The 72,089-nt window shown below is 45.0% G+C and overlaps 1 protein-coding gene and 2 pseudogenes across 1 annotated transcript; all 3 read left to right on the top strand.

Annotated features, from left to right (window-relative positions):
• The first annotated feature begins 11,572 nt into the window (after positions 1–11,572).
• On the top strand, positions 11,573–13,285 carry LOC134808714 (uncharacterized; annotated as a pseudogene).
• A 22,642-nt stretch (positions 13,286–35,927) lies between these two features.
• LOC134808713 (uncharacterized) lies at positions 35,928–63,972 on the top strand. Its single transcript, XM_063796332.1, has 7 exons — positions 35,928–35,946; positions 39,110–39,208; positions 42,821–43,129; positions 49,282–49,409; positions 60,927–61,012; positions 61,864–61,929; positions 63,677–63,972. Exons 1-7 carry the CDS (start codon positions 35,928–35,930, stop codon positions 63,825–63,827), a joined length of 858 nt encoding a protein of 285 aa, XP_063652402.1. The 3' UTR covers positions 63,828–63,972.
• A 6,011-nt stretch (positions 63,973–69,983) lies between these two features.
• LOC112207470 (uncharacterized) lies at positions 69,984–72,087 on the top strand (annotated as a pseudogene).
• The last annotated feature ends 2 nt before the right edge of the window (positions 72,088–72,089 follow it).

Genomic DNA, 72,089 nt, shown 5'->3' with positions numbered 1-72,089 from the left:
CTTGATGGTAACAGTGCATGAATGTATGGATAATTTTATCATATTTACATATGACTGATTATGTATCCCTTTTGCTTTTCAGTGTGTTCTCAGAAACAACCAGCCTTGAAGGTAATTACACATTCATTTCTGTTTTGAACTATTAACTATATAGTCTGTGAAATATACTTTATATATTGATTATTGTCTCAAATTCCATTCAGGCTACAAGTGACAAGAAAGATTCTGTTTCGAATATAGCCACAGAAATAAATGATGGACAAAAATCTGGGACAGGTAATTTTGCAATACACATTTAATGTCATGTTCACTCAGGATAGAAGAGAACTTCTCTTCCCTGAATAAATCGCAGGGGGCTCATTGAATCTGCACATTCTGATTAAGCAGGCCTGAGATTCTGCTTTTGTAATAAGTTCTCGGGTGACACTGATGTTACTGTTCCTTGGCCATGATCTGAGTAGTAGCACGGCGGGAACATGGCGCGCGGAACTGGCGCGCGCGCCTAGCTGGCGGGACCGTTAACTCGAGGCGGACGCGGCCCGGACCCGGTGGATATGGAGCAGTCGCCGCTGCCGGCGCCCAAGCCGACCCAAGGGCCGACCCCCGCAAGGAGCTGAAGGAGGTGGGAGCCCCAGTCGCCGCAGGCGTCGGCGCCGGTGAGTACGTGAGGGCCTGGGGCCGGGAGACTTTCTTTGTGAAACTCCGGCGGTGGGAGCCGGGCCGGGCCTCAGCGGCTGAGGAGTGCCTGTGAGGCGGAAGGCGTCTCGCAGTCCGGGTTCCATCCCAGCCGCTAGCCGTCAGGCGGCGGGACCTGGTCCGCCGCCTGCCTGCCTCAGTTTCCACGGGAGTGTGTGCGGGTGTGTGAGGGTGTGTATGGGTGTTGGCCTGCGCACACCGGAGGGGGGTCGGTATACTGTCAGCGCCTAATGCGCGCGGCGCCTCCCCCCTCCCCCCAGTCCCCGTGGGGCGGAACCTGGGGACTGGAGTCCACCGGAGCAGTAGGCGGCACCCGCGGGGAGACAGGTGTCCGCGCAGCCCGGGAGGCTCAGGTGCTACCTTTCCCTGGTGGGGTTTGTGAGGAGTGAGCTCTTCGTTCCCGGAGGCGAGCAAGTCTGTCGGTGGCTCATCACAGAGCGCTGTTTTGGAAAGCGTTCCACCCACCTCAGCTTCGTGCTGTGTTTGGGCCACTAGTCAGGGGGAAGGATGCTGAGCGACATGGACTTTAGAGGTGGGGCTCCCGCTGGACGGGATGGGTCTGGGCTCTCGAGCTTACCCCCACCCTTTCCTCCCAAACCCGTTAGAGCGTAGGAATCATTGGGAGCACCTGATAAAAATGCCACGGATTGTGGCTCACCTAAGCAGGGAAGCCGATTTGGAACTTAAACAAGCTCCCAAGTTGTGATCAGTCGAGCTTGGCAAGCACTGTTTTAGAGAGTAGGCTTCCCGCAAGCAGGAGCCGGTTTTGTGTATACCTCACCATGGCATCTTGGTACCTGGCACGGTGCCTGGCACACGGTAGATGATCAGAAAATATCTGTAGAAAGTCTAAATTATTAGGGAGAGTGCAGCATAGGAGTTCTTGAGACATTTTCAGGAGCTTCTTGAGATTAATATCTGTCAGATTTGTTTTACAGTATATTTTCTCAGCTCCCAACTTTTGTGGTTGTTTTTAATGCCACGTTTTCAGTATGTTCTAGGCAAAAGCAGGGTATATGTTGCTTAGTATACGCTATCGACTAGGCCGGTTGTGGTGGCTCACTCCTGTAATCTCAGCACTTTGGGAGGCAGATTGCTTGAGCCCAGGGGCTTGAGGCTGTAGTGAGCCAAGGAGTTAGAGACCAGTGTGGGAAACATAGCGAGGCTCGTCTCCGCAAAAATTAGCTGGGTGTGGTAACGTGCACTTGCAGTCCCAGCTACTCTGGAGGCTGAGGTGGGAGGATCGCTTGAGCTCAGGAAGTACAAGTTGCAGTGAGCCAAGGTTGTGCCACTGCATTCCATCCTGGATAACACAGCGAAACCCAGTCTCTGAAATAAGTAAATAAATACATAAATGATTATGTATACTCCAGCTAGGTTAAAATTAATTCTGAATCAAAATTCTAAATTAAAATATGCATGTTTCTTTGTCTTCATCATTTGAGAACACTAGGCTTTTAGGATTTCATTCCGTTGAGGCAGGTAAATATCTACATTTTTGACAAAGCAAATATGAATTACTGTTAATTCAAGAAAGGTGGGAATTTGCTTAAACCTGAGTATTTGTAGTCTTTGTGACTTTTTTAAATTTTAAATTTAAATTTTCTTTTTTTTTCTTTTTTTTTTGAGATGGAGTCTCACTCTGTCGTCCAGGCTGGAGTGCAGTAGCACAATCTCAGGTCACTACAACCTCCACCTCCCGAATTCAAACGATTCCCCTGCCTCAGCCTCTGGTGTAGCTGGCATTACAAGTGTGTGCCACCACGCCCAGCTAATTTATGTATTTTTAGTAGAGAGGAGGTTTCACTGTGTTGCCCAGGCTGGTCCCAAACTCCTTGACCTCAAGTGATCTGCCCACCTTGGCCTCCCAAAGTGCTGGGATTACAGGTGTGAGCCACAGCACCTGGCCTTATTTTTATTTTTTCGAGACAGACTCTCAGTCCGTCGCCCAGGTTGGAGTGCTGTGGCATGATCTCCACTCACTGCAACCTCCGCCTCCCAGATTCCAGCGATTCTAATGCCTCAGCCTCCTGAGTAGCTGGGTTTACTAGACCCGGGTAATTTTTGTTGTATTTTTTTAGTAGAGACTGGGTTTCCCTATGTTGGCCAGGCTGCTCTGGAACTCCTGGCCTCTAGTGATCCACCTGCCTCGTCCTCCCAAAGTGCTGGAATTACAGGCATGAGCCACTGCCCCAGCCAATCTTTGTGATATTTTGAAATTGACGTTTATATTTTGTTCAGAGTCAAAGCTAAAATAGAATTGTTTGAAAATTAATATTTCAGGAACTATTTTTTAATTAAGTTGAATTTTATTTTATTAGTTTCATTTCAGTAGCGTTTTAACCTAAAAATATATATATATACATATATGTGTGTGTGTATATATATATATATATATATTTTTTTTTTTTTTTTTCCTGAGACAGAGTCTTGCTCTGTCACCCAGGCTGGAGTGCAGTGGAATGATCTTGGCCTCACTGCAGCCTCCACCCTCCCGGCTCAAGCAATTCTCCTGCCTCAGCCTCCCAAGTAGCTGGAACTACAGGTGCCCACCACTACACCTGGCTAATTTTTATATTTTTAGTAGAGATGGGGTTTCACCATGTTGTCCAGGCTGGTTTTGAACTCCTGATCTCAAATGATCTGCCCTCCTTGGCCTCCCAAAGTGCTGGGATTACAGGCGTGAGCCCCCGTGCCTGGCCTAAAAAATATTTTTAAAGACAGGATCTAGCTATGTTGCCTCAGCTGGTCTTGAACTCCCAGTCTTGGCCTCAAGTGATCCTTCTTCCTCAGCCTTCTGAATAGCTGGAAGCACAGCTGTGAGCCAGCACACATGGCTTTTTTTATTTCTAATAAAAAAGTTAATAGAGTTTCTTCTTTCACTGGACAAAATATGCATATATAGGAAGGAAAGACTTTTGGACTTGAGATTGCGCTGAAGAAGAAAAATGGAAAAATTAAGCATTTTAGTCTCTCAGTGTGTTATTTTTGTAGCTTATACAGATATGTCTTTTTAAAGTGTCTTTAAAAAGCTTTATTGAGATAAAGATAAATGAGATAAATTCACCTACCATGAAATCAACCCCTTGAGTGCAGAATTTTGTGGTTTATAATATGTTCACAGAATCGCACAAACAAGACAGGTATCTAGATACTTTCAGACCATTTTCATCAGTGCACAAGAAATCCCATACCCATTAGCAGTCATCCTTATTCCCTTTTCCCCTAGTCCCTGGCAATAACTAGCTTACTTTCTGTCTCTGAGTTTAGCTGTTCTGGAGGTTTCACAGAATGAAATCTTACTACATATGGTCTTTTGTGATTGACTTATTTCACTTGACACAGTGTTTTCAAGGTTTATCCATGCTGTAGCGTATATCAACACTTCATTCTTTTTTAATGCTGAGTAATCTTTTGAATGGATATACCATATTTTCAGTTCCTCTGTTGATAGGCACTTGAGTTTTTTTTCCAATTTTTGGCTATTATGCACAATGCTGCTGTGAACATTTGTGTACAAATTTTAGTGTGGATGTATATTTTCATTTCTCTTGGGTATATCCCTAAGGAATACACTATCTGGGTCATATGATAATTGTTTAAGACTACAGGCACGTGCCACCACACCTGGCAAATATTTAAAAATTTTTTGTAGCTAAAGGGTCTCGCTATTTTGCCCAGGCTGATCTTGAACTCCTGGCCTCAAGAGATCCTCTCACCTCAGCCTCCCAGAAAGTGTTAGCATTACAGATGTGAGTCACTGCACCTATAAAAGAGGCTCATACCTCTTTTTATGTATTTTTTTTTTTTGAGACAGGCTTTCACTCTGTTGCCCAGGCTGGAGTGCAGTGGTGGGATCACAGCTCACTGCAGCCTGGACCTCTCTCCATATGATTCTAGCTGTGGGTGTCTTTCCTGTAGTTTTTATTATGTTGTGGTATGTTTCTTCTGTACCCGTTTCTTTGAGGATTAATAGCATGAAGGGATGTTGAATTTCATCAAATGCTTTTTCAGTTTCAGTTGACATGATCATACTGTTTTTGTCGTTTATTTGGTTGATATGATGTATCACATTGTATGTTGAGTGACCCTTGCATCCCAGGGATACATCCCACTTGATCATGATGAATTATCTTTTTAGTGTTTTTACTGAATTTGATTCACTGGTATTTCATTGAGGATTTTTGCATCAATATTAGAGATACTGGCCTGTAGTTTCCTTCTTTGATGCCTTTGTCTGATTTTGGTATCACAGTAATAATGGTCTCATAGAATAAGTTTGGAAGTATTCCCTCCTGTTTTTCAAAATAGTTTGAGTAGGATTTGTACTAGGTCATTAAATTGTTTGGTGTGAAGCCATCAGCAGTGAAGACATCAGTTCCTGGGCTTTTCTTTACTGGGAGACTTTTTCTGATGGCTTCAATCTCATTACTTGTTACCAATCTGTTCTGGTCTTGGATGTTTTCATTGTTCAACCTAAGTAGGTTGTATGCATCTAGGAATTTGCCAATTTCTACTAGGCTTTCCAATTTATTGGCATATAATAGCCAGTTATGATCCTTTGAATTTCTGAAGTATTAGTTGTAATGTCTCCCTTTTTTAATCTGTTGATTTTATTTATTTGAATCTTGTCTCTTTTTTCTTAGTTAGCCTGGTTAAAAGTTTGTCAATTTTGTTTTGCTTTCCAGAAAACCAACTTTTCATTTCATCTTGTGTGTTTTTCCTTTCAATTTTATTTCTGCTACGATCTTATTTATTTTTCTTATTTTTGGTTTAGTTTGTTCTTACTTTACTAGTTATTTAAGATGTATTGTTTATTTGAAGTTTTTCTTTTGTTTGGATGGTAGGCACTTATAGCTGTAAATCTCTGCCTTTGTACTGCTTTCTGCATAACAAGTTTTGGTATCCTGTGTTTTCGTTACCCTTTGTTTCATGAAATTTTTGAATTTCTGTCTTAGTATCTTCATTGACCCGCTAGTCATTTATTCAGGAGGGTAGTGTTTAACTTCCATGTGATTGTATTGTTTGCAAAATTACTCTTCTTATTGATATCTAATTTTATTCCTTTGTAGTCAAAGAAGATGGCCACGGAGACAGCAGTGTGGTCAGAGTGGTAGGAGCTGGCCATCGGCGAGAGCTGCTCCATGTCTGGCTGCTGGGTGCTAGAGCCTGTGGCCCACTGGCTTGCCTCACTGTGGTTGGTGGTGGCGGTGACAGAGACTGCAGCATGACCAGAGTGGTAGGACAGGGGCTATCCAGGGCTGCACCTTTCACAGTGTGGGGTGGGTTGGGGGTGCTATCCAGGGTGTCATTGCCTGCATTAGGGGTACTGGTTGGTAGCACTGTACAGGGCTGCACTTCCCATGGCAGGGAGGGTGGGTTATGGGCACTTTCTGGGGCTGCAATGCCCATGGAGGAGGACAGGTTAGGGCACTATCAGGTATACGCTACTGGCGGCATTGGGGGATGGAGGTGGGGGGCGCTATTGAGGGCAGGACTAGCCGTGCAGCGGGGGCGAGTTCGGTGCTATCAGGGGCTGCACTGCTGGCAGTGGTCAGCAGAGTTGGCATCCAAGGAAGGAGTGGTTCTCCTCTCCCTGACTCCACACTCCAGAGGGCGACCCACTCTTGGTCATACTGGAATGCGGCAGGCACGCAGCGTTTGCATGGGAATCCTGAGCACGGCAGAGCCCCCACACCCACCATGGTTCCTGGGCCTGTGCACTCTGGGTCTGTGCCTCAGAGGCTGCCAGGCACCCCTGGGGACACCACGGGGGACAGGGCCCTGTGTGTGGAGGCGTCTGGAACAGGAATTGGCACCTGGGTGCGGAGGGCTGGCTGGGTCTGAATTTTTCTGCTTCTCCTGCTCCCCGAGGAGTGCAGCCCCGGTGGGCCCAATAGTTCCTGTGGAGTGGGGAGCTGGGTGCTGTGGTGTCTCCAGCACCCACCCCAGACCCCAGTTCCCGGCCAGCTTGGGCCAAAAGGAGAGGCTGGACTTTGGAGGGTGGGTGTGAGTGCCTTTGCTGAAACTGGCCCCTGCCACCCAGTGGCCAGCATGACAAGTTGAGGCTCTAACCCTTCCACCCCTCACATCTTCCTCTAGGCTTTTCTGGCTTTGCCCACCCAGCTGCTCCGTGCCAGGAGGAGGAGGAGACACCTAGAGCCTGCGACACCATGACTTGCCTCACTGCGGGTGGGTGGCAGCGACAGAGACTGCAGTGCGCCAGAGCGGTAGGAGAGCGGCCGCGCTAGGAAGGCAGGCGGCTGCAGCCAGGGTTGGGGGTCAGGCTTACAGCGATGGACGGGCTGCAGCAGTGGCCAGGTGGTAGGAGCCTTGTAGGGCAGGCTGGTGCATTGGCAATGGGCCTGGCTTTGCCCTGCATTGCCCTGTACCTGCCCTACTGTTACATGGACTGTCTCGGCCCTGTCCTGCTCTGGTCCCATCCTGACCCTGTCTTGGCCCTGTGCTACCCTGTCCCTGCCCTGGTCTTGCCCTGGCACTGGCCCTGCCCTGAACCGGCACTGGCCCTGCCCTGAACCTGCACTGGCCTGACCTTGGCTCTGGCCCTGGCTCTGGCCCTACCCCTTGTCCTGACCCTGGTCATGTCATGGCACTGGCCCTGCCAGTGATCATGGTCCTACTCCTGTTCTGGCCCTGACCTGGCCTTGGACATGTCCTGGTCTTGCTTTGGCCCATCCCTGCCCTGGCCCTACCATGGGCCTGCCTTTTCTGCCCTCTCCTGGCACTGACCTTGCCCTGTCATGGCCCAGTGGTGCCATTGCCCTGCCTTACCCTGCACTGGTTGTGCCTCGGCCCCGCTTGGCGCTGGCCACTCCCTGGACCTGCCCAGACCCTGCCTCGACTTTTGCCCTGCCCTCACTACGGCCTGGCCCTGGCCCTAGCCCTGGTCCTGCCATATCCCTGGCCCTGCCCTTATCCAGGCCCTGCCCCTGCTGCTGCCCTGGCCCTGGCCTGGAACCTGGTCCTGTCAAGGACCTGCCCTGACTCTACCATGGCCCTGGCCCTGCTCTGCCTTGTTCCTGGCCCTGACCCTTTCCTGGCTCTGCACTGGCCTTTCCCTGGCCCTGAGCTGGCAGTGGTCTGCCCCTGGTCTGGCCATCACCCTGCCCTGCTGTGCTCTGGATGTGTCATCACCCTGCCCTGGCCCTACTCTGCTTTTGACCCTGCCCTGGCCTTACCTTGGCCCTCACCCTAGTCTTCGCTAGGCCCTGCTCTGGAGCTGGCCCTAGCACAGACCTGGCCCTGACCCTGGCCCTGGTCTTTGTCCTGCCATAGCCCTGGCCCTGAAGCGGACTTGGAGGTGTCCTGGCCCCGGCGTAACATGGCTCTGCATTGGCCTGTCCCTGCCCTGCCCCTACCATTGCCTTGCCCTGCTCTGCCCTGTCCCAGTACTGACCCGGCCATGCTATTTCCCTGCCCTACTCTGCCTTGGCTGTGCCCTGGCTCAGTTCTGGCCCTGGCCCCGGCCCTGCCCTGGACATGTTCTGACACTGCCTCAGCCTTGGCACTAGCCTGGCTCTTTCTTGGCATCAGTCCTGCTCTCTCTGTGGACCGGCTGTTGTCCTGTCCTCTGCTGGCCATACCATGCCCTGCCCTGCCCTGCCCTGACTCAGCCCTGGCTCAGCCCTGGCCCAGCCTTGGCCTTGGCATTGCCCCCGGTCCTGCCATATTTCTTGCCCTGTCCCTACCCTGGCCTTGGCCCTGACCCTTACCTTGCTCTGGCCCTGCCCTTGCCCTAACACAGCCCCTGGCCCTGCCCTGGACCTGTCCTGGCCCTGGCCCTTCCCTGCTTGAGACCTTGCCCTGGTTCTCCTCTGGCCCTGACCCTGAAATGCCTGGCCCTACCCTGGCCTTGCACTGCTCTGGCCCTTGCCCTGACTCTGGTCCTGTCACTGGCCTAGCCCCAGCCCTGTTGCTGGTCTTACCATGGCCCAGACCCTGCCTTGGCCCTGCCCTGACACTGTCCTGGACCCTGGCTGTGCCAAGATCCTGCGCTGTCCTTGCCCTTGTTTTGCTCCTGCCCCAAACCTGGTCCTGCCCAGGCCCTGGCCCTGGCCCTCCCCTGGCTGTTCCCTGGCCCTGCCCAGGTCTTGGCACTGGCCTGGCCCTGCCCTGCCTTGGCCCTATGCATTCCTGGCCCTGCCTTGACGGCCCTGGTCCTGCCTTGGCCCTAGCCTGGCTTTGACCCTGCCCTGGCCCTACCTTGGCCTTCATCCTAGCCTTACCTGGGCACTGTGTTGTACCTGGCCATAGCACAGACCTGGCTGTGGCCCTGGCCCTGCCATGGCCCTGCCCCAGACCTTAGCCCTGCCAGGTACCTGTCCTGGCCCTGCTCTGGGCCTGGCTTTGTCCCTGGTTCTTAGATGACCCTGGCCCTGCCCCTGCCCTTGTCCTTGCCCTGGTACTGGCCTTGGACCTGTCCATGGTCCTAACCCTGGTCCTGCCCTGGAGCTGCCACTGTCTTGGCCCTGCCCTGTCTCTGGCCCTGCCCCGGCCCCAGCCATAGACCTGCCCTGGTTGGTCGTGCCCTACCTTAACCCTGTGCTACCCTGGGCCTACTCCACCCTGCCCTGGTCCTGCCCTCCCTTTGTCCCTGCCCTGACCCCGCCTTGGCCCTCACACTGGCCCTAGCACTTACCTGGTCCTATCTGTGGCGTTGGCCTAGCATTGACCCCTGCTCCTGACCCTGCTCCTGCCATGGCCCTGGCCCTGCCAATGACCCTGACAGCCCTGGCCCTAGCCCTGTCTTGGCCCTGGCCCTGAACTGGCCCTGCCCTGACCCTGGCCCTGAATTGGATTTGCAGGTGTCTTGTCCCTGATTTAATCTGGCCCTACCATGGCCCTGTCCCTCTCCTGGCTCTGTCCTGGTCTTGTGCTGACCCTGACCCAGACCTTGGCCCTGCCCCAGCCTTGTCCTTGACCTGGCCATGGCCCTGCCTCTGCCCTGGACCAGCACTGTCACTGGCACGGACCCTGGCCCTGGCCCTTTGCTACTTAAGGCCATACCCTGTCCCAGCCCTGGTCCTGACCCTGTCCTGGCCCTAATTTGGCCTGGCTCTACCCTGGCATGATATTCTGGCCCTAGCCCTGACCCTGTCCCTGTCCCTGTCCCTGTCCTGGCCCTAGCCCCATTGCTGGTCCTGCCATGGCTCTTATCCTGACGTTGCCCTTTCCTGGTCCTGGCCCTGGCCCTGTCCTAGCCCTGTTCTGGCCCTGGTCTGAACCCTGGCCCTGCAATGGACCCTCCTTGGTCCTACCCAGACCCTGGTTCTGGCCCTACCTCTGCCCTGGCCATACCTTTGCCCTGGCCTGGACCCCGGTACTGGTCCTTGTCCTGCCCCAGCCGTGGCCCTGGCCCCGCCCTGCCTGTGCCCTGTTCTATCCTGGGCTGGCCCTGCCATGGCCTGGTCTTGCTATTGCCCTGCCCTAGCCTGCCCTGCTTGTGCCCTAGATCTGCCCCGGCCTTTGCCCCTGTCTTGGTTCCAGCCTTGACTCAGCCCTGGACCTTCCCTGACCTTGCCTCAGCCCTGGCACTACCCTGGCCTTGGCTTGGCATTTGCCCTACTCTCTCTATGGCCTGGCTCTGGTCCTGCCCTGCTCTGCTCTTGTTCTGTCCTGGCACAGCCCTGGCCCCGCCGTATCACTGGCTCTGGTCCCGCCCTTATGCAGGCCTGACCCTGCCCCTGCCTTGGCTTTGGCCTGGACCTTGGCCGTACAGTGACCCTGCCATGACCCTTTCCTGGCCCTGGCCTGGAACTTGGCCCTGCCAAGGACTCGCCCTGGCTCTGTCATGGCCCTGGCCCTTTCCTGGATTTGGATGTGTCCTGTCCCTTATTTGCCCCGGCCCTTCCCTGGCTCTGCCATACCCCTTCTCTGGGGTAGGGCCAGGGTCAGGACCAGGGTAGGGCCATGGTAAGGCCTGAAGATGGGAAGGGCTGGGGCAGCGGCAGGACCAGGGAAGGGTCAGGGCCAGTGATGTGGTAGGACTAGGGGCAGAGCCGGCACTAGGGCTGAGCCGGGGCAGAGCAGGAGAGATTATATTAGGCTATTACATAAAATTTTTATTTTAGATTTTTAAGATAATTATAGTAGTGGTAATAATGTCTATACTATGTTGTTTGTAATAGTAATAATATTTGCAGTAAATAATCACTAAATTTTAACTAATACTATCTTTGCTTCCAGTAGTGTTCTATGAGTACAATTTTATCAATATGTAAATATGTGAGGCATTGATTCTCACAATAATTCTATGTGCTAGGTACTTAAAGCATCCCCATTTAACAAATGTAGGAAACAGGCATAAAGAAGTTAAATACTTGGCCAGATTACTCCTGTAATCCCAGCACTTTGGGAGGCCAAGGCAGGCAAATGGCTTGAACTCAGGAGTTTGGAACCAGCCTGGGCAACATTGTGAAACCCCATCTCTACTAAAAATGCACAAAAAGAGCTGATTTAAGTTTCTTGTAGGATTCTGGTTATAAAACACTGGTCAAACACACAGGGCATGGATAGGGCAGGGCCAGGGACAAGGTCAGGTCAGGAAGGGGCCAGGGTCAAGGCAGGGCCAGAGCTGGACTTGGAGGTGTCCTGGTCTGATTTGCCCTGTCCCAACGTTGGCCCAGCCCTGCTCTGGCACTTCCTGTCATGCCCTGTCCTTGGTCTGAGCATTGGCCCTGGCCCTGTCCTGCTTCTGGCCCTGCCCCAGAGTTGACCAGGCACTGCCATGGCCCAGTCCTGCATTGCCCTGCCCTCTTCTGCCCTGGTGCTGCCATGGCCCTGCTTGGGCCCTAGCTCTGCCTCGACTCTGGACCTGCCCTGATTCTGCTCAGCCCTGGATCTACCCTGACTCTGCCTTGGTGTTGCCCTCCCATCTCTATGGCCTGGCTCTGGCCCTGCCTTGCACAGGCCATGCTCTGCCCTGCATGTCCCAGCCTGGGCCCAGCCCTTGCCCTACCATATTTCTGACCCCAGCCATACCCTTGTTCTGGCCTTGACCCTGCCGTGGCACTCTCCTGGCCCTTCCTTGGTCCTGCCCTGCCCTTCCATGCCCTGGCCTTTCCCTCACCCTGCACTGGTCCTGCCCTGCCCTGGCAGTGCCTTGGCCCTGGCCCTGCCTTCTCCCTGGCCTTGCCCTTTCCCTGCCCTGGCCTGACCCCAGGCCTACCGAGTCCATGAAATGACCCTGGACCTGCCTTGCCATCATCTGTCCTGGCCCTGTATTGTCCCTACCATGCTCTGGTCCAGCGCTTACCCTGGCCCTGTTGCTAGTCCTGCCACTGCTATGGTCCTGCCCTGTTTTTGGCCATGACCTGTGCTACCCTAGCCCTACCCCGCCTTGGCCTTGGCCCTACCGTGGCCTTTTCCTACCCTGGCCTGGCCGTACACTGGCCATTTCTACCCTGGCCTTGCCCTTCCCTGGTCTTGCCCTGCCCTGGCCTTGCCCTGCCCTGGCCTTGGCTTTGCCTTATCCTGGTCCTGGTTCTGCCCTGGCCCTGCCCTTTCTCTGGATCCTCTCTGGTTCTGCCTTCTCCCTGGCCCTGCCCTTGCTCTGGCCCTGTTCCTGGCTCAGCCTTGACCCTGGCCCTGGCCCTGACAATCCCCAGGCCCCACACTGGCCATGCTTGGCCCTGGCCCCTCCTTTGGCCCTGCCCTGGCCCTGTGCTATCTTAGTACAGGGCCTTGGCCTTGGCCCTGTGCTATCTTAGTCCTGCCCTGGCCCTGAACTTGCCCTGGCCCTACCCTCACCCTACACTGACCCTGCCCTACCCTGGCCTTGCCCTGACCTGGCCCTGCCTTTGGCCTGCCCTGGCTCTGGTTCTGCCCTGGCCTTGCCCTTGCCCTGGACCCTCCCTGGCCATGTTTTTACTGTGGTCCTTCTGTGGCCTTGCCCTTGCCCTTTCCCCTTTCTGGTCCTGCCATGTTTCTGGCCCTGCCCTGTCCATGTCCTGGACCTGACTCTGGCCCTGGACCTCCCTGTCCCTGCCCTGCCATACCCTGGCCCGTTCCTTGCTCTACATTGACCCTGCCCTGCCTTGGCCCTGTGCTACCCTAGCCCTGCCCTGGCCTTCTGCTGGCCCTGATCCTGCCATGGCCCTGGCCCTGCCATGTCCTTGCCCTGGCCCTGGTTCTGCCCTACTTCTGGCCCTGGCCTTGGTCCTCTTATGTCCCTGGCTGTGACCCTGCCCCTGGTTTTTCTCTGGCCATGACCCTGCCCCGGTTCTGTCCTATCCCTGGCCCTGTCTCAGTTCTGTCCTAGCCCTGGCCTTTCACAGTACTTTATGCTTAGTAAGGGCTCCATAGTGTCTGTGAGTTGAATGTTGTGTTCATAGTATCTGCCAAAACAGAAAGAAAAAAAACAAAATCTGAAGATGAGAAGTTAAAGCTTTGTATATAATATGCCTTGAATTGTAAGTGCTTGTTATTAGTTGTATTACATGTAGGTCATGGTTTTGTACACATAACTCCAAACCATTGATACTGTTAAAAGAATATATGAATATATGAAAGAATATATAAACATAAGAATGTATGAGTATCTAATGACCTCTCCAAATTAATTTTTATTTTTAGCTCTATGAGATTTTTCTCAGTGTAACAAATGTTTATTCCTATGTAATTAAGGGCATATTTCCTGTACAGAATATTGATATTACTTAATTGAAAATTATATAATGCAAAAATATAATACTATTTTTAGGCCAGGCATGGTGGCTCATACCTGTAATCCCAACATTTTGAGAGGCCAAGTTTGGAGAATCATTTGAGTCCAGGAGTTGACCAGCCTGGGCAACATATTGAGACCTTTTCTTTATTAAATAAATAAATAAGTAAATAAATAGGATGGGCACTGTGGCTCATATCTGTAATCCCAGCATTTTGGGTTGCGAAGCCAGGAGGATTGCTCGAGCCCAGGAGTTTGAGACCAGCCTGGGCAGCATAGCAAGACTCCATCTCTACAAATAATAAAATATTAACCAGGTGTGGTGGTGCGCACCTGGGGTCCCAGCTACCTGGGAGGCTAAGGTGGGAGGTTTGCTCGAGGCTGCAGTGAACTGTGAATGCACCACTGCATTCCAGCCTAGGCCACAGAACAGGACCTTGTCTACCAATAAATAAGTAAAAATATAAATAAAAATAAGTAAAAAGAAATATAAGTAAATATAAATATAAATACATATAAATATAAAAATGAATACATGAAAACAAACAATTTTTAAATTTAACATCACTGAGGGCATCCTATCCATTTCATTTCATGATTCCATTACATCATTTCACTTAGATGAAATGATAAGATTACTTGAGATGAGATGAAATGATGAGATGAAATGATGAAATGATGAGATGAAATGATGAGATGAAATGTTGAGATGAAATGGTGAGTAGAAATGATGAGATGAAATGATGAGATAAAATGACAAAATTGAAAAGAAATTGAAAGGAGATGAGATGAGATGAAATGAGATGATGGATGAAATGATGAGATGAAACGAGATGAAATGATGAGAAGAAATGAGATGAAATGAAATGAAATAATGAAATGATATGAAATAATGAAATTGAGATGAGATGAGATGATATAATGAGATAAAATGATGAGATGAAATGAGATGAACGATAAGATGAAATGATGAAATGAGATGATAAGACGAAATGATGAGATGAAATGATGAGATGAAATGAGATGAAAAATGATGAGATGAAAAATGAGATGAAATAATGAAATGAGATGAAATGAAATGAAATAATGAAAGGAAATTATGAAATGTAATGATGAAATAATGAAATGGCAATGATGAGATGAGAAGAAATGATGAGATGAAATGATGAAATGATGAGATGAGATGAGATTAAATGATGAGATTAAATGATGAGATGAGATGTGATGAAATGAGATGAAATGATGACATGATATGATGACATGAAATCAGGTGAAATAATGAGATGAAATGATGAGATGAGATGAAATGAGATGAGATGAAATGTGATGAGATGAAATGACATAATGAAATGAAATGATGAAATGGAATAATGAAATGGAAATGATGAGATGAGATGCAATGAGTTGAAATGATGAGATGAAATGAGATGAAATGATGAGATGAAAAGATGAGATGAGACGAGATGTGATGAAATGATGACATGAAATGACATAAAATGAGATGAAATAAGATGTAATGAATGAAATGAGATGAAATGATGAGATGAGATGAAATGAAATGGTGAGATAAAGTGATGATATGAAATGATGAGATGAAATGATGAGATGAATGAGATGAAATGATGAGATAAGAGGAGATGATGAGATGAAATGAGATGAAATGATGAGATGAACTGATGAGATGAAATGAAATGAAATGAAATAATGAAATAATGAGATGAAATGATATGAAATAATGAAATAAAATGAAATTGAAATGAAATTGAAATGAGATGAGATGAAATGATAAGATGAAATGATGAAATAAAATGATGAAATGATGAGATGTGATGAGATGAAATGATGAGATGACATGACATAATGAAATGAAATTGAGATGAGAAGATACGAGATGAGATGAAACGATGAAATAAGATGAAATGAGTTGATGAGATGATGAGATGAAATGATGAGATGAAAAGATGAGATGAAATGATGAGATGAAATGAAATGAGATGAAATTAGATGAAATGAAATTAGATGAAATGTAATGAGATGAAATGAAATGACATAATGAAATGAAAAAATGAAATGAAATAATGAAATGAGGTGAAATTAAATGAGATGATGAAATTAAATGATGAAATGAAATAATGAAATGGAAATGAAATGGAAATTATGAGATGAGATGAAATGATAAGAGTAGATGATGAGACGAAATGAGATGAAATGATGAGATGAACTGATGAGATGAAATGAAATGAAATAATGAAATAATGAGATGAAATGATATGAAATAATGAAATAAAATGAAATTGAAATGAAATTGAAATAAGATGAGATGAAATGATAAGATGAAATGATGAAATAAAATGATGAAATGAGATGTGATGAGATGAAATGATGAGATGACATGACATGAAATAATGAAATGAAATAATGAAATGAAATTGAGATGAGAAGAGATGAGATGAAACGATGAAATGATAAGATGAAATGAGTTGATGAGATGAAATGATGAGATGAAAAGATGAGATGAAATGATGAGATGAAATTAGATGAGATGAAATTAGATGAAATTAAATTAGATGAAATGTAATGAGATGAAATGAAATGACATAATGAAATGAAAAAATGAAATGAAATAAATGAGGTGAAATTAAATGAGATGATGAAATTAAATGATGAAATGAAATAATGAAATGGAAATGAAATGGAAATTATGAGATGAGATGAAATGATGAGATGATGAGATGCAATGATGAGATGAAATGATGAAATGATGAGATGAGATGTAATGAAATGAGATGAAATGAATGAGATGAAATGAAATAATGAAAGGAAATTGAATTGAGATGAGATGAGATGAAATGATGAGATAAAATGAGATGAAAAAAGAAATGATGAGATGAAATGATGAGATGAAATGAGATTAAATGATGAGATTAAATGACGAGATGAGATGTGATGAAATGAGATGAAATGATGACATGATATGACATGAAATCAGATGAAATAATGAGATGAAATGAGATGAAATGATGAGATGAAATGATGAGATGAAATGAGATGAGATGAAATGTGATGAGATGAAATGACATAATGAAATGAAGTAATGAAATGAAATGATGAAATGGAATAATGAAATGGAAATGATGAGATGAGATGCAATGAGTTGAAATGATGAGATGAAATGATGAGATGAAAAGATGAGATGAGACGAGATGTGATGAAATGATGACATGAAATGACATAAAATGAGATGAAATAAGATGTAATGATGAAATGAGATGAAATGATGAGATGAGATGAAATGAAATGGTGAGATAAAATGATATGAAATGATGATATGAAATGATGAGATGAATGATGAGATAAGAGGAGATGATGAGATGAAATGATGAGATGAACTGATGAGATGAAATGAAATAATGAAATGAGATGAAATGATATGAAATAATGAAATAAAATGAAATTGAAATAAAATTGAAATGAGATGAGACGAAATGATAAGATGAAATGATGAAATAAAATGATGAAATGATGAGATGTGATGAGATGAAATGAGATGACATGACATGAAATAATGAAATGAAATAATGAAATGAAATTGAAATGAGATGAGAGGATACGAGATGAGATGAAATGATGAGATGAAATGATGAAATGATAAGATGAAATGAGTTGATGAGATGATGAGATGAAATGATGAGATGAAAAGATGAGATGAAATGATGAGATGAAATTAGATGAAATGAAATTAGATGAAATGTAATGAGATGAAATGAAATGACATAATGAAATGAAAAAATGAGATTAAATAATGAGGTGCAATCAAATCAGATGATGAACTTCAATGATGAAATAATGAAATGGAAATGAAATGGAAATGATGAGATGAGATGAAATGATGAGATGAATGATGAGATGCAATGATGAGATGAAATGATGAGATGAGATGTAATGATGAGATGTAATGAAATGAGATGAAATGAAATAATGAAAGGAAATTGAGGTGAGATGAGATGAAATGATGAGATAAAATGAGATGAAATAAGAAATGAGATGAAATGATGAAATGATGAGATGAGATGAAATGATGAGATGAAATGAGATTAAATGATGAGATTAAATGATGAGATGAGATGTGATGAAATGAGATGAAATGATGACATGATATGATGACATGAAATCAGATGAAATGATGAGATGAGATGAAATGAGATGAGATGAAATGTGATGAGATGAAATGACATAATGAAATGAACGAAATGATGAAATGATGAAATGGAATAATGAAATGGAAATGATGAGATGAGATGCAATGAGTTGAAATGATGAGATGAAATGAGATGAAATGATGAGATGAAAAGATGAGATGAGACGAGATGTGATGAAATGATGACATGAAATGACATAAAATGAGATGAAATAAGATGTAATGATGAAATGAGATGAAATGATGAGATGAGATGAAATGAAATGCTGAGATAAAATGATATGAAATGATGATATGAAATGATGAGATGAATGATGAGATGAAATGATGAGATAAGAGGAGATGATGAGATGAAATGATGAGATGAAATGATGAGATGAACTGATAAGATGAAATGAAATGTAATGAAATGAAATAATGAAATAATGAGATGAAATGATATGAAATAATGAAATTGAAATAAAATTGAAATGAGATGAGATGAAATGATAAGATGAAATGATGAAATAAAATGATGAAATGAGATGTGATGAGATGAAATGATGAGATGACATGACATGAAATAATGAAGTGAAATTGAAATGAGATGAGAAGATACGAGATGAGATGAAATAATGAGATGAAATGATGAAATGATAAGATGAAATGAGTTGATGAGATGATGAGATGAAAAGATGAGATGAAATGATGAGATGAAATGAAATGATGAGATGAAATTAGATGAAATGTAATGAGATGAAATGAAATGACATAATGAAATGAAAAAATGAAATGAAATAATGAAATGAGGTGAAATTAAATGAGATGATGAAATTAAATGATGAAATGAAATAATGAAATGGAAATGAAATGGAAATGATGAGATGAAATGATGAGATGCAATGATGAGATGAAATGAAATGAGATGAGATGAGATGTAATGAAATGAGATGAAATGAAATAATGAAACGAAATTGAATTGAGATGAGATGAGATGAAATGATGAGATAAAATGAGATGAAATAAATGATGAGATGAAATGATGAAATGATGAGATGAGATGAAATGATGAGATAAAATGAGATGAAATAAGAAATGATGAGATGAAATGATGAAATGATGAGATGAGATGAAATGATGAGATAAAATGAGATGAAATAAGAAATGATGAGATGAAATGATGAGATGAGATGAAATGATGAGATGAAATGATGAGATAAAATGAGATGAAATAAGAAATGATGAGATGAAATGATGAAATGATGAGATGAGATGAAATGAGATGAAATGGGATTAAATGATGAGATTAAATGATGAGATGAGATGTGATGAAATGAGATGAAATGATGACATGATATGATGACATGAAATCAGATGAAATAATGAGATGAAATGAGATGAAATGATGAGATGAGATGAAATGAGATGAAATGTGATGAGATGAAATGACATAATGAAATGAAATAATGAAATGGAATGATGAAATGGAATAATGAAATGGAAATGATGAGATGAGATGCAATGAGTTGAAATGATGAGATGAAATGAGATGAAATGATGAGTTGAAAAGATGAGATGAGATGAGATGTGATGAAATGATGACATGAAATGACATAAAATGAGATGAAATAAGATGTAATGATGAAATGAGATGAAATGATGAGATGAGATGAAATGGTGAGATAAAATGATATGAAATGATGATATGAAATGAGATGAATGATGAGATGAAATGAGATAAGAGGAGATGAGATGAAATGATGAGATGAAATCATGAGATGAAATGATGAGATGAAATGATGAGATGAAATGATGAAATGATATGAAATGAAATAATGAAATAATGAGATGAAATGATATGAAATAATGAAATAAAATGAAATTGAAATAAAATTGAAATGAGATGAGATGAAATGATAAGATGAAATGATGAAATAAAATGATGAAATGATGAGATGTGATGAGATGAAATGATGAGATGACATGAAATAATGAAATGAAATAATGAAATTGAAATGAGATGAGAAGATACGAGATGAGATGAAATGATGAGATGAAATGATGAAATGATAAGATGAAATGAGTTGATGAGATGATGAGATGAAAAGATGAGATGAAATGATGAGATGAAATGAAATGATGAGATGAAATTAGATTAAATGTAATGAGATGAAATGAAATGACATAATGAAATGAAAAAATGAAATGAAATAATGAAATGAGGTGAAATTAAATGAGATGAAATTAAATGATGAAATAATGAAATGGAAATGATGAGATGAGATGAAATGATGAGATGCAATGATGAGATGAAATGAAATGATGAGATGAGATGAGATGTAATGAAATGAGATGAAATGAATGAGATGAAATGAAATAATGAAAGGAAATTGAATTGATATGAGATGAGATGAAATGATGAGATAAAATGAGATGAAATAAATGATGAGATGAAATGATGAAATGATGACATGAGATGAAATGATGAGATGAAATGAGATTAAATGATGAGATTAAATGATGAGATGAGATGTGATGAAATGAGATGAAATGATGCCATGATATGATGACATGAAATCAGATGAAATAATGAGATGAAATGAGATGAAATGATGAAATGATGAGATGAGATGAAATGAGATGAGATGAAATGTGATGAGATGAAATGACATAATGAAATGAAATGATGAAATGGAATAATGAAATGGAAATGATGAGATGAGATGCAATGAGTTGAAATGATGAGATGAAATGAGATGAAATGATGAGTTGAAAAGATGAGATGAGATGAGATGTGATGAAATGATGACATGAAATGACATAAAATGAGATGAAATAAGATGTAATGATGAAATGAGATGAAATGATGAGATGAGATGAAATAGTGAGATAAAATGATATGAAATGATGATATGAAATGATGAGATGAATGATGAGATGAAATGAGATAAGAGGAGATGATGAGATGAAATGATGAGATGAAATGATGAGATGAACTGATGAAATGATATGAAATGAAATAATGAAATAATGAGATGAAATATGAAATAATGAAATAAAATGAAATTGAAATAAAATTGAAATGAGATGAGATGAAATGATAAGATGAAATGATGAAATAAAATGATGAAATGATGAGATGTGACGAGATGAAATGATGAGATGACATGACATGAAATAATGAAATGAAATAATGAAATTGAAATGAGATGAGAAGATACGAGATGAAATGATGAGATGAAATGATGAAATAAGATGAAATGAGTTGATGAGATGATGAGATGAAATGATGAGATGAAAAGATGAGATGAAATGAGATGAAATGAAATTAGATGAAATTAGATGAAATGTAATGAGATGAAATGAAATGACGTAATGAAATGAAAAAATGAAATGAAATAATGAAATGAGGTGAAATTAAATGAGATGATGAAATTAAATGATGAAATGAAATGGAAATGATGAGATGAGATGAGATGAATGATGAGATGCAATGATGAGATGAAATGATGAAATGATGAGATGAGTTGAGATGTAATGATGAGATGTAATGAAATGAGATGAAATAAGAAATGATGAGATGAAATGATGAAATGCTGAGGTGAGATGAGATGAAAGGAGATGAAATGATGAGATGAAATGAAAGGATGAGATGAAATGATGAGATGAGATGAAATGAGATGAGGTGAGATGAGATGAAATGATGAGATGAGAAGAAATGATGAGATGAAATGAGGTAAGATGAGATGAAATGATGAGATGAGATGAAATGAAATAAAGTGAAATGAAATGAAATAATGAAATTGAGATGAGACGAAATGAGTTAAACTGATGAGATGAAATGATGAGAAGAAATGAGATGAAATGATGAGATGAGATGATGAGATGAAATGATGAGATGAAAAATGATGAGATAAAAATGATGAGATGAAATGATGAGATGAATTGAAATGAGATGAAATGAAATAATGAAATGAGATGAAATGATGAAATGATATTGAAATGAAATTGAAAGATGAGATGAGATGAAACGATGAAATGTTGAAATGAAATGATGAAATGAAGAGATGTGGTGAGATGAAATGATGAGCTGAAATGATGAGACAAAATGAAATGAGATTAAATGAGATGAAAAATGAGATGAAAAATGATGAGATGAAATGATGAGATGAAATGAGATGAGATGAATTGAGATGAGATGAAATAATGAAATTAGGTGAAATAATGAAATGAGATGAAATGAAATAATGAAATGAAATTGAAATGAGATGAGAAGAAATGATGAGATGAAATGTTGAAATGAAAGGAGGAAATGATGAGATGAGGAGATGAAATGATGAGAAATGAAATGAATTGAGATGAAATGATGAGATGAAAAATGATATGAAAAATGATGAGATGAAATGAGATGATATGAAGTGACATAATGAAATAAATGAAATTAGATGAAATTAAATGAAATAGTGAAATGAAATAATGAAAATGAAATGGAAATGAGATGAGATTTGATGAAATGATGAGATGATATGATGAGATGAGATAAAATGAGATGAAATGATGAGATGAAATGATGAAATGAGATGAAATGATGAGATGAAATGATGAGGTGAAGTGATGCACTGTCACGTGTGTGTCTATTCTTTTTCCCAACCAACAAAAATTATAATTCATTTTAATTTTATTATTTAAGAATATTCTTAAGAGTTGAAGGAAAAATAATATCTACATTACGGGTTACAATCTAAGTATAAATAATACATAAATATATTAAAACTTACAAAGAATATGTTTTGGAATCAAATATACCATGCTTCTGTGATGACAGTTATTTCATGCTGGTTGTCACAATTTTACATGAAAAACTAATGAAAAAATGTTTTTAACTGTTTCTAAAAATAAGTTTCCAAAAGAGTTTTACATTCGAAATATGAAAAAGATGTCTTTGCGTTCCTTAATCTGATGAGATTTTCACACTCTGCACATGATAATTGTTAGATTTTTATTGTGTTGATAAATTGTATATCAAATAAAAAATGTTATTACCTCTTAAATTAGGATTTTTAGGTGATATAGGCAGAAAGGAAGGCAAGTTTTTATAACTTTGTCTAAATGAACTTTCTAAATGCCTGAGTATTAAAAGATAACGTCTATAAATCACAATGTATATATTACTGTATGACCTAGGACCAATCAAAACCATTACCTCTGATAACATTATATTGTGCCCAATGTAAAATAGATATAATAATACCTCAAACTTAAATCCAGGCATTGTCATTGAATATCTTAAGAATATGCAGCAAAGGTGCTTTTAAAAATACAAGCTAGTGATTGTACTGAATTTGTAAATCACATAGGATAGTGGGTCATTTTAAGAATATTAGTTATTTCAATCTATAAACGTGGATGTCTTTCCTTTTTTGTGTTTTCTTTAATTTCTTTCATTAATATTTGTCATTTTTGTTGTAGAAATCTTTTACTTGGTTAAATTTATTTCTAAGTACATTTTTGTAGCTATTGTAAAAGGAATTGCTTTCTTAATTTCTTGTTTCAGCTAGTTTACTATCAATATATAGAAATGCTACTGATGTTTGTATGTTGATTTATATCCTGCAACTTTATTAATTTCATGTATCAGCCTAAGAAGTTTTGGTAGCATCTTATTTTTTTCCGTGTATAAGATCACATTGTCTTTAAACAAGGACAATTTGACTGTCTCCTTTCCAATTCAGATATCCTTTATTTCTTCCTCTCACCTAATTGTCCTGGCTAAGACTTTCACTATGTGAAATATGATTGGTGAAAATAGGCATCCTTTTCTTGTTACAGTAAAATCTTTTTCTTGTTCACGGTAAAATCTTTCACCTTTTCCACACTCAGTGTGGTCTTAGCTGTAGATTTGTCCTTTATGTCCTTCTGTGTTAAGGCATATATTTTCTATACTAAATTGTTAAGAGGTTTTTTGTCATGTAAGAATATTTAATTTTGCCAAATGCTTTTATTGTGTTTATTAATTTGATCATATGGTTTTCAGTATATATCCAAAGGAAAGAAAATCAGTATATCAAAGAGTTACCTGCACCTGCATGTTTATTACAACACTATTCACAATAGCCAAGATATGGAATCAACAAAAGTGTCCATCAACAGATGAATGGATAAAGAAATGTGACATACATATATAATGGAATATTATTTAGTCATAATAAAGAACAAAATCCTGTTATTTGTGGCAACAAGAATGCAAGTGGAGGGCATTATGTTAGGTGAAATAAGCCTGGCATAGAAACATAAACACCACATAACTACGTGTTCTCACTTATGTATGGAAGCTAAAATTTTTAATCTCGTAGAAGTAGATAGTAGAGTTTTGGTTACCATATCCTGGAAAGAGTAGGAGAAAGAAGAGTATAAGAAAAATGTGGTTAATACATACAAAATTACAGCTGGAGAGAAGGAAGAAGTTCTAGTTCTCTACAGCACTGTTGGGTGACTGTAGTTAACGGGAATTTATTGTGTGTTTTCAAATAACTAAAATAAAAGATTTTGAATATTCTCACTGCAAAGAAATAATACATGATTTAGGTAATGGATATGATAATGACTGTGACTTGATCTTTATGCATTGCATAAATATATCAAAATATCACTCTGTACCCGATAACATGTACATTTATTATATGTCAAAGTAAATTTAAAAGAGAAAAAATGAGGTAAAGGTAAATGTACAGAATTTAATTACTTTTCCTTCTATAAAACCCAAGAGTCAGTACCAAGAAGAGTCAATTTATTAGTTTTCTAAAATAAAAAAAATCGAAGTCGCCAAAAAAGAGCAATATCCAAGAAAACATTGAAAATGAAACACAACATTTAGTAAGAATAGAAAACTTGGGCACTGTATCACCCTGTTCCTAGATACCGATTTACTGATAGCAATTTAAATAGAATTTTATTCTATCTAATTCATTTATACTCCCAGAGTTCGAAATTACATTTTACCTACAATAAATGAGATAACACTTGCAAATTATATGGTACTCTACCTAACACACGTTAATAACTCAATACATGTTAGCAATAAACTTTTAGTATAGTAGTCAAAGTATTAATTTCTCACATTGCAAAGTTCCTTCAAAGACATGAATACAACCTTTCTCATGACTCCTTGTTCATCAAGATACCTCTTCAAATTATTCTATTTGTTTCATTCAGTATATTATCTGTGTATACCGATATGATATTACACTCTTTTTTTTTTTTTTTGAGATGGAATCTCATTCTGTTACTGATGCTGGAGTGAGGTGGCATGATCTCGATTCACTGCAACCTCCACCTCCCAGGTTCAAGCGATTCTCCTGTCTCAGCCCCCCAAGTAGCTAGGACTACAGGTGCACACCACCATGCCTGGCTAATTTTTGTATTTTTAGTACAGTCAGAGTTTCACCCTGTTGTCCAGGCTGGTCTCGAACTCCTGACCTCAGGTGATCCACCCACCATGGTCTCCCAAAGCGCTGGGATTACAGGCATAAGCCACCGCACCCAGCCTGATATTGCACTCTTGGATTTTGAACACTGAATATCTTTTTGAAAGATTACACCTCTTTACCTCTGTGCTTCAGAAATTCTTTTCCTTCAAGTGTTCTAAGAGTCTAATGAAGAATGAAGTCATGTTTTATCACTTTTGTCCTTAAAGATTTCAGACATGCTGAAACTGATTGAAGTATCGTTTGCTACCAGATAGATTAATTATCTCTAGTTGTAGGAGTGGATACATCTTTAATGGTATATTTTGGTTTATTGTCTTATTTTTGATGCAGTGTTCTATAAATAATTTATTAAACCTGGCATCCTTGGGTGAGCATGGATTTTTCAACTTTGGTGTTATATTGTGTTTGCTTTTAAAAACTGCTTTTGAGGCCGGGTATGGTGGCTCTTGCCCATACCCAGCACTTTGGGAGGCCAAGGTGGGCGGATTACCTCAGGTCAGGAGTTCAAGACCAGCCTGGTCAACATGGCAAAACCATGTCTCTACTGAAAACACAAAATTAGCCAGGCATGGTGGTACATGCTTGTAGTCCTAACCACTCAGGAGGCTGAGGCAAGAGAATCACCTGAACCTGGGAGGCAAAGGTTGCTAGGTTGCTGTGAGCCAAGTTCGCACCATTGCATTCCAGCCTGGGTGAAAAGAGCAAAACTCTGTCTCAAAAAAAAAAAAAAACCCACCAAAATCTGCTTTTGAATGGAGTTGTACATACAATCTTTATGAAAAAAATTATCAAGTGCATAAGTTCATAATAGAAAAACCAATAATACTCCAGGCACAAGTTAGTACTAAAAAAGTTATGTTGAATATTCTCTAATACAACATGCTTTTTCCCTTCATGAACGATTTGTGTTTTACTGAGAAGAGTCATTGTTTATGGTAGACATTAGACTACAGATGAATATGTACTTTAAACACTCTTAGTTGCTTTCTTAATTTTATATCTGCTGCTTTATGCTTCTGTTTATTTTCATTCTTTCCAATGTCCACATTCTAGTAAATCTGAATATTTTAATCCAAGTTTATATACTATTTAATATTGCTTGTGTAGTTTAGTATTTTTAAGACTCAAAAAGGTTTACAGAAAGAAGAAAAAGATCAACATGTTATTAATCATTTAAAGATCCTTTTAAAATCTTTGACCTTTATATTTTAATGAATAAAATGTTGGTAGTTATTAGTATAAAATAATTTATGTCTTTTGGACTTAGCATCCAGTATTTCTTTTTTAATAAAGAAAATAATTATTCTCTTGCAATATACTATGTTTATCTGGGTTTTGAAAAATGATGTTTCCTAATATGAGAAAGCCATTTACATTTTTAAATCTACAAAGGCAAATGGAATGGTACTAAATTATTTACATAATAATGTTTAGATGGTGGCCCTTATAACATTCTTTCTATACTTCCTACAGAGTTGGGGATATGCAATCCTAGAATATTTCTGGGAGCTAATCCTTTAGCTTGATGAATGAAACAAGACTTTTAAATAAAATTAAACTTTCAAATTATCCACGTAATGGGCCTGTCTTTTAATTCAATGGATATGGAGCATAATGAATTATCCCCTGTTCATTGGGTAATAAGTTCTCATTCTTAACTTCTAATACTCAAAATGTCCTTTAATTTTTAATTTTCAATAGTCATATCATTATCCCTAGGTATTTTAGCTTCTATCTTAAATTCTAAAATAATTTTGAAACAGGAGAAAGTATTCTTTATTACTATATGTATTAAACATCATGGTTTTCAAATTTAACTGCAAATGTACCTTTTCATTGCTTCTTGGTGGCGCCCTTCACCCTATCCATATTGTCACTACCAAGTGGTGATTACTTTTCAGGTTCACATACTTGTTCTTTAGAAAAATCTTCTCTGTGCCTTATAAAGAATATGATTGTTGGCATTCAAAAGCCAGCGAAGTATACATTATTAGCCTGTTGCCTAACTCATTTCTTTAAGAAACTACACTAATTACCCACATACTTATGTTTTTATTTCCTCATTATTTCTGGAGAAAACAAATACTGCTAACATGATATTTGTAAGAGAGAAAAAAGTATTTTCTTGAAAAGTGCTTTCATTTTAGTACTAACTTATAGTATCAACTTCTTTATCAACTCCTTACACACTTTTTATTCTGAGAGAAATAAAACTAAAAGTGAAATGACTTTTTTTACTCTCCATATTATAAGCACCCATCTTGGTAATTTAGGGTCTTTATAGTTAGGGTAAGTTGTGTCATACCGAGGTTATAAAATAATAAGTATTTTGTCTCTTTGGGCCTTTCCTTATTCAGTAATACTGTCAGTTTGGCTTTCTTTCTAGGTCAACTTATTGATCTCAGTATTCTGAAATAATATGTTTACTACCTTTTGATAAGCATTTAAAATATTAGATTTATTGTTACTCTTCTGCCTTCATTGGGCTGGAAGAATAATTGTTTCTCTCACTCCACAAAAGCCAAGTTGCAGAGAAAAACACATAGACATTCAACTGCAAAGCAGAGAAACTTGACTATTTCCTGCAATTCTAAAGTGTATATTGAATAAAACTATCTTTTTATTTTCTTTTTTGCTCACTGGCAAATATTAACAACATCAAGTGTGTTATTATAATGTTATCTAGTTAAAAATCTCAAAAAGTTTTCATAATTACCATTTAAAAATACATAAATAGGTGACCTAATGTTAATTTTTATTGTCTGAGACCATGTCTGTTATTTCACTCTTTAAATTCAGTTACTAATGCAGAACCTAGCACTTAGTGGATACTCAAAAATTATTTGCTGGATAAAAAAAGGTTAAACATGTAATATATACAAAATGTACTAGAAAAAAATGCACCAAACAATTTTGTTATAGCAGTTTAATGTAGAATATTGCCTTTAAAAGATAATATAGTTTTCAGGTGTCTACAGTGATTTTGTAATATTTGTGCACATATAAAATAATATTTCCAAAAATGTAATCCAGTGAGGAAATATACTTTCTAAATTCTAGATTTATAATTTAGGGTTTAAATTATAAAATCATTAAGACACAAGTGAAATATAGTCAAATATCCCCTTGGAAAAAAATTAAGTGGCCTCTAAAGTGAGGTATTCATATATGTAATTTTACAATCCTCTAGTGATAGAATTAATTAAATACACCACCAAATTGATTAATTCGTACAGTGTTAAAAGAGAAGCACTAATAATGCCAGTGACCATGTAACATGGATTAAGCTACAAGTCATAGAAATGTGATGAGAAGCCTCAGCGCTGTAAAACAGAGGGTGGAGGAAAGCTTTTCCTCTCTCAAATGAGATTTGCCAAGTATACTTCTTGAAGAATAGGAAGTTGAAGTGTTCAGGACTTTTATGTCTATTCTACTTTGGCTTAGTTTACATGATTCTTAGTTTATTAGCCTAGAAATGGCCAAGAAAACTTAAGGCTCAATAATTAGTTATAAATATGAAATATCCCCAATTTTTAAGATAAAAACAACTTATAAATGTATGTCTGTAAAAATTGTGTATATTTTTACAGAACATCTATTTCTTTCTTTTTTTATTTTTTTATTATACTTTAAATTCTAGGGTACACATGCACAATGTGCAGGTTTGTTGCATATGAATACATGTGCCATGTTGGTGTGCTGCACCCATTAACTCATCATTTATATTAGGCATATCTCCTAATGCTATCCCTCCCCCCTCCCCCCGCCCCACAACAGGCCCTGGTGTGTGATGTTCCCCTTCCTGTGTCCAAGTGTTCTCATTGTTCAATTCCCATCTATGAGTGAGAACATGCGGTGTTTGGTTTTTTGTCCTTGTGATAGTTTGCTAAGAATGATGGTTTCCAGCTTCATCCATGTCCCTACAAAGGATATGAACTCATCATTTTTTATGGCTGCATAGTATTCCATGGTGTATATGTGCCACATTTTCTTAATCCAGTCTATCGTTTCTGGACATTTGGGTTTGTTCCAAGTCTTTGCTATTGTGAGTAGTGCCACAATAAACATACGTGTGCATGTGTCTTTATAGCAGCATGATTTATAATCCTTTGGGTATATACCCAGTAGTGGGATGGCTGGGTCAAATGGTATTTCTAGTTCTAGATCCCTGAGGAATGGCCACACTGTCTCCCACAATGGTTGAACTAGTTTACAGTCCCACCAACAGTGTGAAAGTGTTCCTATTTCTCCACATCCTCGGCAGCACCTGTTGTTTCCTGACTTTTTAATGATCGCCATTCTAACTGGTGTGAGATGGTATCTCATTGTGGTTTTGATTTGCATTTCTCTGATGGGTCTATTTATTTAAAACAAAGGGAGGGAAGTCTCATTTACATTAGTTTTTTTCATAGCCTTTTGAACTTTGCAATTTCTATGTTTCAGAACCTATTTCTTACAGTTTTTCTATGCTAAACTCTGTCCTGGTCAGTTCTAGAGTGTATGAACAACCAAATGATGTAACTGTATGCGACCTGGCTGTAGTGGAACAAATTTGACTCTTAAGTATGCAGGCTCTAATTTTCCTGTCTGGTTTTGGTAAGTATTCCTTACACAGGTTTTTTCTTTGAAAATCTGGGATTGAGAGGTTGATGAATGAAAATTAATCCTTTCACTTTGTTGTGTATAGGCTTGCAATAATTAGGTCAGAGTGGAGTTTCAAGGTCATGGAGGGGGCTGATGACTTACAAATAATGGGCTCTGATTGGGCAACTACTCATCTGAGTTCCTTCCACTTGACCTAATTAAGCTTGTGAAATTTACACTAAGCCATGAGCTCATCTTTAAAAAGTTTTATTAAAAGATTTTCAGCTGTTCCAAATAGGACTTATTGGTGGAATGTGTTTTAAAGGATCATATCAGATGAATGAAAGGTATTTGATCCTTTGTTTCCTTAATAATAAAATGATGGTTTGGAAAAATAGGCTAGAGTCTAACCGCAGTGCTATTATTAGGCTTTCTTGTTAAACATAGGTCTAAGCCTAAGTATGTCAATACAACAAATACTTACCGTTTCATTTCTAGTAATAAAAAAATAAAGTCTTTCTGGCATAAGGATGATTTTCATCTGGTTATTTTGAAACATTTTTGTAAAATAAATTTCCATCTCTAAAGAACATTTTTAATTTGTAAGGAGGGGTATGTCTCTGTGCACTGGAAGAGAGGGAGGACTAAATCACTGGGAAGTCTTATGATAAAGAAGCCATTGGCTTAAATCAGCAAAGCAAGCCATCCCTTGGGTTAAGGTGTTTTTCCTGGCCATCCTGTCTTGACTAGAACTTTACCTACACCTTCCTTTTTGGTTTAGGCAAATTATAATATCTAAACCTGAAGTCTCAGCTCTGTGTCTTTGAGATATAAGTGTTCTACCACGTCTTCTCTGGAACCTGATAACTATCTATCTCTTTAAAATGCAAGTCTAGGGAGATGACTCATCAGAAAAAGAAGAAAAAAGAGGTATTTGGAAATTGTGCAAATTAAAGCAGCCCCTGATGCCAAAGTCTCCACATTCCTGAGTGAGTCAGTTCTGGCCAGTTCTAGCTGGATCAAGAGAGCTCTGCTGGGCAAGCCTGAAGAGCACCTGGATGGCAGACACCTGAGGAGCCAGGTGCCTGAAACTTCCTCCACCTGCTTGAGGAGCGCTAAAGCCCAGGTGCTGGCTGGACAACCCCTTCTGGTTGCCTAAGCAGGTGGCAGAAGAAGGAAACAAGGTCAGAGGCAGAATGTTGAACCCTGCCTCCCAGGTGGGTGGAAGATGCCTGTCACCAAACTAGGGCCCAGCTTGCCGGGTGAGATGGGTGAACTGGTGATCCCCCGAGAGAGTGGACGTCAGAACTACATGGTCCTGGACCTCACCTCGGCCAGCGAAGGAGAGAGAGGGTTAATGTTAACTGCACGAGGCCCACTCTAGCCTTAAATTCTGAAATTCAAACCCTTCCCTTGGAGACAAAACAAACATGACAAGGAATTCTGACATCAGGGGACAAGAATCACAAGTTCCCTAGTGGGAGACTGAGGAGGCAGTGTCCTTCCTGCCCTTGGTCTACTGGCTAAGAACCTTCCTCAGCCTGACCTTTCCACATTGCACTTCCAGCTCTGTTTGCAATTTTCCTCCTTTAGTGCTGAGGGAATCCCAGTGTTCGATCCTGAAATCTATGGGTTCCTAATGGGTGGTTAAAAAAAAACCTCAGCGAGAGAAGCAGAAAATGTTTCCTCTTCCTGAAAAACTGTAGAAAGGCAGGCACCATTCTGGGTGAGGACATGGTCCTTGCAAATGTCTTTGTGTTTTTTTTTTTTTTTTTGAGATGAAGTTTTGCTCTTGTTGCCCAGACTGGAGTGCAGTGGTGTGATCTCTGCTCATTGCAACCTCCGCCTCCTGGGTTCAAGCAATTCTCCTACCTCAGCCTCCTGAGTAGCTGGAATTACAGGCACCTGACACCACACCTGGCTAATTTTTTGTATTTTTAGTAGAGATGGGGTTTTGCCATGTTGGCCATGTTGGTCTCTAACTCCTGACCTCAAGTGAGCCACCCGCTTCTGCCTCCCAAAGTGCTGGGATTACAGGAGTGAGCCACCGCGTCCCACTGTGAGTGAGTGAGCCACTGCAAAAGTCTTTAAAGACAGCATGTTTCAGAGGCTGTGACGGTGCCCTGTGAACATGCCAAATCTCGCAGTCCCGGGAGCTCTGAGGAGCAGGCCCAGCTCCTTGCCAGGCTGATGGTACTGAAACTCTGCTCTCCAAGACATAACCTGATGGCCGTGCAAGATTTCTTAATTGACTGTGGACCGTGAGAGTCTGCATCTCATTTTAATTAAGACAGGAAAAGAAAGAACAGAAGAGCAACTCCCAGGTTATAGAGAGACTGGATTTTAGTATAATATTCAAGCGTAGCATTGCTAATAATAACAAACCTTTCCCCTCCCAAACGGTAAACACTTGCACTGCCTATTATACAAAAATTCAACCATCTTCTCTGTTCCCCCGATATCTCCTCCCCAGTGACCCCCCTCTCATGCGGCCTCATGAGCCTGGCCAGTGGTGAATGGCACTTTCATGGGCATGAGACTCCACATGAGTGTGACTCAGCTGGGACCCCTCTCCACGTGGGAGCTGGAGAAGCCACCCTAGTACCAGCTTAAAGCGTCCGTGATGTCCCTGCTGCTGAGGTAGGGGCCGCCTCTGAGCTGGTCTTGGGGTGTGAGCTGCTGCTGGTAGTGGGCTCTGCCCTGAGGGCCTGGTGGCTGGTCGGAAGGGCAGGCACACATGGGTGACTCCCCAGGATCTCAGGCCACCTCCCCACCACAGTCCTGCACTGTGTGCTCCAGGCATGTGCTGAGTGCCTGGTCAATCACCAGTGCCCTATTGATCCCCGTCTCCAGAGAGATCATTTAGCATCACTCCACAGAGGGGGAAACTGAGGCCCAGAGAAGTAAGGTGACTCTCCCCAGTCACAGGTCTGGTTAGCAGTAGGATGGGAGGCTAGTCCCTTGCTGTCTGACTCCCTGAGCCCACCCATATCCCAAGGCAGCCAACCTCTGCCTGCCCTGGCTCAGGCCCCGGCTGGCCCCTGTGGTGGGTGATGTCTATCTTCCTGGCCTTTGTGCTCCCAGCCAACTGGGATGGAGCCTCCAGCTGGCATGACAGGTTGTAGCTACGGACAGAAGAGTGGCTGTGAGGCTGCCAGGAATCTCACCAGGGCCCCCTCCCAGGGCCTGTCCAGAGTGAGGTCTGGGTACCCCAGGCATTGCCAGACCACAGGATCTGATGTTGGCCAAGAGGCTATGGCCACAGGCTTTCTGAGGCTGGTCCCCAGGGAGAGTTCAATCCTACTGTCCCAATTCCTGCCCTGGCCTTACCTCTCAGTCTCACCGAGCCGCTTCATGGTCCCAAACCAGGACCCAAAGTGCTGCTTGGGCTCAAGGTTGTAATTATTTGCAGCCAACTGGAGCAGCGGACCTCCTTGCTTACTTTGAATTCCTGGGTCCAGAGGGAAAAACTGGGTGGTGACAGGGACGGGACAGGGATGCCACAGGGGCCCTGTGGGGGTGTTAGATGGGGTGGTGGCCAGTCTTTGCTCATAGGGGACCCCCTCCTCCTCTCCAGTCCTGTCCCCACCTGTTCTCAGAGCTGGCTCAAGCAGCAGCTCCTCCAGGAAGGTGTCCTTGGTTTCAACCTGGTACTCCCACCTGCAGGTCTTCCTGGAGTGTCTCCTCTTTGTCTGTCTCCCCATAAATCTAAGACGAGGGGGATGGATTTGCCCACCGCTACTCACCGTATGACTCTTGTGAGGTTGATCTGTCTCCCCTGCAAGGCCAACAGCTGAAGTCCATCAGAAAGGGTCCTCTGGCCCAGAGCCAGCCCCTGCCCACCCCTGTCATTGCTGCACCCAGGGTGCAAGACCCAGATCAGGTCTGGGTGACAGGAGGGGTATAGAGGGGCTGAGGCTCAGGGGCCTTCTAGCCTAACTTGTCTGGAGACAGTTGGGGAAACTGAGACCCCAAGCAGGGAGGTATGGCTCCGAGAGATTATTCTCATTAACCTGGAACACTTTTGCAAGCTGTTAGGTATAGGAAGTCTGTCACAGGTAAGAGAAATGCTTTTTGAGAGCATGAGAGACAGCAGGGTTGTGACAATATTGAAACACCACTGTGCAGATTCACCAATTGCCACCACCAGGAGCCCCCTGAGAGTCATTGCAGATGCACAGCCCTCCCCTGCAACCCCTGGACCTCCCCGTGGTCTGGCACCTAAAGGGTTATGACTCATGGCAGGAATCAGGGCCCTCAGGATGCCCTGCCCACTCCAAGGTTTGCCTCTGCCCCGATTGGTCACTGACATTCAGATTGTCACCCAAATATAAGGACGTTAGCAGAAAGACTCATTCAATACAAGTGGACTCAGACATAGATAGGATTTGGGTTGCAAAAAGCCCCTTTTGTTCTTTTATTTTATTTTGGAAAAAACTGTTATTGTGAAAATTCACACATATATATAGAAAAAAGCTCAATCAATGCAAAAGGATAGACAATGAACAAATGAATTCCCCTTCCACTCCAGATCCGCACCTCAGATCCAGACCTCCTGAGCCCACTTCCCCCATCTCATCACAGATCCAGACCTCCTGAGCCCACTTTCCCCATCTCATCACAGATCCAGACCTCCTGAGCCCACTTTCCCCATCTCATCACCAGTGATTTCTTGGGCTCTGCATTAGTTTTCTATTGCTGCTGCAACAAACAGCTACAGACTCAGTGGCTTCCATTTCTGTCTTATAGTTCTGGTTGCCAAAATTCCTAAGAGGATCTCACTGGGCTAAAATCAAGGTGCTAGCGGGGCTATGTCCCTTCTGGAGGCTTAAGGGATGAATCGGCTCCCTGCCTTTTCTAGCTTCTAGGGGCTCCAGCTTCTAGGTTTGTGGCCTTCTTTCTCTATCCTCAAAGCCAGCAACAGCAGGTGAAGTCCTCGCCCATCGTGCATCACTCTCCCTTCTGCCTCCTTCAACTTTTTTTTTTTTTTTTTTTTGTATTTAGGGGGAACGAGTACAGGATTCTTACATAGTCAAAAAGCTCCTTATAGAGAAGCTCGGAACTTTCAATACAGCTTTGCCTTTTTTGCCATTTTAATTTTCCATTTAATTTAACTGTATTCTCTCATTTGACCTTCATACTCTGTGGAGAAATATTTCTATTTCGGCTTGTATTGACAAGCTGTTTTCACACAGCCCCCGCATCACCCAACCAACCAGCAGAGATCCTCATTCCCATGAAACAGATAAAGAAACTGAGGCCCAGGGAGGCTAAGTCCTGCCAGGATCATTCACCTTCCAAGGTAAGGAGCCAGTTCCAGACCTGGGTTTGTGCAGCTCCAAGCTCCCCCGTCTTTCTACAATGCTAGATTTAGACTATAGCCATCTAGCAAGTGTGGCCACACAATGGTCAAGTTGGATTTAGATGATGTTCTCTATAAATCCATTCTCCTCTCCCGTGTAAGCAAGGCAAAGCACTCTAGGCCATGGGGAGTCCCTGAAGACTCGATGAACTGCAGTGGCCACATCGGGAGGTTGCAGGTTGACCAGAACTCACCGACACAGCAGGAGAGCAGCTTGGAACCTGCAACTCAGCCAAGACCCAGTGCCTTGGATTGGGGGAGAAAACATGCAGCCATTCCTCTCTCTCTGTTGGCTAGAGGAGATTCTGGCTTTTCCTGCCAGAGCCACCCCTTTCCCTCCTCCTAAAGTTGATGGTGGTTCTTTACAGAAAGGGAGAAGTGCACGGTGTGATAGGGCAGGAAGAGAAGAAAACGGAGGAGAGGAGGGGACTTTCCCATAAGCAGGCAGAAGAAAAGGCAGCTGTGGTGTGTGATGGACATGGAAGCAGTGGTGTCCAATGTGGGGTCAGCCCTAGAGAAGAGACAGAGAGAGAGACAGAAAAGTGAGAGAGTCCTGACCCTTACGATTAACATGGGATCTGCCTGCAAATGCTGTTTAGGGCCATCGCCTCTTCCTGTACTGCTATTTTTGAGAGTGATGCTCCTGAGCCCCATGACCCAGTCAAATTTGATGTCCCCTTGAGCCAGATTCAGTGCTGGGAGTCCAGTGTGATCTGCCTGGATCTTGCTGCATTGAGAACAGGCCAGATCTTGACACCAATACAGGGGCTGGATATGAACAGGCAACAGCTGGGTTTCTGAGTCAGAAAGACTTGGTTAATTGCTAATTGCTTAGGCGAGTAATTCAATTTCGTTCAGTCAGATTCCTCAGCTATAAAATGCAGATGACAGTACTTATTCCTCCAGGTTGTGGGGAAAATGGAGATTCTGAGCACGATGTCCATTTCACAGAAAGGTACCAATTTGGTGGCTTATTTTCCTTTCTACCTTCAGAAGTGGCTATCCCTGCCACCCAAACAGACCCTTGACTCTCAAGTGGATGGGGTCCCATTTGCACAGGGGGAGAGCTTACAGCCTACGTTGAGTCTATACTTACCACTTAGTGAGCATGGTATCCGCTCAGGGGCCTCTGTGGGCATCCGTCTCCTCTGCGGCATCTTTCCTCCCCACCGCTGGGCCTGCACATGACCCCCTCCTTGGGTTAGGCCTCTGATCAGTGATGACCTTGGTATGGTGGTGATGGTCAGTCTTGGCACCAAATGAGCCAGTTTATATCATCAGCTATTCAATAAAACACTAATCTAGGTGTCACCATGAAAGTATTTTGTGACATTGTTATGTACGTGTTGTTACAAATGTGCATGATGCATTTACTACAGCATAGAATTTTGCCTGGGTGCCAGCCTGAAGTCTGTCCGACAGATCATAGCCATGTTAGTCCCACAGTCACAGGGGCCAATGGATTAAATTATTTTATCTCCCTTGAGAACTAAAAATAAAATCCTAAGTCCCCCACCCGACTTAGCAGACCCCCTTTTGGCCAACGGAACCTGTTTCTTTTCTTTTTTTTTCTTTTTTGATTGAGATGAAGTCTCATGCTTGTCACGCAGGCTGGACTGCAATGGTGCAATCTCAGCTCACTGCAACCTCCACCTCCTGGGTTCAAGCGATTCTCCTGACTCAGCCTCTCGAGTAGCTGGGATTACAGGCACCTGCCACCAGGCCCAACTGATTTTTGTATTTTTAGTAGAGATGGGATTTCACCATGTTGGTCAGGCTGTTCTTGAACCCCTGACCTCAGGCAATCTGCCCGCCTCCCTCCCAAAGTACTGGGATTAGAGGCATGAGCTACCATGCCTGGCCGCCCTTCTCTGTTTCCAGAGCATTTTGTATTAACTCCCTCTCATGATATCTTCCATGGTAGGCTGAATAATGGCCCCTCCAAAGTGTCCTCAACTTAATCCCCAGAATCTGTGACTATGTTCCTTTCCATGACAAAAGGGACTTTGCAGATGTGATTAAGCATCTTGAGATGGGAACTTATCCTATGTTGCCTGTGGGCCCAGTGTCCCATCACAGTGCTTTTTTTTTTTTTTTTTTTTTTTGAGACGGTATTTTTTGCTCTTGGTGCCCAGGCTGGAGTGCAATGGCACAATCTCGCCTCACTGCAACTCCACCTCCGAAGATTCAAGCGATTCTCTTGCCTCAGCCTCCCAAGTAGCTGGATTACAGGTGCTCGCCAACATGTCCAGCTAATTTTTGTTTTTCCAGTAGAGATGGGGTTTCACCATGTTGGCCAGGCTAATCTCGAACTCCTGACCTCGTGATCTGCCCACCTTGGCCTCCCAAAGTGCTGGGATTACAGGCGTGAGCCACCACATCCAGCCTACAGTGCTCTTTTAAGAGGGACTCAGCAGTCAGGGGAGATTCCAATGCGATGGTGACTGAGTGTCTTAGTCTTTTTTGTATTGCTATGCAATATCTGAGGCTGGGTAATTTATAAAGAACAAGTTTATTTCTTACAGTTCTGGAGGCTGGGAAGGTCAAGATCAAAGGGCCTGCTTCTGGTGAGGGTCTTCTTGCTGTGTCATCCCATGATGGAAGGTATCACATCAAGAGAGAGAGGGGGCTGAACTCAATCCTTTTATTAGGAACCCATCCCCATGATAATTAACCCTCTGCTGAGATAACATCATTACGCTATTAATGAGGGCAGATCTTTCATGACCTAATCTCCTCTTAAAAGTCCCACCTCTCAACACTGTTGCATTGGGGATTAAATTTCCAACACATGAACTTTGGGGAACACATTCAAACCATAGCACTGTGCAAAGATTGGAGTGATATGCTTTAAAAATGGAGGAAAGGGCCACAATCCAGGGAATATAGGTAACCACTAAAAGCAGAAAAAGGCAAGAAAATGGGTTTTCCCTTCAGAACCTCCTGAAGAAATCAGTACTTTACAACTTGACTTTAGCCAAGTGAAACTGATTTGAGGCTTCTGAACTATAGAACAATAAGATATTAAGTCTGTGGTGTTGTAAGCCAATCAGTTCGTGGTAATTTGTTACAGCAGCCATAGAAAACTAATTGACTCACCAATGGGAGAAATCAGCTGCTGATTTAAGGCTAACAAACACCTATTTCCTTTCCTAACCTCACTTTAATTTTGTCTTGGAGGAATTCTTTTCCCTATCTCATTAAGTTATGGGAGATGGGGCCAGGCATGGTGGCTTAGCAATCCCAGCACTTTGGGAGGCTGAGGTAGGTGGATCACTTGAGGTCCAGAGTTTGAGACTAGCCTGGCCAACATAGTGAAACCACATCTCTACTAAAAATACAAAAATTAGCCAGGTGTGGTGGTGGGCACCTGTAATCCCAGCTACTCCAGAGGCTGTGGCATGAGAATTGCTTGAACCCAGGAGGCAGAGGTTGCAGTGTGCTGAGATCGCACCACTGCACTCTAGCCTCGGTGACAGAGTGAGAATCTATCTCAAAAAACAAAAAAAAAAAGTCATGGGAGAGGATGGTAAAGCTAAGTATCTTTTGCACCTACTCCCCAGCCCCACCACTGCAGAAGCTGAAGGGGTTCCTAGAGGCTTCTTCTGCCATGGAGCTGTTCCCACTGGCCCCTAGCTAAAGGTGGGTGTAAGACTTTGAAACATGAACAAATGGAGCTGGGATGGCAATGGCGGGAACACTATTGTGCTAATCTGAACTCTGCACTTCCTAACTTTGGCTCTGGGTAAATTACCTCAAATTGCTGAGCCTTTGTTTCCATATTTATAAAATGGGTGCAGTAAGAGTACCAACCTCTTCTATGCTGTTTGGAGGAGGCAGGTCCATTAGGTACCTGGCATGTGGTAAGGGATTCATGAATGTTGGCTTCTATCATTTAGGGTGGGGGAGCCACATAAGTAGCCAGAGGGAGTCATAGAAAGTTCTTGAGCCAGAGAAGTAAGATAATCTTTTCAGCTTTTTGTGCAGCATAAAAGGCGGGTAATTTTCTTGCCTTTGACCAAGGAAATTTGGGACGTGCCAGGCCTGGGGTGAATGGTGGGAACCCAAGTAGAGGGATATTTCTCATTGGCTGAATTAACTGTGACTCCGTTTTGCAGAGCAGCCAGGTTGCTTCATGGTGGACCTGCTGCATGCCTACATGATGGTGCCATGGATAGCTCTTGTTTGTGCCAGCCCTGTACCTGATACCTCTTGTGGTAATTGCATCCCTATTTTTCAGAAGGAAGCATCCCTCCTCCCACTTTCTGGTTTTCCCCATGTCCTTCTGGAGGGGATGACCCAAACCGCTTCCTGAAGGGGCTTCATGAAAGCCAGGTCTGGCCAGGCTGGATGTGGTGATTGGCTCAGGCAGGGGCATGTGGCCCAAACGGGTCCAGTGAAAGTCAGTCCTGGGACTTTGGCTGGAACTATTGGGGAACAGCCTCTGCTTTCTTGCGCAGATGTGAGTTAGGAGCTGCTCAGGCCACTATGTGGAAAGAATTGCTTGAGAATGAAGTAACCAAAGGGAAGCAAGCACTGAGAGATTAGAGAGACTTATCTTGTATAAGTGCCTGTATCCAGCTATGCCTGAGGTGAGGTACCACCCCAGGCCTTTTCAGTCATGCTATCAGTTTTGTTCCTTTTTTCTGTTTTACACTTGGTGGAGTTATTTTTTTTTTTCCTTGTTACTTGAATAAGAAAAATACCAAACTAGAAGGCTGGGTGCAGTGGCTTATGCCTGTAATCCCAGTACTTTGGGAGGCCAAGGCAGCTGGATCACGAGGTCAGGAGTTTGAGATCAGCCTGACCAACATGGTGAAATCCTGTCTCTACTAAAAATACAAAAAAATTAGCCAGGCGTGGTGGTGCGTGACTTTAATCCCAGCTACTCAGGAGGCTGAGGCAAGAGAATTGCTTGCATCTGGGAGGCGGAGGTTGCAGTGAGCTGAGATCGTGCCACTGCACTCCAGCCTAGGTGACAGCAAGACTCCATCTCAAAAAAAAAACAAAAACAAAAACAAAAACAACAAAACAAAAAAAACCAGACTAGTAAATGCAACCATTTACAAATCCCAAGAGACTCTTGAAGATTCTTTTTGTTAGTAGGGAAAACATTCTCCATTTTTCTGCCAACTTTAGGGTTTTCAGAGAAGTCTGGGGGAGAGAAAGGAAAGCAAAGAGGTGGGAAGAAAGAGTCCTTGCAGCCCCAAGTTGGGCGAACTCCTCCCAGCTACTTATACCACAGGGTTTTCGGAGCAGAGCCCCTTTCATTAAACTTTTAGGATTCTTGGATGGATAGGGTGGGAATTACACCAGTGAAACTCAGCTTTTTGTGTGCCAGGCATTGGGCCCTGGGATATGCAGTCATGTGTTGTATAATGACATTTTAGTCAATGACAAACCACATGTAAGTCAGTGGTACCATAAGACGATTATGGAGCTGAAAAATTCCTATTGCTTAGTGACATAGCCATTGTAATGTTAGGGTAATGCATTTCTGTGTTTCTGGTGATGCTGGTGTAAACAAATCTGTGCTGCCAGTTCTATAAAAGCATAGCATGTACAATTACATACAATATATAATACTTGATAATGAACAACTGTGTTACTGGTTTATTTTATTTTTTTGAGACACAGTCTTGCTCTGTCGCACAGGCTGGAGTGCAGTGGCACGATCTTGGCTCACTGCAACTTCTGCCTCACAGGTTGAGGCGATTCTTCTGCCTCAGCCTCCTGAGTAGCAGAGAATACAGGCACCCACGACCACGGCCAACTAATCTTTGTAGTTTTAGCAGAGATGGGGTTTCACCACACTGCCCAGGCTGGTCTCAAACTACTGACCTCAAATGATCTGCCCGCCTTAGCCTCCTGAAGTGCTGGGATTACCCGCATGAGACACTGTGCCCAGCCCTGGTGTATTTAGTGTTTTTCATAATTTTAGAATGTATGTCTTCTACTTACATTAAAAAATAGTTAACTATAAAACAGCCTCAGGCAGGTCCTTCAGGAAGTATTCTGGAAGAAGAAGGCATTGTTATCACAGGAGATGACATCTCCATGCGTGTAACTGCCCGGGATGGATTGCAGTGGCACGATCTCGGCTCACTGCAACCTCCACCTCCTGGGTTCAAGTGATTCTCCTGCGTCAGTCTCCTGAGTAGCTGGGATTACAGGTGCACACCACCATGCCTGGCTAAGTTTTGTATTTTTAGTAGACATGAGTGTTTCAACACGTTGGCCAGGATGGTCTTGAATTCCCGACCTCAAATGATCTTCCTGCCTTGGCCTCCCAAAGTGCTGGGATTGCAGGTGTGAGACACCATGACCGGCAAAATTTTTTAAGATACATTTCAGTAAGCTAAGGTTAATTTATTGAAGAAAAGCTTTAAAAAATTTTGGTGTAGCCTAAGCATGTGGTGTTTATAAAGTCTACAGTAGTGTACAGTAAGGTCCTATGCCTTCACACTCACTGACTCATCCACAGCATCTTCCAGTCCTGCAAGCTCATTTCATGGTAAGTGCCCTATACAGGAATACCATTTTAAAATCTCTTATACTCCATTCTTACTGTATCTTCTCTATGTTCAGGTACACAAGTACTTACATTGTGTTACAACTGCTTATGGTATATTCAGTAAAGTATCAGGCTGTAAGGGTGTGTAGCCTAGAAGCAATAGGCTGCGCCATACAGCCTAGGTGTGTAGTAGGCTATACAAGGTTTGGGTAAATGCACTTTGCTGTTTGCACAATGCTGCAGTCACCTAAGGAGGCATTTCTCAGAACCATCCCATGATTAAGAGAGGCATGATCATACAGTCATCATCACCCTGAAAGCTCAGTCCACCCTCTGCAGTGCTACTGCCACACTCCCCTTTTGCACATGTAGAAATCAAGGATCTTTGGCTCCTCTGAGTGACTTGTTCCAGGTTTCTCAGTTTCCAAGAGATGGAGGTGGGATTGAATTGAGATTTCCCTTTCTTGAGAACCTGTGGTCCTTAACCATTAAAACCACTTAAGAGGTCTTCTCTCTTGATCACTACCTACTAAGCGCTAGGCGCGGTGCTGAGGCGTTCTCTTGATTATTGTATTGAGTCTTTAGATTTAGGAGAAACAGGCTGAGCGCGCTGGCTCACGCCTGTAATCTCAGCACTTTGGGAGGCCGAGGTGGGAGGATCACGAGGTCAGGAGATGGAGACTATCCTGGCTAACACGGTGAAACCCCACCTCTACTAAAAATACAAAAATTAGCAGGCGTGGTGGCGGGCGCCTGTAGTCTCAGCTGCTCGGGAGACTGAGGCAGGAGAATGGCGTGAACCCGGGAGGCGGAGCTTGCAGTGAGCCGAGATCGCGCCACAGCACTCCAGCCTCGGTGACAGAGCGAGACTGTCTCAAAAAAAAAAAAAAAAAAAAAAAGATTTAGGAGAAACAAGTCCAGAAGCCCTGACCCTAACACGCAAGGGTTAGTGGAGATGTGGGACTTGAACTCAGCTTCTCCGTTGACTCTGGCTGTCTCCCTGAGGCAGGCATGTGCTCGCACACCTCCACGGTGGCGATCCCGCCCCCTTAGTAGCGTCCTTAGCTCCCTACTTCTTGCGGGGAAGTTCCTCTTGGCCCAGACCCTCTTCCTAGGCCCCGCGTGGTGGGGGAAGCGAAAGGGGCAGTGTGGGGAAGTGGCTGAGGGGTCCGGTCCAGGGTGGTCTGCAGAGAGGCAGGCGGCGGTGCAGAGCCGGGAACCACGCACTCACCCGCCGAGTCCGACGGGCCCGGCCGGGGTGGGCGAGACACTGGGAACAGCCGCCAGCTCTAGAGGGCGTGAGGCGGGGCGCGAGGCGGGGCGCACGGGGAGGGGGCGCGGCGAACGCGCGTGTGCGCGGTTCATGTGTGGGCCCGCGGGGGCGCGCGCGCGGTTAGCGGGCAGCGAGGGTCGCCTGGGCGGCGCGCAGCACGGCGGGAACATGGCGCGCGGAACTGGCGCGCGCGCCTAGCTGGCGGGACCATTATTAGATCGAGGCGGACGCGGCCCGGACCCCGTGGATATGGAGCAGTCGCCGCCGCTGGCGCCGGAGCCCACCCAAGGGCCAACCACCGCAAGGAGCTGAAGGCGGCGGGAGCCCGAGTCGCCGCTGGCGTCGGTGCCGGTGAGTGCGTGAGGGGCTCGGCCCCGGAGACTTTCTTTGTGAAACTCCGGCGGTGGGAGCCAGGCCGGGCCTCAGCGGCTGAGGAGCGCCTGTGAGGCGGAAGGCGTCTCGCAGTCCGGGTTCCATCCCAGCTGCGAGCCGTCAGGCGGCGGGACCTGGTCCAACGCCTGCCTGCCTCAGTTTCCGCGAGACTTTGTGTGGGTGTGTGAGGGTGTGTATGGGTGTTGGCCTGCGCACACCGGAGACGGGGTGTCGGTATACAGTCGGCGCCTAATGCTCGCGGCGCCTCCCCCACTCTCCCCAGTCCCCGTGGGGCGGAACCTGGGGCCCTGAGTCCACCGGAGCAGTAGGCGGCACCCGCGGGGAGACAGGTGTCCGCGCAGCCCGGGAGGCTCTGGTGCTACCTTTCCCTGGTGGGGTTTGTGAGGAGTGAGCTCTTCGTTCCGGGAGGCGAGCAAGTCTGTCGGTGGCTCATCACAGAGTGCTGTTTTAGAAAGCGTTCCACCCACCTCAGCTTCGTGCTGTGTTTGGGCCACTAGTCAGGGGGAAGGATGCTGAGCGACATGGACTTTAGAGGTGGGGCTCCCGCTGGACGGGATGGGTCTGGGCTCTCGAGCTTACCCCCACCCTTTCCTCCCAAACCCGTTAGAGCGTAGGAATCATTGGGAGCACCTGATAAAAATGCCACGGATTGTGGCTCACCTAAGCAGGGAAGCCGATTTGGTACTTAAACAAGCTCCCAAGTTGTGATCAGTCGAGCTTGGCAAGCACTGTTTTAGAGAGTAGGCTTCCCGCAAGCAGGAGCCGGTTTTGTGTATACCTCACCATGGCATCTTGGTACCTGGCATGGTGCGTGGCACACGGTAGATGATCAGAAAATATCTGTAGAAAGTCTAAATTATTAGGGAGAGTGCAGCACAGGAGTTCTTGAGACATTTTCAGGAGCTTCCTGAGATTAATATCTGTCAGATTTGTTTTACAGTATATGATTTTTCTCAGCTCCCAACTTTTGTGATTGTTTTAATGCCATGTTTTCAGTATGTTCTAGGCAAAAGCAGGGTATATGTTGCTTAGTATACACTATCGACTAGGCCGGTTGTGGTGGCCGACTCCTGTAATCTCAGCACTTTGGGAGGCAGATTGCTTGAGCCCAGGGGCTTGAGGCTGTAGTGAGCCAAGGAGTTAGAGACCAGTGTGGGAAACATAGCGAGGCTCGTCTCCGCAAAAATTAGCTGGGTGTGGTAACGTGCACTTGCAGTCCCAGCTACTCTGGAGGCTGAGGTGGGAGGATCGCTTGAGCTCAGGAAGTACAAGTTGCAGTGAGCCAAGGTTGTGCCACTGCATTCCATCCTGGATAACACAGCGAAACCCAGTCTCTGAAATAAGTAAATAAATACGTAAATGATTATGTATACTCCAGCTAGGTTAAAATTAATTCTGAATCAAAATTCTAAATTAAAATATGCATGTTTCTTTGTCTTCATCATTTGAGAACACTAGGCTTTTAGGATTTCATTCCGTTGAGGCAGGTAAATATCTACATTTTTGACAAAGCAAAACTGTTAATTCAAGAAAGGTGGGAATTTGCTTAAACCTGAGTATTTGTAGTCTTTGTGACTTTTTAAATTTTAAATTTAAATTTTTCTTTTGTTTTCTTTTTTTTTTTGAGATGGAGTCTCACTCTGTCGTCCAGGCTGGAGTGCAGTAGCACAATCTCAGGTCACTACAACCTCCACCTCCCGAATTCAAACGATTCCCCTGCCTCAGCCTCTGGTGTAGCTGGCATTACAAGTGTGTGCCACCACGCCCAGCTAATTTATGTATTTTCAGTAGAGAGGAGGTTTCACTATGTTGCCCAGGCTGGTCCCAAACTCCTTGACCTCAAGTGATCTGCCCACCTTGGCCTCCCAAAGTGCTGGGATTACAGGCGTGAACCACGGCACCTGGCCTTATTTTTATTTTTTTGAGACAGACTCTCAGTCTGTCGCCCAGGTTGGAGTGCTGTGGCATGATCTCCACTCACTGCAACCTCCACCTCTCAGATTCCAGCGATTCTAATGCCTCAGCCTCCTGAGTAGCTGGGGTTACTAGACCCGGCTAATTTTTGTTGTATTTTTTTAGTAGAGACTGGGTTTCCCTATGTTGGCCAGGCTGCTCTGGAACTCCTGGCCTCTAGTGATCCACCTGCCTTGTCTTCCCAAAGTGCTGGAATTACAGGCATGAGCCACTGCCCCCAGCCAATCTTTGTGATATTTTGAAATTGACGTTTGTTCAGAGTCAAAGCTAAAATAGAATTGTTTGAAAATTAATATTTCAGGAACTATTTGTTAATTAAGTCGAATTTCATTTTATTTCATTTCAGTAGGGTTTTAACTTAAAAAAAATATATATACATATATATGTATATGTGTTTGTGTATATATATATATATATATATATATATATATATTTTTTTTTTTTTTTTTTTTTTTCCTGAGACAGAGTCTTGCTCTGTCACCCAGGCTGGAGTGCATTGGCATGATCTTGGCCTCACTGCAGCCTCCACCTTCCTGGCTCAAGCAATTCTCCTGCCTTAGCCTCCCAAGTAGCTGGGACTACAGGTGCCCACCACCACATCTGGCTAATTTTTATATTTTTAGTAGAGATAGGGTTTCACCATGTTGTCCAGGCTGGTTTTGAACTCCTGATCTCAAATGATCTGCCCTCCTTGGCCTCCCAAAGTGCTGGGATTACAGGCGTGAGCCACCGTGCCTGGCCTGAAAAATATTTTTAAAGACAGGATCTAGCTATGTTGCCTCAGCTGGTCTTGAACTCCCAGTTTTGGCCTCAAGTGATCCTTCTGCCTCAGCCTTCTGAGTAGCTGGAAGCACAGCTGTGAGCCAGCACACATGCCTTTTTTTTATTTCTAATTAAAAAATTAATAGAGCTTCTTGTTTCACTGGACAAAATATGCATATATAGGAAGGAAAGACTTTTGGACTTGAGATTGCGCTGAAGAAGAAAAATGGAAAAATTAGGCATTTTAGTCTCTCAGTGTGTTATTTTTGTAGGTTATACAGATGTCTTTTTAAAGTTTCTTTAGAAAGCTTTATGGAGATAAAGATAAATGAGATAAATTCACCTACCATGAAATCAACCCCTTGAGTGCAGAATTTTATGGTTTATAATATGTTCACAGAATCACACAAACAAGACAGGTGTCTAGATACTTTCAGACCTTTTCATCAGTCCACAAGAAATCCCATACCCATTAGCAGTCATCCTTATTCCCTTTTCCCCTCGTCCCTGGCAATAACTAGCCTACTTTCTGTCTCTGAGTTTAGCTCTTCTGGAGATTTCACAGAATGAAATCTTACTACATATGGTCTTTTGTGATTGACTTATTTCACTTGGCACAGTGTTTTCAAGGTTTATCCATGCTGTAGCGTATATCAGCACTTCACTCTTTTCTAATGCTGAGTAATCTTTTGAATGGATATACCATATTTTATCAGTTCCTCTGTTGATAGGCACTTGAGTTTTTTTTCCAATTTTTGGCTATTATTAACAATGCTGCTAGGAACATTTGTGAACAAATTTTAGTGTGGATGTATATTTTCATTTCCCTTGGGTATATCCCTAAGGAATAGACTATCTGGGTCATATGATAATTCTTTAAGAATACAGGCACATGCAACCACACCTGGCAAATATTTAAAAATTTTTTGTAGATAAAGGGTCTCGCTATGTTGCCCAGGCTGATATTGAACTCCTGGCCTCAAGAGATCCTCTCACCTCAGCCTCCCAGAAAGTGTTAGCATTACAGATGTCAGTCACTGCACCTATAAAAGGGGCTCATACCTCTTTTTACATATTTTATTAAGACAGGGTTTCACTCTGTTGCCCAGGCTGGAGTGCAGTGGTGGGATCACAGATCACTGCAGCCTGGACCTCCCTCCATATGATTCTAGCTGTGGGTGTCTTTCCTGTAGTTTTTATTATGTTGTGGTATGTTTCTTCTGTACCCGTTTCTTTGAGGATTAATAGCATGAAGGGATGTTGAATTTCATCAAATGCTTTTTCAGTTTCAGTTGACATGATCATACTCTTTTTGTCATTTATTTAGTTGATATGATGTATCACATTGTATGTTGAGTGACCCTTGCATCCCAGGGATACATCCCACTTGATCATGATGAATTATCTTTTTAATGTATTACTGAATTTGATTCACTGGTATTTCATTGAGGATTTTTGCATCAATATTAGAGATACTGGCCTGTAGTTTCCTTCTTTGATGCCTTTGTCTGATTTTGGTATCACAGTAATAATGGTCTCATAGAATAAGTTTGGAAGTATTCCCTCCTGTTTTTCAAAATAGTTTGAGTAGGATTTGTACTAGGTCATTAAATTGTTTGGTGTGAAGCCATCAGCAGTGAAGACATCAGTTCCTGGGCTTTTCTTTACTGGGAGACTTTTTCTGATGGCTTCAATCTCATTACTTGTTACCAATCTGTTCTGGTCTTGGATATTTTCATTATTCAACCTAAGTAGGTTTTATGCATCTAGGAATTTGCCAATTTCTACTAGGCTTTCCAATTTATTGGCATGTAATAGCCAGTTATGATCCTTTGAATTTCTGAAGTTATTAGTTGTAATGTCTCCTTTTTTTAAATCTGTTGATTTTATTTATTTGAATCTTGTCTCTTTTTTCTTAGTTATCCTGGTTAAAAGTTTGTCAATTTTGTTTAGCTTTCCAGAAAACCAGCTTTCCATTTAATCTTGTGTGTTTTTTATTTCAATTTTATTTCTGCTATGATCTTAGTTATTTTCTTAATTTTGGTTTAGTTTGTTCTTACTTTACTAGTTCTTTAAGATGTATTGTTTATTTGAAGTTTTTCTTTTGTTTGGATGGTAGGCACTTATAGCTGTAAATCTCTGCCTTTGTACTGTTTTCTGCATAACAAGTTTTGGTATACTGTGTTTTCATTACCCTTTGTTTCATGAAATTTTTGAATTTCTGTCTTAGTATCTTCATTGACCCGCTAGTCATTTATTCAGGAGGGTAGTGTTTAACTTCCATGTGATTGTATTGTTTCCAAAATTACTCTTCTTACTGATACCTAGTTTTATTCCTTTGTAGTCAAAGAAGATGGCCAGGGAGACAGCAGCATGGTCAGAGTGGTAGGAGCTGGCCATCAGTGAGAGCTGCTCCGTGCCTGGCTGCTGGGTGCTAGAGCCTGCGGCCCGCTGGCGTGCCTCACTGTGGTTGGTGGTGGCGGTGACAGAGTGTGCAGCACGACCAGAGTGGTAGGACAGGGGCTATCCAGGGCTGCACCTTTCACAGTGTGGGGTGGGTTGGGGGCGCTATGCAGGGTGTCATTGCCTGCATTAGGGGTACTGGTTGGTAGCACTGTACAGGGCTGCACTTCCCATGGCAGGGAGGGTGGGTTATGGGCACTTTCTGGGGCTGCAATGCCCATGGAGGAGGACACGTTAGGGCACTATCAGGTATACGCTACTGGTGGCATTGGGGGACGGAGGTGGGGGGCGCTATTGAGGGCAGGACTAGCCGTGTAGCGGGGGCGAGTTCGGTGCTATCAGGGGCTGCACTGCTGGCAGTGGTCAGCAGAGTTGGCATCCAAGGAAGGAGTGGTTCTCCTCTCCCTGACTCCACACTCCAGAGGGCGACCCACTCTTGGTCATACTGGAGTGCAGCAGGCATGCAGCGTTTGCGTGGGAATCCTGAGCATGGCAGAGCCCCCACACCCACCGTGGTTCCTGGGCCTGTGCACTCTGGGTCTGTGCCTCAGAGGCTGCCAGACACCCCTGGGGACACCATGGGGGACAGGGCCCTGTGTGTGGAGGCGTCTGGAACAGGAATTGGCACCTAGGTGCGGAGGGTTGGCTGGGTCTGAATTTTTCTGCTTCTCCTGCTCCCCGAGGAGTGCAGACCCGGTGGGCCCAATGGTTTCTGTGGAGTGGGGAGCTGGGTGCTGTGGTATCTCCAGCACCCACCCCAGACCCCAGTTCCGGGCCAGCTTGGGCCAAAAGTAGAGGCTGGACTTTGGAGGGTGGGTGTGAGTGCCTTTGCTGAAACTGGCCCCTGCCACCCAGTGGCCAGCATGACAAGTTGAGGCTCTAACCCTTCTACCCCTCACATCTTCCTCTAGGCTTTTCTGGCTTTGCCTGCCCAGCTGCTCCATGCCAGGAGGAGGAGGAGACACCTAGAACCTGCGACACCATGGCTCGCCTCGCTGCGGGTGGGTGGCAGCAACGGAGACTGCAGTGCGCCGGAGCGGTAGGAGAGCGGCCACGCTAGGAGGGCAGGCGGCTGCAGCCAGGGTTGGGGGTCAGGCTTGCAGTGATGGATGGGCTGCAGCAGTGGCCAGGTGGTAGGAGCCTTGTATGGAGGACTGGTGCATTGGCAATGGGCCTGGCTTTGTCCTGCCCCTGCCATGGATCTGGCCCTGTACTGCCTGCCTTACCCTGTACCTGCCCTACTGTTACCTGGACTGTCTCGACCCTGTCCTGCTCTGATCCCATCCTGACCCTGTCTTGGCCCTGTGATACCCTGTCCCTGCCCTGGTCTTGCCCTGGCACTGGCCCTGCCCTGAACCTGCACTGGCCTGACCTTGGCTCTGGCCCTGGCTCTGGCCCTACCCCTTGTCCTAACCCTTGTCCTGTCGTGGCACTGGCCCTGCCAATGGTCATGGTCCTGCTCCTGTTCTGGCCCTGACCTGGCCTTGGACATGTCCTGGCCCTGCTTTGTCCCATCCCTGCCCTGGCCCCACCATGGGCCTGCCTGTTCTGCCCTCTCCTGGCACTGACCTTGCCCTGTCATGGCCCAGTGGTGCCATTGCCCTGCCTTACCCTGTGGTGGTTGTGTCTTGGCCCCGCTTGGTGCTGGCTGCTCCCTGGACCTGCCCTGACCCTGCCTTGGCTTTTGTCCTGCCCTCACTATGGCCTGTCCCTGGCCCTAGCCCTGGTCCTGCCATATCCCTGGCCCTGCCCTTATCCAGGCCCTGCCCCTGCTGCTGCCCTGGCCCTGGCCTGGAACCTGGTCCTGTCAAGGACCTGCCCTGACTCTGCCATGGCGCTGGCCCTGCTCTGCCTTGTTCCTGGCCCTGACCCAGACCCAGACCCTTTCCTGGCCCTGCACTGGCCTTTCCCTGGCCCTGAGCTGGCAGTGGTCTGCCCCTGGTCTTGCCATCACCCTGCCCTGCTGTGCTCTGGATGTGTCATCATGCTGCCCTGGCCCTACTCTGCCTTTGACCCTGCCCTGGCCTTACCTTAGCCCTCACCCTAGTCTTCGCTAGGCCCTGCTGCTATTTCCCTGTCCTACCCTGCCTTGGCTGTGCCCTGGCTCTATTCTGGCCCTGGACCCGGCCCTGCCCTGGATATACTCTGACACTGCCTCAGCCTTGACAGTAGCCTGGCTTTTTCTTGGCATCAGCCCTGCTCTCTCTGTGGACTGGCTCTTGTCCTGTCCTGCACTGGTCATACCATGCCATGCCCTGCCCTGCCCTGACTCAGGCCTGGCTCAGCCCTGGCCCAGCCTTGGCCTTGGCATTGCCCCTGGTCCTGCCATATTTGTTGCCCTGTCCCTACCCCGGCCTTGGCCCTGACCCTTACCTTGCTCTGGCCCCGCCCTTGCCCTAACGCAGCCCCTGACCCTGTCATGGCCCTGCCCTGGACCTGTCCTGGCCCTGGCCCTTCCCTGCTTGAGACCTTGTCCTGGTTCTCCCCTAGCCCTGACCCTGAAATGCCTGGCCCTACCCTGGCCTTGCACTGCTCTGGCCCTTGCTCTGACTCTGGTCCTGTCACTGGCCTAGCCCCAGCCCTGTTGCTGGTCTTACCATGGCCCAGACCCTGCCTTGGCCCTGCCCTGACACTGTCCTGGACCCTGGCTGTGCCAAGATCCTGCACTGTCCTTGCCCTTGTTTTGCTCCTGCCCCAAACCTGGTCCTGCCCAGGCCATGGCCATGGCCCTGGCCCTGGCCCTGCCCTGGCTGTTCCCTGGCCCTGCCCAGGTCTTGGCACTGGCCTGGCCCTGCCCTGCCTTGGCCCTATGCTTTCCTGTCCCTGCCTTGCTGGCCCTGCCCCTGCCTTGGCCCTAGCCTGGCTTTGACCCTGCCCTGGCCCTACCTTGGCTTTCACCCTAGCCTTACCTGGACACTGTGTTGGACCTGGCCATAGCACAGACCTGCTTGTGGCCCTGGCCCTGCCATGGCCCTGTCCCAGATGCTAGCCCTGCCAGGTGCCTGTCCTGGCCCTGCTGTGGGCCTGGCTTTGTCCCTGGTTCTTAGATGAACCTGGCCCTGCCCTGCCCTTGCCCCTGCCCTGGCACTGGCCTTGGAAATGTCCGTGGTCCTAACCCTGGCCCTGCCCTGGAGCTGCCACTGTCTTGGCCCTGCCCTGGCTCTGGCCCTGCCCTGGACCTGGCCCTGCCACAGCCCCAGCCATAGACCTGCCCTGGTTGGTCATGCCCTACCTTAACCCTGTGCTACCCTGGGCCTGCTCCACCCTGCCCTGGCCCTGCCCTCCCTTTGGCCCTGCCCTGGCCCTGCCCTCCCTTTGGCCCTGCCCTGGCCCTGCCCTCCCTTTGGCCCTGCCCTGACCCTGCCTTGGCTCTCACACTGGCCCTAGCACAGACCTGGTCCTATCTGTGGCCTTGGCCTGCCATGGACCCCTGCTCCTGACCCTGGTCCTGCCATGGCCCTTGCCCTGCCAATGACCCTGACAGCCCTGGCCCTGGCCCTGTCTTGGCCCTGGTCCTGAACTGGTGCTGCCCTGACCCTGGCCCTGAAGTGGATTTGCAGGTGTCTTGTCCCTGATTTAACCTGGCGCGACCATGGCCTTGTCCCTCCCCTGGCTCTGTCCTGGTCTTGTGCTGACCCTGACCTAGAACTTGGCCCTGCCCCAGCCTTGTCCTAGACCTGGCCATGGCCCTGCCTCTGCCTTGGACCGGTGCTGGCACTGGCATGGACCCTGGCCCTGGCCCTTCACTACTTAAGGCCATACCCTGACCCAGCCCTGGTCCTGACCCTGTCCTGGCCCTAATTTGGCCTGGCTCTACCCTGGCATGCTATTCTGGCCCTAGCCCTGACCCTGTCCCTGTCCCTGTCCTGGCCCTAGCCCCATTGCTGGTCCTGCCATGGCCCTTGTCCTGACATTGCCCTTTCCAGGTCCTGGCCCTGGCCCTGGCCCAGCCCTGCTCTGGCCCTGGTCTGAACCCTGGCCCTGCAATGGACCTGCCTTGGTCCTGCCCAGACCCTGGCTCTGGCCCTACATCTGCCCTGGCCATACCCTTGCCCTGGCCTGGACCCCGGTCCTCGTCCTTGTCCTGCCCCAGCCGTGGCCCTGACCCTGTCCCGCCTGTGCCCTCTTCTATCCTGGGCTGGCCCTGCCATGGCTGGCCCTGCCATTGCCCTGCCCTAGCCTGCCCTGCTTGTGCCCTAGATCTGCCCCGGCCTTTGCCCCATCTTGGTTCTAGCCTTGAAAACAAAAAAAAAAAAGGAAAAGAAGCATTTTGTATTCTCTTTTAGAAAAGGTAGATGACTGGAAAAGTATTAATAATGAAAATAACCAAAAATTGGACTTATAAATTATAAACTATGTAATTATAACTATTAGTATTTGAAAATATATGCAGATCTACAATTCTTCATGTGGAATTACAAAATTCAACAGTGATGAATACCTAAACCTAAGTTTTGGAAAATCTGATCTATGCTGATATAGGGGTATTTATAGTTTTTTGTTTTTTTTGTTTTTTTTTTTTTTTAAAACAGAGTTTTTGCTCTTGCCCAGGCTGGAGTGCAATGGCATGATCTTGGCTCACTGCAACCTCCAATTCTTGGTTTCAAGTAATTCTCTTGCCTCAGCCTCCCGTGTAGCTGGGATGACAGGCACCTGCCCACACCCAGCTAATTTTTTTTTTTTTTTGAGACGGAGTCTCGCTCTGTCACCCAGGCTGGAGTGCAGTGGCTCAATCTTGGCTCACTGCAAGCTACACCTCCTGGGTTCACGCCATTCATTCTCTTGCCTCAGCCTCCCGAGTAGCTGGGACTACATGTGCCTGCCACCATGCCCAGCTAATTTTTTGTATTTTTAGTAGAGACGGAGTTTCACGGTGTTAGCCAGGATGGTCTCGATCTTCTGACCTTGTGATCCACCCACCTTAACCTCACCAAGTGCTAGGATTACAGGTGTGAGCCACCGCACCCGACCAGGGGTATTTATAGTCTTATTGATCCCAGTTCATGTGATTATTCATATGATTTGCCACTAGAGTTATTCCATAATAGGCAGAATATTTACCACATTACCTCTCTAAAATCTAAATATTTTTGGATTGTAATTTCAAAGAATCTGACTTGGAAATCTTATTTTGAAATCTGATCCTAAGGAATTCAGATAAGCTATTGGAAAATATCACAAATGACAAAAATTTTGCATTAAGATAAAATTGTTGATAAATTTAAATCACTTTGCAGCCGAGCGTGGTGGTTCACACCTGTAATCTCAGCACATTGGGAGGCCGAGGCGGGTGGATCATGAGGTCAAGAGATCGAGACAATCCTGGCCAACATGGTGAAACCCCATCTCTACTAAAAATACAAAAAATTAGCCAGGTGTGGTGCTGTGTGCCTGTAGTCCCAGCTACTGGAGAGGCTGAGGCAGGAGAATTGCTTGAACCCAGGAGGCAAAGGTTGCAGCAAGCTGAGATCGCACCACTGCACTCCAGCCTGGTGACAGACCAAGACTCCATCTCAAAAAAACAAAAAAAAATTAAATTACTTTGTATATATAAGGGTCTAATTTAAAAAAAAAATTGTAAAATATCCTATACGTACATTAGTATTACTTATTTGTTTTTATCACTCCATCAATGTGAGGCGTAAAATTTGTTAAGTTAAAACTTTCGGTGTACTTTCATTCATTTATTTATTTATTTTGAGACAGTTTCGCTCTATCATCCAGGCTGGAGTATAGTGGTGTGATCTCGGCTCACTGCAACCTCCACCTCCCAGGCTCAAGTGATTCTCGTGCCTCAGCCTTCCAAGTAGCCGGGACTACAGGCATGCGCCACCATGCCTGGCTAATTTTTAAAAGTCCTATATCATATAAGAACATTAGAGTTCTGGGATTATTTTTTGTTTGTTTAAGAGACAGGGTCTCACTGTATTACGCAGGCTGGGGTGCAGTGATGTGATCATAGCTCACTGTAGCCTGGAACTCCTGGGAAAAGCAATTCTCCCACCTCAGCCTCCCCAGTAGCTGGGCCTACAGGTGCTTGCCACAATGCCCAGCTAGTTTTTAAATTTTCTGTAGAGATAGGTCTCACTGTGTTGCCTAGTCTGGTTTCAAACTCCTGGCCTCAAGGGATCCTCCCCACTTGGCTTCCCAAAGTGCTAGGATTACAGGTGTAAGTGACCATGCCAGGACAAGAACATGAGACTTCTCTTACCATTTTTTTATATCTAAGTGGAATAGCATAGTATTATGTGTCAGTGTTGAATTATTTTAAAATATTATGCACTGAAACATGGTAATAATCTGGGCCAGTTTCTATCTTGACCTAGGTTTAAACATATTAGCTAACATGAGGGGCCCAAAATTAATAATGATTCCATACCATCTCCTTATTTATTTATTCATTGAGACAGAGTTTTGATCTCTCACAAATGTTGGAGTGCAGTAGCATGATCTTGGCTCACTACAACCTCCACCTCCTGTGTTCAAGTGATTCTCCTGCCTTAGCCTCCCGAGTAGCTAGGATTACGCCCACCACCACAACCAGCTAACTTTTGTATTTTTAGTACAGATAAAGTTTCACCAGGTTGGCCAGGTTGGTCTTGAACTCCTGATCTCAAGTGATCTGCGGCCTTGGCCTCCCAAAGTGTTGTCATTACAGGCGTGAGCCACTGCCTCCAGCCACCATCTCCTTTCATTAAAAATATGTGAGCTGAAAATAATTTGAGGGCAGTTATTTTCATATAGTCATTTTATCAAACAGGGATTATATTAATGACTAGTATTAATATTTATTTTATCTAAAATTATGTCTGATTTTTCTAAATTCTCTGACTTGCTAATAATGTTGAACATTAGGTTTAATACATATAATTAGGTCTGTGTGGATGTACTATGTAAATAAAATTGTTTTTAACATTTTGTAAGGTCTGCTGCTTTACAAGTCTTATTGTCTTTGCTCCATTTTTGATACCAAAATTTTAACTGTGATAATTAGGCAGGAGATAGCAAATCAAGGGTATGTTTATATAATCACTCTCAAGGATCTCAAGGGTCATTTTCTGGTTACATTATGAAAACTGTAAAAGGAATCAAGTATATATTCCAGATAATAGCTCTTGATAAATCATATACATCTATATAATAGCTATAGATATAGTTTAAGATTTAGATCTAGATATATTCAGCAACTTTGTAATTTATCAAAAGGTTTTGGTTAAAATGTAAGACATTCCTCAATATAGAATTAGTTCTAAAAATTTGTTGCAATGAAGAATGTTAACAACTTACCTTCCTGTTTTCTCTGAATATGAAACAATTCAAGATAGACATAGAAATAAAGCATAATGAACTTTGGGAGGCCGAGGCAGGTGGATCACGAGCTCAGGAGATCGAGACCATTCTGGCTAACATGGTGAAACCCCGTCTCTAATAAAAATATACAAAATTAGCTGGGCGTGGTGGTGGGCGCCTGTAGTCCCAGCTACTTCAGAGGCTGAGGCAGGAGAATGGCGTGAACCAGGTAGGCGGAGCTTGCAGTGAGCCGAGATCGCGCCATGGCACTCCAGCCTGGGCTACAGAGCCAGACTCCATCTCAAAACAACAACAACAACAAAAAACAGAAGTAAAGCATAATGAAATAAACATGTGAGCTCTGTAGCTCATGGTGTTGTTGGCGTGGTGCTTAGCAACAGGGATTTTCCTACACTACACTCCAGTACAGGGCACAGAGCAGAAACTTTATTGCTAAATTTACCGCATAGCAGAGGCAGAACAGAATTCATTTTCACTGCAGGCTGGGACATCCTAAAGACAAAAAACATGGAATGGGTGATATGAGCTACCCTAGTTTATTTCTTTCTTCCAATATCTCCAGTCACCTCCACTATTGATCTAGTGAAAACAGGCGCAGGAACAGTGCTCTAAACGACATTCGATGTCCTTCAATATCTTTGTCAGTCTGAATTCAAAGGAAATATTTTAACTCAAGTAAAAAGAAGACTACAAAAGAAAGATAACCCATATGGGGATAGCAGAAGTTTTTGTTTTTGTTGTTGTTTTAAAATCTCTTGTTTTTGGCCACAGGCACTCTGAGCTAGAAGAAAATATTTAGGAGAAGGATGAGAAATCCTTCTGTGTTGAATAAGGGAATTACTTCCAGATGGCAATGGTGTAAATCTACTATGATAACAACTATATATATATATACATATATATAAAATGAAATATGTTTATAGAAAATGTCTGGAATCTTTTTATAGTCTAGAGTCCTTCTTAATGGCCTTAATTTGCAAAAATAGCCTCAAATTATTTTATTTAATTAAAAACTGCAAGAGATTAACATTTTCTCCTCATAAGGTCCAGTCAAGTATTTTTCTTTTGAATGAAGAAAAAAAAAATACATTGCCTGTAAAAAATTAATTCTTTGATTTAGTAGTTAGCAGTGAACAGTTGATATGGTTTGGATGTTTTATCCCCTCCAAATCTCATATTAAAATGTGACCTGTATTGTTGTATGTGGGGCCTAGTGGGAGGTATTAGGTCATGGGGGCAAATCCCTCATGAATGGTTTGGTTCCCTCCCCTGGGTAATGAGTGGTAAAGAGTTTACAGGAGATCTAGTTGTTTAAGAGTGTGGCACCTTCCCTCTCTCTCTCTCGCTCCCTCTCTTGCCCTATGACATGCTGGCTCCCCTTCAAATTCTGCCATGATTGTAATCTTCCTGAGGCCCTCACCACAAGCAGATGCTGACACTATGCATTGTGTACAATCTGCAGAACCAAGGGCCAAATAAATCTATTTTCTTTATAAATGACCCAGTCTTATATTTGTTTTACAACAACACAAACACACTAACACACTGGTGAAAATCAACTTAAATACTTAAATACAGATAATATAAATTTAAAATGCAAACTAAGAGTTGTAAAATTTATATTTCCCCTTCAAAAATTGGCATTCTAAATTCTCTCCTTACTATTTGTTTTGCTTTATACACTTCCAACTTCCTATGCTCAAGTTTTCAGAAGACATTGAAGAACATCACATCATTAGAGAGAAGAAAAGGAAAAATTGGCTACAAAAATTAACCATACAGTGTATTGAATTAATAGAGTTTTGCTGAACAATTTTTGTTAATGGAGTTTATATTTTTAGGTATAAATATTTTTCTGCATGATATATTTAGACAAAGTTTTTTTTAAATATAGGATATTTGCAGCAAACGGTCCAAAGGATCCCAATTATTAAACAAAACACAAATATATATTGATTACAGTATATCAAATATGCCTTAATAATTATTTTAGGTAGCTATAAAAAGTAGAGTTACAAGATTGAGAGGTACTTTGTCTTCTGTGAAGGCTTTAAAAACATGAAGCTACATTTCCCAGCATCAAAGATTTATGTGTAAGAGATTTGTCTTCATTTTGTTTTAATTAGACAAAACGATTTGCCCATGGGGCATCTAAACTCAGAATGAGTTTGACATCACAACACAGTTTATATTCTCTCAGGAAAAATGAAAGGAAACTAAAGGATTTTATTTTTCAGACATTGTTTTGATAATCACAAAACAAAACAGTCCAATTTTCTTTGGGTTCTCAGTTGTACATTTATGTCTTCAGGGTTTTAAAAAACCACACCGTTTTGCATGCTTAAAAATAAAAGATTCGGTTCAAGAGTTCATCTTTGTAACATCTTTGCAATTTTTCTTTAAATCTCTAGGTCTAAAACTTTGCTAAAATAAAAAATATTTAGCGAGAAACAAGTTTACATGTGTTGCTTGCTGAAAGAAACTGCTAAAGGGAATGCATTAAGATATGGAACACAATTATGCAAAGTAAATACTCAATTGAACATGCCAGATGTTTCCTAAATTTAAATTGTTAAATGGCCATTGTGGAAGAATCATTTTAGTTTTAAATTCTGTAATAAGCAAAATAACTTTCTTACATAGAAACATTTGTTCCTTTGTGTATGAACCAAATCAAATATCATATAAAAATTATACATAAGATATGAATCATATATAATGTAGCTTATCCAAACATATTTTAGATGAAACTGTCAGTATTTTTTATATTATCAACATAGAACTGTTTTAAGATAAATAAATCATGTATTCATTTTTCATCTCAATCAATATTTTTATAAGAGATGACATAAGTTAGATGATTCAGCTAATCTACACTGAAAGCAGTGGATAAGTCAATTACAATTTTTGCTCAAATATGGAAAAAATCTGACTGATTATAATCAAAATCATTAACTGTCATTTACTTTTCCTGAAAGCTCTTTATTTAATATAAAATCTAGACATAAAGAAACTAATTTATCCTCTTAAGTGCTATAAACATTTTCTCTCATTTCATTTTTTTTTTAGTTGTCAATTTTGATAGTGTTCAACTAGAAGTCACGAATAGGCAATCCACTAACATAGGTTCACAGTTCTCATATATTTTTGAAACATTGAAATCAACCTGTCCCCAACTCCACTCCAGAGGCTAATGTCGAAATACCTGCTGAAGGCAATGCCAAGCCAATATCTCTGAAATATAAAGTTGGCTATTATAATTCTCTTCATGATTATATTTATATTTTTATGTATATATGAGAGACAGAGCAAACATTACACATGAAAAATAATACATTTTACTTAAAAACATGTTAAGGTCTCCTGGGTGTGGTGGCTCATGCCTGTAATCCCAGCACTTTGGGAGGCCGAGGCAGATGGATCACGAGGTCAGGAGATCGAGACCATTCTGGCTAATATGATGAAACCCTGTCTCTACTAAAAACACAAAAAAATTAGCCGAGAGTGGTGGTGGATGCCTGTAGTCCCAGCTACTTGGGAGACTGAGGCAGGAGAATGGCATGAACCCAGGAGGCAGAGCTTGCAGTGAGCCGAGATCGTGCCACTGCACTCCAGCCTGGGCGACAGAGCGAGATGCCATCTCAAAACAAGCAAACAAATAAAATATGTTAAGGTCTATAAGGTCTACAACTTAGTCATTTCTTAACTATACGACCTTGGGTGGGCCACTTACTTAGTTTCTCATTACTTTGGTTTTCTTTCTTGAAAAGTGAAGAATTGTTTTCTTCACAGTTATCTCATAATTGTTTTCTGAAAATGTAAAACACTAGAAACATTGCCTGGCATTGAGTAAATTATTAGTTTTTATTATTAGTACTGATTCATATTTTTCCTACTTAAAATTAGATAATGACTCCTCATATTCTGCATGATTTTATAGGATATAAGTTTAGATACAAATCAAGACATATTTGAAATAATGTTCTATACATTCAACCTCAGATTTATTCAGTGAAACCCCACATTTCTCTCTATTTGATAGCGTAGGTGACATTCACATCCTATTTTGCCTCATTATTGAACAGTGTCTTACCTAATTTTCTAGATGTCATAATTTATTTACTCTTGTCTCATTTTCATGATGGTGTGTATACTGCATATTTTGAGACATAGTACATTTAATTGAGTTATTTTCTTGCTCAAAAAGAAAACTAGTTCCACCTCCATTGAATCTTCAGTTTAAACTTAGAATTTAAAATAAAAAAACTGTTCTATGGCAATGATCATAAACTGGCAAATTGGTATCTCATGGGTTGGATTAAGGCTGACTGACAGAATGACCTTGAAGGGCCATGTGTGTGCATGTTTACTCACCTTAAAATAAAAGAATTTTCTGTATGGGTTTATTTTACTAAGATTAGTGAGCCTTTTAAAAGAGTCAGGTGCTTCTGATTCATCATATATGTCCCTGTCCAGTCTCTCTGTACTCACAAATCAGTCTGAGTGATGTAATATCATTTGAAGGTAGACTGTGATAAGTTAAAGCTGCATATTATGAACTATGAAGTAACTACAAAAATAAAAAGAGTTACACCTAAAACCTAATAAAGAAAAAAAAGATCATAAAAATCAACATAAAGCAGAAAAAAAATGCATCAGAAAAGCATATGATAAAATAGAAAATAGTGAGATGTTAGATTTAAAACCAACAATACAATAATTATTTTGGAAGAGTAGATGAAATATAAATTCGAGGCTATCAATTTTAAGTGGATTTTGAGGACAGTCACTGTATTCTTAAGAAAGTTCTATTAATTTTGCAAATACTTTGAGGGGTATAAAAATAGAGATATAATAAATTGTACACTAAAGACAATAAGTGATGATTAAGTACTTTATCACAGATGCTACATATTTCCAAAATCCAGTAGAAATGTAATCAATTTGTTTGACAGAACTTCAGTCTTTCTATTAACAAGTCTTTCAGATCAAAATTAAAGAAAATCATATTGTATACTTGAGCGATGTCCTTTATAGAGTCTTCATCCTCGGTCATAGGCTCAATTGCATGTGTCTGGTAAGAATTATAAATAATATGACAGTTATTTCAGTTAATATGTTCTGTTAATCTATTTCAATTCAGAAAAAAAACACCTATTTAGTTTTAGGATCTAATATATGTGAACAAATTTGGGAGGATTTCTTTAATAATCTATATGCATTCTTTGTTTTACATTCTTTCAAGCAAACATATGACATGGACAAATATGTGCAAACACAAAATCACTGCAGTATATTAGAGTGGAAATGCAATGGCAGCATTATTTTTCAGTAAGTTCAGTAAAATATTTGAGTCATGCTGAGTACAAAATACTTTGTTAAGGCTAATTAGGTTGCAGATTATAAAATGCCCTAATAGTACCAATAAATTAGACTCACCTTTCTCAAAAGAAAGTGACTAATAATATTTTGTTGCTGAGTTAAACAGAATAAATGTCTAAGAACTTAGCCAGAAGGCTGAGATTTTAATTAGTTATTAAGGTGTTCAGGTTAATGTAAATCAGATTTGCCTTTCTAGATAAAGAATACAGATTGACAGTGGCATTAACATTGTCATTAAATCTTAAATAAACACGAATTTCCCGGTGCTTGTAAGAATCTGACCTGGAAAAAGATGAAAAAAAGGAAATACTATAGAGTTTTTTGTTAATTATCAAGCTTTTCCTTTGTGTTTTGTTTGTCAGATATATAACCTTTGAAATTGAAGCTGATAATCAAATGAAATAGTTTTTAAAAACTACTTGTTGGAGTCAAATGACTACTCTTGGCTTTTCTTTCTTTTTTTCCATTTCCATTTATAATAGCCAAAAAAAGTTTCTTGTCACTGTTTCTAAATAACACCATGACCTCCTGCTCACAAATTAAAATGTATTGCAATTCTCTAAATAAGAACAATCTACCCTTTCTAAAATTTCAAATTAAATGTGCTTTATTTTTAGTATAGTGACCTACCCTGCATGTATAAATTAAATGTAAGAAACATTTTATGTTTAGTAGGCTTGAAAATGAGACTATTTTTCCCTTAATTTTTCTCCTTAAAACTTATTAATTCCTTTTTATATTCTAGATCTATAAATACTAAAATATTCTATCTATTAACTGCTCTAATCTTTATGTAACAGTGTAGGTTCTACCCATGTAACAGATGAGGAAACCAAGGAGCACAGTTATTTACTAACTCGCACAAGGCAAGTTTCAAAATTGTCTTTGAAAATAATGATTGCTTTTAAGGTTTATTCTATAATGGTTTAAGATCATGGGTTACAGAAGTAGAACAACAGTGTCTAATTACTAGTTCTAATAATTCTTATCGGATTTGTTGAGATTTTATACACATACATGTTTGTTTTTGTGTATAAATATATATATAACAATGTATTACACATATGAATTAACTGTTTAATATGTGTGAACTATTATATTCATTACTTGGCATTAATGTTTAGGTTGTTTCGATTTTACCCTCAAAATGTAATGACTTTTTGAGAGCCTATATCAAATTATTGGAAATACAAATGTATTTTTAAAGGGATTAGGGATTCTTAGTATTTGAATATGAATTGTGAAGATTAGTATTGAAAAAACTCTTGGTTACTTAGCAGGAGTAGCTGCAAAGGTGTTCCTTCTTTTCCTAAATGAATTATAAAGTATAAGAGTATTAAAGTCTACTTGTTTTTACTGCTAAATAAATATATATATATATATATATATATATATATATATATTTAGAATTTGAAGTTTTAGTTCATCTAACTACGATTCCTCTCTCAGAGCCTTTCCTGAGGAAAATTTTTTTTTGGTGGAGAGACTGAGAACACGAGGTGCACAGTGACCAGCTAAAGGGAGAATGAGGCAGTTCCAAAATGAATTATAAAGTATACGAGTATTAAAGTCTACTTGTTTTTTATTGCTAAAGTTGTGTGTATATATATATATATATGAAAATGTAGAATTTGAAGCTTTGGTTCATCTAACTGTGATTCCTCTACCAGAGCCTTTCCTGAGGAAATTTCTTACCCTGGGCCGTCTGTCCTGTGTGTCTGTCCTCCTTGTGGTCAGTTATTTGCACAGTGGCTCTGACCTGGCAGCCCACCTCTGGGTCCCCACTCCCCCAGAACTTCCCAGTCTGCCTTCTCCTGCCAGACACCCTGAGGCAGCTGTGTCCCCCAGACATAACCTGGATGGGTGTGCACCTGTCCCCACCACCGTCTGTCACCTCTGCTCCACACCTGACCAGTGGCCAGCACCACACTGGGGTTGACTGCCTTCACTGTGTCTATGCCTGCTCCGGCAGTGGGAGCTCAGTGCCAGGCTGTGGGGGGCATCTTGGAAAGCAGAGGTGTCCCCGCAGGATCTCTATGAGACTCTGTGTTGTCGGTGGCTGCGCTGGTTTCCCCGGAGTAGCGCCCGATGTCACTGCCGAGACCTTAACGGAAGGTGCGCGTCCAGTCCTCGCACTGCTATGTGTTCTGGTCAGAATGGAAGTGGTGGCCTCCACTAGGAGCTTCTGTGCTTTGGGAGAATTTGTCCAAACCGTGGTCCCGTTTGTTCTCCAATCCTGTGTGGACACCATGACCCAGTCGTGTAAACACAGACCCTTTGCAGCTCAGAGGCTGCCCTCTGAGAGTCACCGTCGTGTCGCTTTGGGGAAAAGACGAGCCCGCCCGGTTCCTCTCTGTGCACCTCATGCCTGGGGCTCCGTCCCGTCCTGGGTGGGTTTTCACCTGCACCGCTGGCCCCTCCCCCAGGAGCGTTGGTGGAGCCGGCTTTCTCAGCCAGGAGCCTGTTGCTGGGTCAGCGGCTGGAGCTCAAGGTCGGCTCAGGGGACTTTCTCGTGCTGGAGGTTGGCTGCGGAGCAGCCTGCGTTTCTCGGAAAACAGGGCCCAGGGCCTGCTCCACGCCGCTGTCCACGTCTTCACCATCCCCTCGTTGCAGGTTCGAGGCCGAGCTCAGACCTGTGGAGCAGAAGCTGAGTGCGCTGCGGTCCCTGCTGGCCCAGAGGCCCTTCTTCGAGGTGCCCTCACCCCTGGGCGCCGTGGACCTGTACGAGTATGCATGCGGGGATGAGGACCTGGAGCCACTGTGACGGCACCCATGAGAACACCGCCGCAGGGCCGCTCCACACGTGCCACAGCCACCACTGGGACACCGCCGCTTGTGTAAAAACTGTTGTCTTTTGTGGAAAATGAGTGCGTTTGCATGGAATGATAAATTTTTATTTATTCACAGAAGCGTGTTGATTGCTGCTGTGGGTTCGTGGCTGGACCTGCCTAGAGCTCTGTGCCCGGGGGACACGTAGGGCCACTCGTGAACAGGACAGGTTCCCACACTGACACCCTCCGGCACTTGCCGTTCCCGACTTGACCCGGCCTCAGTTCCGGGGCCTGCGTCTTTCTGGAAAGGGTCTGTGTGGGCACAAGGGTGACCGGCGGCTCCTGGGCGCCTCGCCAGTCCTAGACAGGAGCCTCCGCCACGGCCTGTATGAATGTTTTGTGTAAATGTACAAAAGCGTTTCTGGCGATCACACTTGTATTTTTGAATGAATGTTTGGAGGACTTTTCAGTCACGGGCTTGGCTCCCTCAGCCACAGCATGGCTCCTTTCAGGATTTACAAACGTCAGCACTGGAGGGGGACCGCGGCCACGCCAGATGCATCGGGATGCAGGCTGGGCCTCTCTGCGGGGCCTCCTCCCCAGCCAGGGGGGCCCCACCCTTGGGCTGTTCCCTCCCAGAGCCACGGACCCAGGCCACATTCCACAAACGACCCCAGAAGGAAGGAGCCCTCGCCAGAGTGGGGACGTCCACACCTGGGAGCCACGTGCAGCGACACCTAAATGAGGGGGTTCGGAGGCCCCGCCAGGAGGAGCCCTGTGTGCAGGGGAGGCCACGAGCCCCCAGGTCCCCCAGGGGCACCCGACATGGATAAGCCCAGGCCCAGCTCTGTTCCCTCTGCAGGCAGGGGAGGGTCACAGGTGGTGACCATGGGAATGACCCCATCCTCACACAAGACAAAATGCTCCCCCAGGAAAGGGAGGTGGCAGCATCTACAGGGCAGGGCACAGGCGGTCAGGGCGGCCCTGGGCACTTGGTGGGGAGGGCAGGGCCGGGCCGGGCCGGGACCACCCCAAGAGCAACACACACACCCCATTAATCTACTGGCAGCTGTGGCTGTGAAGGAGATGGACGCACAGGGTGGTCCCATGACCCCTGAGGAGAGACGGTGCAGGCTCCAGGCAGTGGGTAGACTGGCCGCACCTCCCAGGGAAATGGCTGCTGCCCCCAAGGTGTCCTCTGTCACCAGGTGCTCCCCTGAATTCCCGGATGCCCCCACCTGGGTCTGCGAAGGGTCAGGGTCCCCAACAACAGGACAGGTGCAGGGCCGGAGAGTCTGACTGTGGCTGCTGCAGGGAAGTGACACTGGGAGCCACGGCCTGCAGGGCCCACCCTGCCCCAAGCTCCGGGGAGCCCATCTGGGAGAGCATGTCTGCCCCACACCACCTCAGGACACCCCTCACACACACCTATGAGCTGGAGCCCATGGTCATGGGAGTGAGGGGCCAGAAGTGAGGGGTTCACCTCTGACTGGGACCCTCAGCTTCCCACACTGACACTAGGAGCCCCCCAATTAGGGTTCAAGGCTGAGACATCAGAAGCCTCCCTGGGGCTGTGAAACGAAAGACAGCGTCCCCCACCCACATCCCTGGTGAGGCTCCTGCACAGCCCGAGTGTCCTCTGACATCCCCATACCCACTGCATTCCCCAAGCACCCCGTCCTTCCCCAGCCACGGCCCCAGATGCTCTGGGCTGTGCCAGGGCCGGGCGTGCACACCCACGCCTTTGCTGGAGAAGTGGGGGGTCCTCGTGGACGGCAGCGCTGCAGGGAGACCCTGAGCCCAGCGGTCGTGCCCTCCACGTGTTCTGGGGGTCCATTTCCCTGAGAGCTCACGTGTGAGGTGGGCCAGGGACCCCACAAGAAAAGCACCTGCATCATCCTCACCGTGGCCAGCATCCAGCGTCCTGCTAGGACAGAAGCCAGGGTGTTCCAGGCAGAGGCGCCTCTGGCATCCCCACCTCACCCTCTGCGAATGACAATCTTGGGTCCCCGGCATTTCGTGGCCATCACCCCTTGGCGATCCCCACGCAGCAACCCAGCCCACCCCACCCCTCTCTCACAGGGTCCCTTCATGTCAGACCCAAGAGTGTTCACGGGTCCCTTTGTGTCAGACCCAAGAGTGTTCACGGGGGCAGCCCCAGGTTCACCCAGAAGCAGCAGGAGCTCTGTTGCAGGATGACCATGAAAGGTGACAGCCACTCCACAGCAACGATGCCAGCCATGGCCCTGAGGTCCCTGGGCACCTCCTTGTGGGACAGGACACAGCGCCTCAAGGTGCAGCAGGGGTGACGGGCACCACAGGCTCCCAGCATTGGCACCAGACCAGCATCCAGAGTGCTGTCCTGAGGGGTGGCAGGGATGGGCATGGCAAGATGGGCTTCCCAGAACGAGGGGACCCAGCCTGGGTGGGGGATGGGGCTTGGACAGCCATGAGACGGGAGACACAGAGGAGATGGAGAAGGGGGAAATGGGGGAGAACTAGGGGGCATCAGATAGGAATGAAGCAGAGCTGGACCCAGCCATGGCTTGCAGGCCTGAGGTCCCAGGGCACCTCCTCGTGGGACAGGACACAGCTCCTCAAGGTGGAGCAGGGGTGACGGGCACCACAGGCTCCAAGCACTGGCACCAGACCGGCACCCAGAGCCCTGCCCAGAACAAGGGGGGACCGAGCCTGCGGAGGGATGGAGCCTGGACAGCCATGACATGGAGAAGGGGGAGTTGGAGGAAATGGAGACGGGCAAGACGGAGGGGATGGGGGAGACGGAGGAGATGGAGGAGAAGGGGGAGATAGAGAACGGGGGAGTTGGGGAAGAACTGGTGGGCATCAGAGGCAGGAATGAGGCAGACCGGACGCAGCCATGCCCAGCAGTTCCTAGAGGAGACACGGCTCCCAGGTGGGACTGGGAGGCCTTTATGACTCAGAGCCGGGGAAGGAGCAGAGGCCGGAGGTCGTCACCAGCACAATGCCCACTGGCTGCCTTGCTCAGGCCAAGGGGTTGGACCCCACATGGCACAGGAGCCCCGTCTGCTGCAACCCTAAGATGCACATCCTGTGGCTGAAAGAGATGCAGCCCCTGGGGCGGTGCAGACCCCACGTGGCACAAACGACCCGGCTGAGTCTAAAGCCTGCAGACAAGACCACTCACGCGGCAACACACTGCTGTGTGCCTACAGGAGGGGCCTCGAACCATGTTCCCCATGACCCACAGGCAGACCCTGGGAGGGCAGGGATGCCCCCCGTCGCGCCAACCTCTGTAGAAGTCACAGCCCCAGCCTCGGCTGCCACACATGCCAAGCCAAGCCAAGCCAACCAAGCCAGCCAGCCAGCCAAGCCAGCCAGGCCGGCCCAGCCGGCCAAGCCAGCCAAGCCACCCAGCCGGCCAAGCCATCCAAGCCAGCCAACCAACCCAGCCAGGCAAGCCAGCCAAGCCACGCAGTCAAAGCCAGCCAGCCAGCCAAGCCATCCAAGCCAGCCAGCCAGCCAAGCCAGCCAAGCGACCCAGCCAGCCAAGCCACCCAGCCAAGCCAGCCAGCCAGCCAAGCCACCCAAGCCAGCCAGCCAGCCAGACAAGCCAGCCAGCCAGCCAAGCCAGCCAAGACAGCCAAGCCACACAGCCAGCCAAGCCAGCCAGGCAAGCCAGCCAAGCCGGCCAAGCCAGCCAAGCCAGCCAGCAAAGCCACCCAAGCGAGCCAAGCCACCCAAGCCGCCAAGCCAGCCAAGCCAGCCAACCAGCAAAGCCACCCAAGCCATCCTAGCCACCCAAGCCACCCAGCCAGCCAAGCCAGCCAAGCCACCCAGCCAGACAAGCCAGCCAGCCACCCAGCCAGCGAAGCCAGCCAGCCAACCAAGCCACCCCGGCAGCCCAGCCAGCCAAGCCACAGAGCCACCCAAGCCAGCCAAGCCACCCAGCGAGCCAAGCCAGCCAAGCCACCCAGCCAGCCAGCCAGTCAAGCCAGCCAAGCCACCCAGCCAGCCAAGCCGGCCAGCCAGCCTAGCCGGCCAAGCCATCCAGCCAGCGAAGCCAGCCAAGCCAGCCAGCCAGCCAAGCCACCCAGCCAGCCAAGCCACCCAGCCAGCCAAGCCAGCCAAGCCACCCAGCCAGCCAAGCCAGCCAGCGAGCCAGCCAAGCCGGCCAAGCCATCCAGCCAGCAAAGCTAGCCAAGCCAGCCAGCCAGCCAAGCCACCCAGACGGTCAAGCCAGCCAAGCCAGCCAAGTCACCCAGCCAGCCAAGCCAGCCAAGCCACCCAGCCAAAGCCAGCCAGCCAGCCAAGCCAGCCAAGTGACCCAGCCAGCCAAGCCACCCAGCCAAGCCAGCCAGCCAGCCAAGCCAGCCAAGCCACACAGCCAGCCAAGCCAGCCAAACCAGCCATCCAGCCAAGCCTGCCAATCCAGCCAGACAGCCAGCCAAGCCAGCCAGCCAGGCAAGCCACCCAGTCAGCCAGCCAGCCAAGCCAGCCAAGCCGCCCAAGCCATCCAAGCCAGCCAAGCCACCCAGCCAGCCAAGCCAGCCAAGCCACCCAGCCAAAGCCAGCCATCCAGCCAAGCCAGCCAACCAGCCAAGCCAGCCAAGCCAGCCAAGCAGCCAGCCAAGCCAGCCAGCCAGCCAAGCCACCAAGCCACACAGCCAACCAAGCCAGCCAAGCCAGCCAGCCAGCCAAGCCAGCCAAGCCACACAGCCAACCAAGCCAGCCAAGCCAGCCAGCCAGCCAATCCTGCCAGCCAACCAAGCCAGCCAAGCCACCCAGCCAGCCAGGCCAGCCAAGCCACCCAGCCAGCAAGGCCAGCCAAGCCCGCCAAGCCACCCAGCCAGCCAAGGCAGCCAAGCCTCCCAGCCAAAGCCAGCCAGCCAGCCAAGCCAGCCAAGCCATCCAGCCAGCCAAGCCAGCCAAGCCAGCCAGCCAGCCAAGCCACCCAGTCAGCCAGCCAGCCAAGCCAGCCAAGCCACCAAAGCTGGCCAAGCCAGCCAAGCCATCCAAGCCAGCCAAGCCACCCAGCCAGCCAAGCCAGCCAAGCCACCCAGCCAAAGCCAGCCAGGCAGTCAAGCCAGCCAGTCAGCCAAGCCAGCCAAGCCAGCCAGGCAGCGAGCCAAGCCAGCCAGCCAGCCAAGCCAGCCAAGCCACACAGCCAGCCAAGCCAGCCAAGCCAGCTAGCCAGCCAATCCTGCCAGCCAGCCAAGCCAGCCAAGCCACCCAGCCAAAGCCAGCCAGGCAGCCAAGCCAGCCAGACAGCCAGGCAAGCCAAGCTACCCAGCCACCCAGGACAGCCAAGCCAGCCAAGCCACCCAGCCAGCCAAGGCAGCCAAGCCACCCAGCCAGCCGGAAAGAGAGAGAGAGAAAAGGAAGGAAGGAAGGAAGGAAGGAAGGAAGGAAGGAAGGGAGGGAGGGAGGAAGGAAGGAAGGGGAGAGAGAGAGAGAAAGAAAGAAAGAGAAGGAAAGAGAGAGAGACGGAAAGAAAGAAAGCGAAGGAAGAAAGGAAGAAAGGAAGGAAGGACAGAAAGAGAGAAAGAAGTAAAGAAGGAGAGAGAGAAAGAAAGAAGGAAGGAGAGAGAGAGAAAGAAAGGAAGAAAGAAGGAAGGAAGCAGAGAGAGAAAGAGAGAAGAAAGAAAGGGAGAGAGAAAGAAAGAAGGAGAGAGAGAAAGAAAGGAAGAAAGAAGGGTGGAAGGAAGGAGAGACAGAGAAAGAAAGAAGGAAGGAAGGAAAGAAAGAAAGAAAGAAAGAAAGAAAGAAAGAAAGAAAGAAGGAAAGAAAGGTACACTGCTCAGGAATCTCCTTTTCCTGTGGCCGGGGCAAGATTCTTTGCATTTTTCTCTGCAGGGAAAAAACAAAACCACACACACACACTACACACACACAGCAATAAGCTTTCATCCAGCTGGCCCAAGACAGTTTCCTAGAGAGTCTGTACACAGTCACGGTGCTGGAGGCTCAATTTCAGATTGGGTTAAAGTGCCCTGCAAACGGGCATTTGCAGAGGGCATGGGAGAGGCTACTGGAGAATTAAGAGCTGCAGAGACGAGGGTCTCCGGCCATCACCTTGGCAGCTGCAGGAGAGAGGAGGTGATTAGGGAAGCTCCGTGTTCCCTTCAGCCTGGCAGGTGCGTTGTCCCCGCCCTGCCCCCAGCACCGCAATGCAGGCCCTGCTTTCGGATTTAGCAAAGGTAACTTCCTCTGGCACCCCCAGGCTTCTGCTTCCAGCACAGCGACTGTGACTTGGTGTTTGCACCTCGGTCCTCACAGAATTCCCCCACCTCAACTCAATCTTCCTCTCCCAGTGGTACCATTAACATTTTAATTTAATCAGAATTTCTGGGACTGGCTTGCCATCCTAAACAACCTAGTTACCTGTCAGCCTCTATCAGCTTGTCATATTAGAGAGGATTGTCCTAGGAATCTAATCTGCTTTAAATGATTTCGTGGGGTGTTGGTCTATAAATCATCTCGATGCAGGTCTGACAACGTGAAGGATTCGGTGGGTAAATAAACCACACTTGTTTTATTTTCAGCAGGCACAGACTTTGCTTTATCAACTTCTTATTGATTTTCGTGCTCCAAGAGGTCAAAAAAATGTTTTTGCTTCTCCTTTACATACAAAAACATTATTCGTAGAAGAGCTGTGGGCAGGCAACTCTCATTAACATAAGTTCTGAGATTCGCAGGCGAGCTGGCTGGTTGGAGAAACGACACACACCTGTTTCAGCCAAGCCCCTGGTGGAGTTTGGAGTTTCCAAAACGTTGACTTTTCCTCTTTCTGCTCAAAATAGAAATTATATGGATATTAAGGAGCCCCAAGTCTCTTCAGGGATGTGGAGGAACCCTGGACATACAAATACACACACACACACACACACACACACGTACACACACTCACCACCCCATGCCAAGAAGATACACAGAAAACTCACTTACCCTTCACTTGAGTTTGCAAATTTGGAGCTGACTTAATGAAGGAAAGAAAAATTGCAGCTACAAAGTAACACAGAGCCAATGAAAAGACAAAAACCACCATTAGATTTTCTTCTCTTCTAAAGTTTTATTTTATTTTTAAGAATCATCGTTCGGATCAGGCACAGTGGCTCACGCTTGTAATCCCAGTGCTTTGGGAGGCTGAGGTGGGAGAATCACAAGGCCAGAAGTTCAAGACCAGCCTGGGCAACATAGCAAGATCCCATCTCTTAAAAAAAAAAAGTACAAAAGATAGCTGGACCCACTGGTGCAGACCTGTATTTCCAGCTACTGGGGAGGCTGAGGTGGAAGGATGGTTTGAGTCCAGGAGGTTGAGGCTGCACTGAGCCATGATTGCATCACTGCACACTGCAGCTTAGGCAACACAACAAGACCCTGTCTCAAGAAAAAAAACTCCATAATGATTGTACACATTTATGACATACAATGTTTCCAAGCACGTGTATATCATGTAATGACACCTCATGGTAATTATCAGATCCAGCTGCTCAGAAATCTCATTTTCCAGTGGCTGAGGAATATGCATTTTTTTGTTTTTTGAGACAGAGTTTCGCTCTTGTCACCCAGGCTGGAGTGCAATGGCATGATCTTGGCTCACTGCAAACTCCGCCTCCCGGGTTCAAGCTATTCTCCTGCCTCAGCCTCCCCAGTAGCTGGGATTACAGGCATGTGCCACCACGCTTGGTTAATTTTGTATTTTCAGTAGAGACGGGGTTTCATCATGCTGGCCAGGCTGGTCTCAAACTCCTGACCTCAAGTGATCCACCCACCTCAGCCTCCCAAAGTGCTGGGATTACAGGTGTGAGCCACCGCGCCTGGCCAACCCACTCCTCTTTCAGGGTCTTAAATAAAATGTGCTTTTCTCCCCAAAGGCAGGTCCCCACCCCACTCAGCCGTTTTAAAGGGTGGAGTGTAAACGGTGGGTTGCCGAATTCCTGCTGCCGTGAAATACTTCAGCTTACAGCAGAAAGCCGGGCGCAGACACCATGCTTTATTTCTATTTCCGTGAACAAGAAGTGTCTCTTGCAGTCTGCAATATTTGTCGTCAAAAAGTTCACTGGCTGTTGTATCAAATCAGCCACCTCTATAGGGTGTGATCTTTGACAATTTTTTGTTACATCCCGATGGCCGTTTTATCTGGACCATTTTCTTCCTTTCATGGGTGAAGCAAAACTCCTTGGCAGACTTTTTTTTTTTTTTTTTTTTTTTTTTGAGACAGAGTCTCGCTCTGTCACTCTGTTGCCCAGGCTGGAGTGCAGTGGTGCGATCTC

The sequence above is a fragment of the Pan troglodytes genome, chromosome 18 (genome assembly GCF_028858775.2).
Source record: "Pan troglodytes isolate AG18354 chromosome 18, NHGRI_mPanTro3-v2.0_pri, whole genome shotgun sequence".
NCBI classification, from domain to species: domain Eukaryota; kingdom Metazoa; phylum Chordata; class Mammalia; order Primates; family Hominidae; genus Pan; species Pan troglodytes.
The sequence above is the reverse complement of the archived record's forward strand: the minus strand, read 5'-3'. Positions and strand labels throughout refer to the sequence as shown.

Bases quoted from the DNA above. Each gene is read 5' to 3' on its own strand.
- LOC134808713 (XM_063796332.1), top strand. The intron at 43,130-49,281 runs GTGAGTGCGTGA...ATCTTCCTCTAG, and splicing joins CGCCGCTGGCGTCGGTGCCG to GCTTTTCTGGCTTTGCCTGC. The intron at 61,013-61,863 runs GTAAGTTCAGTA...TTTATGTAACAG, and splicing joins AATGGCAGCATTATTTTTCA to TGTAGGTTCTACCCATGTAA.